General features: G+C 35.3%; 10 protein-coding genes and 1 non-coding gene across 17 annotated transcripts in view; 5 read left to right on the forward strand and 6 right to left on the reverse strand.

Annotated features, from left to right (window-relative positions):
- Positions 1–464, reverse strand: part of LOC110418461 (geraniol 8-hydroxylase-like) — a 2,803-nt gene extending 2,339 nt beyond the window's left edge. Inside the window, exon 1 of one of the 2 annotated variants that reach the window (XM_021431209.2) lies at positions 276–464. The gene's annotated coding sequence lies outside the window, so the exon portion shown is untranslated. The remainder of the gene's footprint in view (positions 1–275) is intronic. The other variant, XM_021431201.2, reaches the window with a different exon arrangement.
- Positions 465–7,726: 7,262 nt separating this feature from the next.
- On the reverse strand, positions 7,727–9,614 carry LOC110412406 (geraniol 8-hydroxylase-like). The gene is made up of 2 exons (XM_021422938.2): positions 8,575–9,614; positions 7,727–8,498 (listed from the first exon to the last, which is right to left on the reverse strand). Exons 1-2 carry the CDS (start codon positions 9,469–9,471, stop codon positions 7,890–7,892), a joined length of 1,506 nt encoding a protein of 501 aa, XP_021278613.1. The 5' UTR covers positions 9,472–9,614; the 3' UTR covers positions 7,727–7,889.
- Positions 9,615–15,207: 5,593 nt separating this feature from the next.
- On the forward strand, positions 15,208–15,281 carry TRNAV-AAC (transfer RNA valine (anticodon AAC)). Its single transcript has one exon. It is a non-coding gene; the product is annotated as a tRNA-Val (tRNA).
- Positions 15,282–15,981: 700 nt separating this feature from the next.
- On the forward strand, positions 15,982–17,625 carry LOC110418015 (growth-regulating factor 10-like). Its single transcript, XM_021430637.2, has 3 exons — positions 15,982–16,342; positions 16,439–16,747; positions 16,877–17,625. The coding sequence occupies exons 1-3, from the start codon at positions 16,294–16,296 to the stop codon at positions 17,200–17,202; spliced, it is 684 nt and encodes a 227-aa protein (XP_021286312.1). The 5' UTR covers positions 15,982–16,293; the 3' UTR covers positions 17,203–17,625.
- Positions 17,626–20,437: 2,812 nt separating this feature from the next.
- Positions 20,438–22,335, forward strand: LOC110425755 (Nucleotide-sugar transporter family protein). Of its 2 annotated transcripts, XM_021440756.2 has the most exons (2): positions 20,438–21,219; positions 21,304–22,335. In XM_021440756.2, the coding sequence occupies exons 1-2, from the start codon at positions 20,792–20,794 to the stop codon at positions 21,860–21,862; spliced, it is 987 nt and encodes a 328-aa protein (XP_021296431.1). In that variant the 5' UTR covers positions 20,438–20,791; the 3' UTR covers positions 21,863–22,335. The 2 variants fall into 2 exon arrangements, with proteins under 2 accessions (XP_021296431.1, XP_021296423.1); XM_021440748.2 differs by having other exon boundaries at positions 20,439–22,335.
- A 3,470-nt stretch (positions 22,336–25,805) lies between these two features.
- Positions 25,806–26,430, reverse strand: LOC110425661 (blue copper protein 1a-like). Its single transcript, XM_021440600.2, has 2 exons — positions 26,250–26,430; positions 25,806–26,143 (listed from the first exon to the last, which is right to left on the reverse strand). The coding sequence occupies exons 1-2, from the start codon at positions 26,413–26,415 to the stop codon at positions 25,806–25,808; spliced, it is 504 nt and encodes a 167-aa protein (XP_021296275.1). The 5' UTR covers positions 26,416–26,430.
- A 1,389-nt stretch (positions 26,431–27,819) lies between these two features.
- On the forward strand, positions 27,820–29,839 carry OZS1 (C4-dicarboxylate transporter/malic acid transport protein). Its single transcript, XM_021442722.2, has 3 exons — positions 27,820–28,347; positions 28,465–29,270; positions 29,370–29,839. The coding sequence occupies exons 1-3, from the start codon at positions 27,832–27,834 to the stop codon at positions 29,770–29,772; spliced, it is 1,725 nt and encodes a 574-aa protein (XP_021298397.1). The 5' UTR covers positions 27,820–27,831; the 3' UTR covers positions 29,773–29,839.
- A 265-nt stretch (positions 29,840–30,104) lies between these two features.
- LOC110427252 (Cell cycle regulated microtubule associated protein) lies at positions 30,105–35,629 on the reverse strand. 4 transcript variants are annotated; one of them, XM_021442742.2, is made up of 19 exons: positions 35,518–35,610; positions 35,030–35,401; positions 34,546–34,704; positions 34,127–34,213; positions 33,708–33,858; positions 33,120–33,228; positions 32,619–32,669; positions 32,425–32,522; positions 32,258–32,333; positions 32,105–32,167; positions 31,879–31,962; positions 31,709–31,767; positions 31,438–31,516; positions 31,284–31,349; positions 31,125–31,187; positions 30,881–30,958; positions 30,744–30,788; positions 30,488–30,591; positions 30,108–30,390 (listed from the first exon to the last, which is right to left on the reverse strand). In XM_021442742.2, exons 2-19 carry the CDS (start codon positions 35,211–35,213, stop codon positions 30,372–30,374), a joined length of 1,575 nt encoding a protein of 524 aa, XP_021298417.1. In that variant the 5' UTR covers positions 35,214–35,401; positions 35,518–35,610; the 3' UTR covers positions 30,108–30,371. The 4 variants fall into 4 exon arrangements, 3 of the variants coding, with proteins under 3 accessions (XP_089638579.1, XP_021298417.1, XP_021298409.1); XM_089782453.1 differs by having other exon boundaries at positions 30,105–30,390; positions 34,127–34,204; positions 35,030–35,629; XM_021442734.2 differs by having other exon boundaries at positions 35,030–35,623.
- A 4,756-nt stretch (positions 35,630–40,385) lies between these two features.
- LOC110411677 (putative aminotransferase ACS10) lies at positions 40,386–43,467 on the forward strand. Its single transcript, XM_021421940.2, has 4 exons — positions 40,386–40,819; positions 40,913–41,044; positions 42,310–42,470; positions 42,559–43,467. The coding sequence occupies exons 2-4, from the start codon at positions 41,030–41,032 to the stop codon at positions 43,412–43,414; spliced, it is 1,032 nt and encodes a 343-aa protein (XP_021277615.2). The 5' UTR covers positions 40,386–40,819; positions 40,913–41,029; the 3' UTR covers positions 43,415–43,467.
- Positions 43,468–44,345: 878 nt separating this feature from the next.
- LOC110418217 (Leucine-rich repeat protein kinase family protein) lies at positions 44,346–48,336 on the reverse strand. 2 transcript variants are annotated; one of them, XM_021430892.1, is made up of 3 exons: positions 47,380–48,336; positions 46,175–47,281; positions 44,346–46,085 (listed from the first exon to the last, which is right to left on the reverse strand). In XM_021430892.1, the coding sequence occupies exons 1-3, from the start codon at positions 47,388–47,390 to the stop codon at positions 44,606–44,608; spliced, it is 2,598 nt and encodes an 865-aa protein (XP_021286567.1). In that variant the 5' UTR covers positions 47,391–48,336; the 3' UTR covers positions 44,346–44,605. The 2 variants fall into 2 exon arrangements, with proteins under 2 accessions (XP_021286567.1, XP_021286559.1); XM_021430884.1 differs by having other exon boundaries at positions 46,175–48,336.
- A 2,849-nt stretch (positions 48,337–51,185) lies between these two features.
- Positions 51,186–54,172, reverse strand: LOC110412214 (SNARE associated Golgi protein family). The gene is made up of 4 exons (XM_021422733.2): positions 53,635–54,172; positions 52,467–52,703; positions 52,117–52,334; positions 51,186–51,739 (listed from the first exon to the last, which is right to left on the reverse strand). Exons 1-4 carry the CDS (start codon positions 53,929–53,931, stop codon positions 51,559–51,561), a joined length of 933 nt encoding a protein of 310 aa, XP_021278408.1. The 5' UTR covers positions 53,932–54,172; the 3' UTR covers positions 51,186–51,558.
- Positions 54,173–59,648: the final 5,476 nt, after the last annotated feature.

Raw genomic sequence — 59,648 nt, forward strand, 5'->3', positions numbered from 1 at the left:
CATAATTACTTGTGGTGAGCTTTTGGTTAATGATGACTGATCTTGGATGATCTGTGTGATGAAGGTAATAAGGAGACTAAGGATCTCCTATTGGTGAAATCTGGGATAAGGTTTGAGATCTTTGGGACCTTGATTGATTTGAATCGGTAGACATAGACATGACTCAAGCTTGATGAGGAATAATGAAGAGATTATGCAAAAACTAAAGATATGATGATGTTGAACAATAACGATACCCAACAGATATAAGAAGAGAATGGGTTTGAAAACTTTACTTTACCAAAAATGAATCAGCAGTAGCTATTCCATATCCAGCACCTTTGTTCAGAGTTTGTTGAATCTTGCTCTGATACCATGTCAAAAGCAGCAGAAATGGAGAATATGGAAGAAGCAGCACATATGGGTGAGAATATGATTCAGTATTCTCTCATCCATCTATCAGGGTATTACATGGTAGTATTTATATGTACAGGTATACAATTAGTAAAGAAAGAGTAAAGTTAAACACTAAGTAACTAACCAATGATTACTGCCTAACTGAAATTTAAAAACAAAACAAAAACGATGTGCATTGAGCTTCTGCCTTTATTTAAATGGTGAGTTTTGATCCTTCCTCTTCTTTTTCTTCTTATAAGCTGATATACTCATCTTCTTCATTTCATCTCTGTTTCTTCATTCTTCAAACACTTATTTGAGTATTTGAATCATCATCATGAGGATGATGTCCAACACTTTTCATGACTGCAATCGCTCATCAAACATTTTGCAGAAAAGATCAAGAAACTTCCCAAAATGAATAGTCATTCTGCGCCTTACTAAACCTGAACCGGGTTTTTTTTTTGCATCCATTATAAAATCATGTTATTTTAATTTTTATACAAAATTTTAACCTAATCCTAGTGGGAGAAAATTATGAGAAATAACCCTTGGCATTTCAAAAATAACCATCAAAATAAATTTAATTATTTTTAGCCATATTTAGCTATGACTTGATAAAAATACCCTTGAAACTATTTTAAATAAATTAAACCATTTAACACAATTTTTCTTCATTTGTGCTTCCAATTTCTCTCTCTCACCATCCCACTCTCTAATTTTATTAATTTCACTTTCAGCATTCGTCTACTATGCTCTTGATTTCTCTCCTCAGCACTTTCAGATTTCTCTTTTCAGCAATTTGAAGATACCAAACGATAGTTTTGATTTGCTTGAGTGGATGACTATTTAGAGAATTTGATTTTTATGTATTTTGGATAAAACTTAACAGTAAAAATGATCACAAATGTTTGAAAATAGCTTTTAATTAGATAAATTCGAGATCTAGACACTAGTAAACTCAAAATTTTAAAATTTATAAACCTAGGTTTTCAAAGAATTTTTTTTATTTTTAGTCAAAATAGGTGTTTTAGATAAGAAAATTTGTATTTTGATTTATAAAAACATGTTAGAAAAACTTTAATCGGTACCAAATTGTCAAAAAAAAAATAAAAAGAGCTTAAAGGATTTGAAGTTTTGGTTTGTAAATAATAACAATAGTTTAGGCATTAACGTAAACCAAAATGTTTTTGAATATGGCATGTAATAACAATATTTTTTTAACATGACGTGTAACAACAGTATTTTTTTTTGCAACATGACGTGTAACAACCTTTTTTAACCATGATGTATAACATATTTTTGTACATAATGTGTAATAGTAATATTTTTTTTAACATGATGTGTAACATATTTTTGTACATGACGTGTAACAATCTAACCATGGCATGTCACATTTTTTTGTACATGGTATATAACAACCTAATCATGTGTCACATGTTTTTGTACATGACATGTTAGGCTAGACGTGTAACATGTTTTTGTACATAGCATGTTAGGTTAGGCATGTAACATGTATTTGTACATGACGTGTCACATGTTTTTATACATGACGTATAACAACTTAATCATGTGTCACATGTTTTTGTATATGACATGTAACAACCTAATCATGGCGTGGAATATGTTTCTGTACATGACGTGTAATAACCTAATTATAACGTCATATATTTTTATACATAGCGTATAACAATTTAATCATGACGTGTAACATATTTTTATACATGACATGTAATTTTATTAAAAATAATTTTACCTAACTTAACTAAAAATAGTTAAAATTATAAAAAAAATATTTTTAAAATCTCTTTTCTTTATTTTTACTCTCTTATTCTTCTTCCACTGGCTGCGATAGCCAACCCATTCTCTAAACCCTCGGTCCTTTACTAGGTCCCCGGCCTCGTCACCCTCACCAGCCTAACCTTTTCTGGGAGCAACTTTCTCTTTTTTTCCTTTTCTTCTTTTGTTCTCTTCCCCTTCCTTCTGCTGCCAATTTCCTCTCTTTTTAGAAAAGCCTAGCCACCGTTGTCTCCTCCTGCAATTTGAGTTTTCTTTTAGAAGTCTTGCCACAGATTTAAAATCCTTTCTTTAAGGCTAAGAAACGTGGCAAAATGAGGATGCCCCAAAAGATTATCAAAGATTTGGCCAAAAATATAAAGATAGAAAATTAAGTCTTTCTATGGGTTACGGTGGATAGATATAGGTTAAGCAAATGGGGTAGCTTGATTTACAATATTTAAAGATTAAATAAATTAAACATTTTTAAAAAATTATTAAAATTGACTAAACATAAAAAAAAAATCAAACCAATCAAATATAGAATTGAATAAACCGGTTTGATTTTGGATTAATAAATCAAAATTTTATTTTATTTTTGTAAATTACAATATTAAAATTTGTAAACTTCATTTATAATTATAAAATATACAAATAATTTAAACATTAAAAACATACATTTGTTCCTTCACTCACATAATTATGTCTTTTTACATAAATCATCAAATTAACATTTAATATTCAACATAACAAAAAATCAAAGATAATAAAATTAACATCCACAAAATAAAACTAACACAAGACCATTGAGTCCTTACATCAACAAAAGTTTAAACCTTTTATATTTTGTTAATAAATGAATAATTATTATTGATAATAAACTTTAATATATTTATATTAAACATTAGTTTACAATGAATAATTATTAATGATAATATCTTTATATATTCATAATATATTAGACATTAATATATAATATAATATATTTAATATTATTATATTGTAAATAAAATTGATATTATTTTGTTCTTTATTTATAATATATTATTTATTAATTATTAACTAAAGTTATTATTTTCTAAATTATTAATTAGTATAAGTAATATGTTAATTTTATATAGTATATATTTATATGTATTATTTTATTATATATATATGAAATATTTACAAGAAAACATATAAATATAAATTAGTTGATACTTAAGGAAAGGCTACTTTAATAAGGATTTCAATGTTAATAAAAAATTATTTAATATTTAATTTAATAAAAAAATTTCAATTAAGAAAAGTTTAATTTAATAAGAATTTATAAATGGTAATAAAAAATAAATAAGTTATCCAATATTTAAAACGAGAATCATTAGTGATCAAATATATATTTCACATGACTGCATTCTTAAATCAGCTTTTTCTAGTCTTTGCACTCGCGTTCAAAAAAGATGGGAAAATATGTGAATTCAGGAAATGGTTCGAGGATAGATGGGCTTGGAAAATTGATTTCGAAGAAGCATATTTGGTTGGGAATATAAGTAGTGGGATTGTTTTTGTTCTCTCTTCGATAATCAAGTGATGGACAAAGATTTCCCAGATAAACTCATTTGGAAATGAACTCCTCGAAGTGACTACTCTTCCAAATCTTTTTGCCGTAAAGTTTTACTCACTAATACCCCTCATGTTGTGTCAGTTAAAATTCTACTACGCAAGTATACGTATCGAATAGACAGTATATTAGCAAGTAGAGTATCGATCCCACAGAAAATTGATCTAAAAGTTTACTAAGTACTAAAAATTATCGCAAATTAATCTTATCCAAACAATATCAAAAATATATCAAATCAAACTAAGTTATAGCAGAATAAATTAAAAAAAAATCAAAATAATAAATACTCAAATAAATATCAAATCAAATAAGCCTAGGATTACAATATCCCTCACGCTTCATCTAAATTTACCTCTCTTCCTTAACTTATCTTAATGGTTTGAATTGCTAACCTAGAGTCTTAAATATTTATAAGGATCTCCCGACTCATCTTATAAAAATATCTATTTTAACCAAAACACTATATCCCTATGTGAATTGAAATTAAAACAAACTCATTAAGTTCAGGCTCTAATCTGGCTACATATGGCCTATAGGTATATCCCTATCCTATACGGAAATCAATTAATATGATCATGCTATCCCAATTTTAGTCTACACTAAACTCTCTTTCCCAAGTTTGTTTAGGTTCTAGATCAATTTAATTGGTGGCCAAGCAATTAAAAGCATTAAGAACAAATTGGAATAAACAATTCAAATCCCATTGAAAATAAGCAAGAAAGTGATTAAAAATCTAGATTACATGTGAGTTCAATTACAATCCTAGAAAAATAAATTAGCTCATAATATCTAATAAAGACAATATCCAAAGAAATTTAGCCATGAATCCAAGTCAAGAAAATAAGAAAAAACACAAAGTAAGAGAGAAAATAATAGTTAGAGATTATGATCTTGATTCTCTCTCCAATTCTCTTGTTTTCTTGCTTTGTTCTTGGCTCCAAATCTCCAGAATAGTTCTTGCTGCCTCCTCTCCAAAATCTCTGAAAAGGCTCCTTAAATAGGCTCCAAATAACCTAATTTTCGAAATCCCGTTAACTTCCCTTATTTTTTAAGAAAGTCGCGCAGCGCTGCGGCGCTACTTCTCCAGCGCTGCAGCGCTGAGCTCTCTGAAATTTTGTATGTGTGCTTCCTTTCATCAATGCTGCAGCCTTGTTCTCCCAGCGCTGTGGCAGTCTATCAACTTCAAACGTGAGTTTCACCCTGATATGTTAAGAACTGGGCAAGTAGTAAACATAAAAGTTTTATCCCTATCTCTTAACTTTCCAATGGATCAAAAATCACATCAATTGGACTTCTGTATTGAAAGATTTGCTCCCAATACTGCATCATGTTCAGTCTTTACATACTGCTGCAGTGGTCCGACTTTGACAAATATTTTGACCATGATCCAATCAGAACTGGGCAAATTGGTAAACATAAACATTGTATCCCTTCTTCTTATAATTCTATTGGTCTAAGAATCACCTCATTTGGAGTTTTTTTGAAAGAGATATGGTCAAAATACTGAAACATATACGAATGAAGCTATCACCATACTTGCACTGATTTTCATCAAATGAGTCTTTTTCATCAATTTCCTACAAAAGTCATAAAGAGAAATTAGCAATAACTACTCTTAAAGTAATTAAAAATAAAATAACTAAAATTAATCACTTAACAAGTAATCAAACTTAAACTAAAAAAAACACCTATAATGCTAAAATTCAACCTAAAATCTCAAAGACTCTAGCTACTTAAGCTCCCAAAATGACTCAAAATAACTCTATATAATAGAGTTATCATATTTACCATTGAAATATGATTTGGCCTTGTTGGCTCCTTTCAAAATTAAAGTATTTTGCTGGCAGCTTGTGAGAGGACACTTGACTGTTAGAGAAACGCTTGCAAAGAGAGGTATTATTAGCACTAACGTTGCCACTTGTCTTTTTTTTAGGGATGAGCTTGAAACGGTTCATCATCTTTTTTAAGCTTTTGAGAAAACTTGGTTAATTTGACAATATAGTTATGTGTGTGGAATATTGACTGGGTCTCCCACAGTAACCCTATCAATTGTTTCCTTAACTGGTTTGGGTTTGCTAATAACCTTAAAAATGGTATGATTTGAAAAATGGGTTACTATGCTATGGCTTAGGCAATTTGGATGGTCAGGAACAATGTGGTCTTCGGGGGCTGGGATTGGGACGAGTGCCTAGTTTTTGAGCTTGCTAAAATCAAAAGTAGATTGGTGGATTAACGTTAAATGGCCCAACCTTGCGAGATCCCTTCATGTCAGATATGTGCTAACCATGTTCATAGAGATAGTGTTTGGACTAGACCATCATCTATGTTTCTTAAATTCAACATTGACATGCTTCGAAGGGCTGTCTTGGTGACTCCGACATCAATGGCATCTTACGAAATGAAAATGGGTCAACCTTGCCATCTTCTCTAAGTTTGTTGGAGTTACTTATGTTAGCCATGCTAAACTTATCGTAATTAAAGAGGCAACAACGATCTTTGCTACTTCAAGTTGGTGTTTTTCTCATTATCTCCTAATTAAGTCAGATTCAAAAAATATTATTTGTTGGTTTAAAAAGCCCTCTGAAGTATCACGGCAATTAAAGTTGTTACTCATGAAAATTCTCAAGATCTTTAACACAACTGGACGTTGAGACATCAATCACATCTCTCACTTCGCTAATGACAAAGCTGATCACTTGACCAGAAAACGTGTGTCACACTCACATCCTATGCTTTGGATTTATATGAATGATTAATTGCCTTCTGGGCGTGCTTTTAGGTTCCTGTTTCTGGCATGTTTTTCTATCTAGAGTTTTTCATTTTCTTTTTTGCTATTATATGTAAGTCTGGCCGTGAGTCCAACCCTTCTTTTTCTCGACCTGTGCTTGGATGTATTGGATACGCCTCTTTGTCCAACATTTTTTTTTCTTTTGACCAGCTGGCTATAGAGCAGGACTGGTAATGTTTATTGAGAATGAAGTGGTATTCTATTTGTTAGCCACTTTTCCCCCTCTTTGACCCATTTTTATCTCATCTTTAATGAATATATGTATCTTACTTTTCAATATATATATATATATATATATCACTATTTACACTTTTAAAGTTCATACTTTTAATCATTTATAAGCACTGACATTTGTGTCATGTACAATGTGGAGAATAATTAAAGAAATTTTTTACTCATAACACATGTGTACCTAGATCGAAAAGCTTTTAGAGATATGGTTCAAAGCTATCCGTTGCATTCTGAATGATTAAATGCTCAATTTATGTTAAAACCTTTGAGTTTTTATCAATTTAAGATTAAATGTTTCAATTGTAATAATTAATTGTTAAATATTTTTGATTTTTTACAATTAAGGGATATGATGAAAGATGTCTGACACGTATAAGATAAGCGCATAACATGAACCTCGACTTAGAAAAGTAAGATATTAAAAGGTAATTTTAATAAATAAAGTTTTTTGTCAAGTCAAAATAATTTAGATTGTAACGTGACGTGTTATACCTTTTTTATCATAACAAGTAATAATTAAATTTTTCAACATGACGTATAACAACTAAATGTTTAACATGACGTATAATAATTATATTTTTCAACATGGTATGTAATAACTAAATTTTCAACATAATGTGTAATAATTATATTTTTCAATATAGTATGTAACAATTAAAATTTCAACATAATAAGTGATAATTACATTTTTAACCATGACGTATAACAACTAAATTTTTAACACAGCGTGTAACGATTGCATTTCCAAAATAATTTTCTACTGCGTGTAATACATGTTTCATTCACTTGTCAACTTAACTCTTAATCGTAAAAAATCAAAAACATTTAACCTTTAATTATTATATTTGAAACGTTTGACCCTTAATTAAACATTTAACTCTTAATCCTAATTTGAGCATTTAACCCATTTTGAATCAATACTACTTTAAGCTAAAATTTCACATTAAAGTTTAGAGTTTTATTTGAAAAAGAAACGTAAAAACATATTGTTCTTTCAAATCGGATAAATAAATATAGTAGCACACAGCTCAATCATTTGACTGCAAATGACAGAAAGAGAAAACCAGGTCAGCAAATGCATTACAAACGAGGTTTCTCTTTATTTTACTTGAAACAGTATTATCGCACTAGAGTAGGGATAGCCCGCAAGGGTTCAGCGAGCTGCAATGTGAGGCCAAACTTTTCTTCCATGCTCATGTCCTGTGGAGAGATTCCACCTTCAAGCTTCCAGTCAAAGGAGTGAATAAGAGAACCTAACATCAAATACAGCATTCTATTTGCCAAAGGCAATCCGGGACATATTCGGCGTCCCGCACCGAATGGAATGAGCCCAAAGTCCCTGCCTTTGACATCAATGTCTGACCCCAAGAACCTCTCTGGCATAAAAGCACTAGGCTTCTCCCAAATGCTTGGATCTCTACCTATAGCCCATACATTGACCAACACCTGTGCACCCTTTGGAACTGTGAAGCCACAAATTTCTGCATCTGCTCCAGCTTTGCGAGGGAGTAACAGAGGCACAGTCGCGTGCATTCTGAAGGTTTCTTTGATAATTGCCTGCAAGTAAGGTAAACGATTTATGTCCGATTCCTCGACCGGATTTCCTTTGCCAATAACTTGCTCTAGTTCTTTTTTAGCTTTAAGTAAAACTTGTGGATTTCGTAGTAATTCTGCCATTGCCCACTCTAACGTGCTTGATGTTGTATCAGTTCCGGCAACAAATAAAACCTGCCATGTTACATGGTTAAATCATTTGTAGTCCCAAATGATGGTACCAACAGATCAAAGAAAGAGAAAATATTACCAGAAGCAAATGTGTAACATGCGTTTTATTAAGCTCCTCTATGTTGCCTTCAATAATGTCAAGCAGAGTATCCAAAACATCATTTGATGCAGTAGAACCCTGTGCTTTTCTTGACTGCAATCGCTCATCAAACATTTTGCCGAAAAGATCAAGTAACTTCTCAAAATGAATAGTCATTCCGCGCCTTACACCTTGCGGGTCAATCTTTCTAAGAAGAGGGAAATAATCCGCCAAATTAGGCTTTCCTGCCTCTTCCATGACACCCCACACAGTTTTCTTGAAATCTTGCGCAGTAGGTGAATTTGGATCAACCAAATCCATAGAAAAAATAGTGTTAGACAGCAAATTGAGTGTAGTATTGAAAGCGGCTTGGCCTATGTTAATTACTTCACCTGGGTGGCAACTTTTCTGAACATAGGCGATGAGTTCTTGGATCTTCTTACGACGCAGGTGTCGATTGGCATCGAGTTTCTGACCGGTAAAAAGATGAGTATTACATACCTTTCGAAGGGTTCTCCAAAGTGGCGAAACAGGTATCCAAGGCAACCCGAATTCATGGTGTTGGCAGGCTCGGATAGCATCGACAATAGTTCGGTTAGAGAATGTGAGGTCGTGCTTTTGCAGGACTTGTTTTGCCATGTTTTCTGAGGAAATAACTACAGTGATTAAGCTGCCTATTTTCAGACTCATTAGAGGACCATGAATCTCTGCAAGCTCAGCCAAGGACTTGTGGGGTTTGTCCCCAAGATCGAACAGATTTCCGAATATTGGGATCCGCCGTGGACCAGGTGGAAGCTTGATATGACTTGCTTTGCTTCCCCTTCTAATTGAACGGAAAGCTTGAACCAGGACCCAGGTCGACAAAAGACATAGAAAGGAACTCGTCCAGAAGTCCATCTCTCTCTCTGTCTCTCCCTCGCTCAAACACAGTAAACGTCAGCTCTGCGCTCGGCCTGGTTTCTAGAAATTTATTGTAAACAAATTCGCACCATGTGAATAAAACATGATGCACACCAAGGTGGATAGCTGCGACTTGGTTGGTGATGATCAAGGATATATATATCAGGTTACTTGAGCGGTGCCCCGCTTCGACGGGTGTTGACTTTTTTATTAAAAATATTTTTAAATTACATAATATTATAAATAATTATAATAAAAGAAAAATAATTTTAAATTTAAAAAAATTATAAATAATAAATTAAAGATAATTATTTTAAAAATAATATTTTTAAAATATTTTTTTATATAAGCTAAATTTTTTATTTCAATATTTTTTAAAAAAATATTTGATTTTTTATATCTTAATGTATGCTAATATTGATATAATCATATTTTGTTAATTACATTATTCTAATAACGAAATAAAATTTACATTATTCTAATTACATTATTCTTATCCCGTCTCTGTCTCTGTGTCCGTCTCTGTCTCTGTCTGTCTCTCTAGTCTCTCCCTCGCTCAAACAAAGTAAACGTCAGATCCGTGCTGGGCCTGGTTTCTAAAAATTTTAGTGTAAACAAATTAGAACCATGTGAATAAAACGTGATGCACACCAAGGGGATGATTGCTGCGACTCGATTGGTGAAGGTTAAGGATACATATATTAAGTTACTTGAGTGGTGCCCCGCTTCCACGGGTGTTGATTTTTTTATTAAAAATAATTTTAAATTACATTATATTATAAATAATAATAACAAAAGAAAAATAATTTTAAATTTAAAAGTATGATAAATAATAATAGTAATAAATTAAAGATAATTATTTTAAAAATAATATTTTTTAAATATTTTTAAATGTAAGCTAAATTTTTTATTTAAATAATTTTTTTAAAATATTTGATTTTTTATATTTAATATATGCTAATTTGATATAATCATATTTTGTTAATTATATTATTCTAATAACGAAATAAAATATATATTGAGAAAATATAATATTTTAAAAGTAGTAATTGATAAGTTACATAATTTGTACAATAAACTTATTAAAATCAAATGAATATTTTTTGAAAATAAAAAAAATAAATATTAATTACACTTATTAAAAAAATTTTAATTTTAATGATGAAATTTTTTAATAACTACATTTTTATCTTATGCCTTTATAGGTATTTAGAATTAATCCATCTTGTGAAAATAATTTTGAGATCCTCCAATAATTTTGATAATTCATAATTAACTTTATTCAAATAATTTTTCATTTTTTATTATATATCAAAAAAAATTGTTTCACTTTTTATTTTTATCCTAATTTCATAAGTTTAATTCATACATAAAAAAATTACAAATAAAAAAAATAAAATAACTAAACCTGAACCGATTTTTTTTTTTTACATCCATTATAAAATCACGTTATTTTAATTTTTATACAAAATTTTAACCTAATCCTAGTTGCCAACGCCTTTCTCTTTTCTTCATTTTTACTCTGTTCCATTACCTGCGGTGGCGAACCCATTTCTCTAAGCCCTCTGTCCCTTACTCGGTCGCCAGCCCCATCACCCTCGCCGGCCTAAGCCTTTCTGGCAGACTTCCTCTTTCTTTCCGTTTCCTCTTTTCTTCTCTTCCCCTTCCTTCTGCCACCGATTTCCTCTCTTTCTAAAAAAAGCCTAGCCACCACCGTTGTCTCCTGCAGTTTGAGTTTTCCTTGCCACACCCTTTCTTCAAGGCTAGGAAACGTGGCAAAATTAGGAAGCCCCAAAAGATTGTCAAAGATGTGGCCAAAATTATAAAGATAGAAAATTAAGTCTTTCTATGGGTTATGGTGGACTGGTACAGGCTAAGCAAATGTAGTGGTTTGATTTATCATATTTAAAATTAAATAAATTAAATATTTTTAAAAATTTATTAAATATAAAAAAAATTAAATCAACTAAATATAAAATTGATTAAATTGATTCGATTTTAGATTAATAAATTAAAATTTTATTTTATTTTTGTAAATTATAATATTAAAATTTGTAAATTTTATTCATAATTATAAAATATACAAATAATTTAAACATAAAAAAATATACATTTGTTCCTTCACTCACAGAATTATGTTTTTTCACATAAATTATCAAATTAACATTTAAGATTCAACATAATAAAAAATCAAAGATAATAAAATTAACATCCACAAAATAAAACTACCACAAGATCATTGAGTCTTTACATCAACAAAAGTTTAAATATTTTATATTTTATTAATAAATGAATAATTATTAATAATAATAAACTTTAATATATTTATATTAAACTTTAGTTTATAATGAATAGTTATTAATAATAATATCTTTATATATTCATAATATATTAGACATTAATATAAAATATAATATATTTAATACTATCAAATTGTAAATAAAATTGATATTATTTTGTTCTTGATTTATAATATATTATTTATTAATTATTAACTGAAGTTATTATTTTATAAAATATTAATTAGTATAAGCAATATGTTAATTTTAAATAGTATATATTTATATGTATTATTTTATTATATATATGTGAAATTAATAACACAACTTATATTTTATAATATTTTATATCAAAATTTGTATAAATAATAAATAATTATAAACTATATGGTATAAAAATTAAAATAATAACTAATAAAATTATTAAGAGTAATCATATAAATAAAATTTATTATAAACTATAGTAATTATTTTGTATAAATTAAATATATGTATATATAAAATATATTAAACTATTATATATATAAAATTATAATTATTTTTTTCTAACCATTTAAAAAGAAAAATCGACTGAGCAAACGATCGGCCATGTTAACAAATCCTTTTAATATCTTATCCTCAGTTGTGCTCTGGAATAATTTATGCTATAATCTGTTTCCAAATCTCCATTAGTCCTTTTCGCTATCAGAATAAAACATTAAAAAAAAAAGATTTGTTGCGTGAAAATGAAATTATTAGACATTGAAGACTTTTTGGTATTGTTAAAGTCCTCATCATCTCCAATTTTTAAGGAGCTGACCAGAACTTAAGGTTAAACAGCTAAAGTACAACTATTACACAATATTAAATTGGATGCTTCTGAAATCTAATGTCTAAACAATTAGAAACACCTTTGTCTTCGTTTATGTCAAAATCTTTTTAATGGATCTGGCTGGGCCAAGCATCTTTTTCTTGGATTAAAAAAACTTTAAAGTTGATCTTAAATAAATATAAGTCTTTAATCTCATGATCCATATCAACTTCTTATTTGTGATTTTATTAAACAAAACACGACTCAGATTGAAGGTGGTAAGATTTTTTATATTTTCAAATCACTCTAATATATAGTCGATGTGTGATTCATGACTCCTCTCTCTAAAATCATAATATCTTCTCTTATTTTCCGTTTGGAGTTTTTTTTTTTTAATATGGGACTTTGTGGTTCTACTTGCAAAGAGCATTATCTCGATGACATGGGATTCACGTCTATACTAAAACCGTGACATCCTCTCACAGTTCAACAAGAACCCACTATTTTTAGTGACACATCGTTGATACTTAGAATCTGTTCTAATACCAATTATCACGAACTACATTTTTTTTTTTTAAATATAAGATAATTCATGCGACGCTTATGTAGACGTTTTTATGCAAACCAACTAATAACTCATTTTTATCGGAATAAATATCAACAATAAACACAAATTAAATTAACATAACGCATATCAAAATTATAAAGGATATCAAATACCATAACCTTATACAAAGTTGACTTATGACTGCTGACATGGTTGAATTTGTATCAGTCGCAGCAGCAAAAGGGGTCCTGGGACATGCTTTTCAGATGAGATCCTAGTAATTTCAGGGTACACTGCCTCAAAAGTAAAGATTCAGTGCTACAAACCCAGCAGATGCCTTTGCTAAGGAGGAGATTACTGAAGCCTTTAATCTAAAACCATTTGGGCATACAAATCAAATTCCTATCAACACACTGGCTGACTCTTATAAACGTTCAGTTCGAGTGATAAAGTGGCAAGATTCAACTTCAAAAATAATCTGTCAAGCCTTTTAAAGCTTGAGAAACAATAACGCAAGGATGACAACTTAATCAATAGGAAGATAAACATGCAGATCTTAAAAGTTTTTATGCCTTTAAGAGAAAGTTTGCTGACTAATGATAGCAGAAAAAGTAGAAAATAGTGGGAATAAATGATAAGGTACTAACCAAAACCAAAAGCAAATATAGAATATCAATTTGAAAAATCTTCGTATTGTACTTCACTGATATTCAGAAAGTATATCTAAAACATCACTGCATTGTAGAGCATCAAGCTCAATCACGTTGCTAGAAAGGTAGTCATCTTCCACAAATAGACTATTCATGAATGCACGCTTGAGTTCTATTTCCAGCTAATATATGGATCATGAAGCAATATGGTTTCCAAATAGCTGAACCTGTTGGCTCTTTTAAAGGAGTGGATCGGAATGCATTCCAATTGCAAGATCAACAAAACAAGAAAGCGATTCAGAAGTGATAAACTTTCCCATTTTGAGACATATACCATAGTTCCAACCTCTACCAATTTGTTCATTTTCACGAGAGAAGGCAAAATCAATACCGAATCCTTCAACCTCAAATAGGGGCAGCAAGTGTATTAGCTCAGTAGTTGTAACAGAGAACATGCTGCTCTACGGTCGCTCTCTCACAGCCTGATACTGCATGATAATCCCCAGAGAAATAAAAGGTCCCTGATACAAAATCAAGACCCTAGATCATGCTCTATAGTTTGAGCAATAATTGCAAAGCCTTGTACACTCCGTAGTATTACAATGAAAAAAGGGGAAATAAGAATGTCATTATAAGTATCTTTCATAATAAAAGAAAAAAAGAATGACATTATAAGCAATTGCCCTACTCACCAAAAAACTCAATGACTTTTTCCCTGCAATCAGTAAATATGCAAGGAGGATTATATTTAGAATTTCTCGTTGCATGCCCATCTTCTGCAATTAATAAAGTCTACAGAATTCCCAAATTCTAAGGTTTTAGAAGTTCATCCACATATGATATAATAGCACAAGCTTTTGTTTTAATAGCGCCGTGGGAAATAGCTCTTAGATCTCAAGTCCTCAAATATATCAAACACCTAAAAGAAGGACCAACAAGCATTCAGAATAGTCTTAAGTTTTTCTATACGTGTAAATTAAGCAAGGACGGAATATAAACGTAAAAATTGGCAAGCAAATTTTTGTATAAAAACAATGGAACTAATCAGCTACATATTGCAAAGAATATCTGCAAAAGGAAAGGAACATAGGCCAAATGTTGCACTTCAAAATTTCATGAAGAAAAAAAGTCCAGTTAACCTTCTGCAGTCTGCCCCATGCAAAAGAACCAACGTTGTATCCAATTCCTTCAAAATTGCTTGAAATTTGCGAAGAATGCCACGTCCAGCAGACGTTTTAGCAGTAATTCATCATAAGAATCAAAACAAAAACTGACGAAATTTGTGGGTCACCTGTCACCGCCATTGCTTATGGTTGTGCATCTTCCACTTAGCCAAAAGGAATATACTTGAGAATTCTAAACTTAACGTTTTACTTCCTGTCTCGTTGTAGCTGTCCGGGAGTGAGCAAACTAAAGTTGCTTTCCATTTTTGTCAAATATTAAAGGTTAAATGACTCAGACACTGAGGGTGTCGTGGTGTAGTTGGTTATCACGTCAGTCTAACACACTGAAGGTCTCCGGTTCGAGTCCGGGCGACGCCATTTTTAGTGGTGTTTCTTAGCCATATAGTAATAATACTTTTCTTAAGTGGCTGGACACTCAAAACTGAAAATAATGGTCATTGATCAAATGAAAGCAATGACCAGCTGCCACAGCTGTAGCAAGCTACGATTGAAAGTACAAGTTAAGTACAAATACATGTCTTTATATTTGGTTGATGATAGTATCAATTCGTACCTATTGTTGCTTGCTAAACAAACACTGAAAAATCAATAATGCAGCATTGCAAGCAAATCAGAAAATTTGAAGGGTACAATTCGTTGTATCTGGCTGGCTTCTATGTCTACGAGACATGGGTTAAAAAGCAACCGAGGTAACCAAGTGAAACGGTAACTAATTGACCAAATCCATGACATCACTCTTTTTCCGGGCACTTTCCCCAGTTCATGTGCAAGACTGCCAGTGCGGAGTGAATCATTTCAAAATTTAAGGTGTTGCTCACGCGTTCTGATAGGTATCTGGTTATGATGAAACTGTTGTTCGTAAGTGGTAGGAAGAGGAAGCCAAAAGGCTGTCCTCCTTGTCCTATTGCGGGTCCCAGGTTCTTCTGTCATGGCTCATGGCCTGACAAACGCGTTTGTTTCTGCAAACACCTGCGGAGTTTCCTGACATGTCAGAAGACTTTCAGTCTCACTTTAATGTCTTCTATCTCTCTCTTTGTTGGATAGGAACAAGGATTCATAGACAGACAACTGGGGCGTGCTTGGTGTCATTGCTGCATTTGTCTTTTTTATAAACAACGGCTTATTTTTTTATTTGTCACAGAAACACTTTTAAGAAGATACCCATTAGCCCATCCCATCCATCCCATTTCCTCTGCCATGAACTAAAATTTTCTGACTTGAAAAATCTATTCTTACTGCTGCAGCTTTCAGAGAGGATTTATCTTTAACCTTTACTGTTAATTCAGTGTATGTTGCAGGCCATACTGCACCTGTTCTCTTCTGTTCTTTGACCCTTCATTTTTCTCGGATTTATGCCTATACGCAAGAGATGGAGCCCCAAGACTCACCTCTCAAGATTGCCCGTTTTGCAGACTTTGGTAACCTTTCTTTTTCTCTCTCATTCTCAGGCACAAATTACTCCATTTCTTAAATATTTTGGCTATCATGTGTTAATTAGTTTTTTTTTTTTTCAGGGATTGGGCTTACAAATTTGGGTGATTCTTGGAACATGGAGAGTAATAGGTTGAGTGGAGGAGAAGGGTCACCTCCACTTGGGCTAGGTCTTGAGCTTGGATGTGGGTCTGGTCATAGACCAACTGGGTTCAGCAAATCATGTGGGTTCACAGTTTTTCAGCTGCAGGAACTACAGCTTCAATCTCTCATCTACAAGTACATGGAAGCTGGACTTCCTGTGCCCCACCATCTTCTTCTGCCTATATGGAAAAGTTTTGCTGGTTCTGTTGGTGGCCTCCATGGCAATCCTTATCAACTCTATTCTGGCTGTAAGTACCCAAAATCAGCTCCCTACAAAATTTTCTACTCCTACAGTTTTCTATATATTCTGGGTTAACTGGTCAGAATTAATAAAGAAGTTTTCTTTTCTTTTTTTTTTTCCTTTGGTCTTGGTCCAGTTTTGGGTTGCGGACCCTTGCAGTTGGAGTATAAGAATGGGCTGGATCCAGAGCCCGGAAGATGTAGAAGAACAGATGGGAAGAAATGGAGGTGTAGCAAAGAAGCAGTCCCAGATCACAAGTACTGTGAGAGGCACATGCACAGAGGGCGGCAGCGTTCAAGAAAGCTTGTGGAAGCTTCTCAAGCTACTACTTCAAGTATCAGAAGTAGCCGTACTAATGCTGATACCAACCTCTCCATATCTCTCCAAGTGGATAGCAGTAGCAGTAGTGGCACCCATCTCTCTTCTAGCTTCATCGGTTTCTCTCCAAAGAGTGTTCTGTGAGGGGGTAATTAAATCCAAAAGCTGAACCTTCTCTACAGTATCAAGACTTGTGGACGATTGCAGGATTTAAAGATGACAGATTTTGGTAGACTTCGTTAATTAGTAGCTCAAGCCTTAGGAAGGTGTAGAGACTTTGATTTTGTTTTGATGTAATGTTTCAAACGTGAGAGACATTAATGGTGTTTGTTGGGTTGCTTGGTGAAAAGGGTGAGAAGCATGCGCTCCATCATCTGATCTAAACTGGCCTCGAAGCGTGACAATAGTTATCTTGGCACTTGCACCCATTTTTGGTCAGCTGTGGCCTTTTCTAATTCTGTAGTTGGAATAAAGGGTATGGTAGTCAGCAGTGTTGTATGCCTATATGTAGCGTTCAGATTTACAGTGGGTCCAAAACTATAATGCTTCAAACTCCTATGTCTTCTACATCTAGTGTCTACGTTTTCATCTTCTCAATCTCAGACTTTCTTTCTTACTTTTCAGTGCATAATACAGCAATAATGACAGAAGGATAACCGAAGGATTGCGGGCAGGAACCTTAAAGTTTCAGTGTCCAAGAAAATGGTACCCAAAATGAAAAAGTTTTGCATCCAAATGCTACAGTTTGGGCTCCCAAATTCAACATTTATTCCTGATACCAAACAAAGCCCAACACATCCAAATCCAACATAGGGCTTTTTCTGTTTGTTTTCTTGATTATTTATTTTATTAATTAATGCCCTCTATGACCTAATTACTTCGCTATTTGTTTTACCAAGTTTTAAAATAAACAAATTTTTATGAAAAAAGGTCTATATTTATTACTATTTATATGCTTTCAAAGCAACCTTTAAATGGAATAGTAGAATTTCAACATATGCCTGGAAGGATAAAGAGCAAGAATGATTTGCCCCATTAAAATGCTCGGACGTAAAGGTTTAACGTCAATCTTATGATTAGACCCTTCGGCTAAAGCATGGGCCTTGCCTTATATCAGCCGACGCACATGGACTATTCATCAACACCTACGTTTTTTCTTTGTTCCTTTTCTTTTTTTGTACTTACGTAGACTATGAGAAGTTATGAAAGTTGCTTTAGGCTGCTTAATTGTCTTTAGCTGAAGTTTTTATACGATGCGCAGGGGCGGAACAACGTAAGCAAAATTTTTATAATTTTTATTTTTTATATCTTTTTTATTTTGTTTGTTCTTCAAAATAATTTTTTTATTTATTATATTTTTTTTCTATTATTATCATTTATTTTTTTTATTTTTATTCTATTTACTCATATATTCATAGTTTTTATAAACTTTCTTTTCTAAATTTATACAAACCATCAAACATGTTCTTTTTCTCTTTTTTTTATTACGTATGTTATATCTTTTACTTATCATGTTTTTCTTTTTTCTGTTATGTGAATTTTATTTCTTATAATTTTAATATTTAAAAATTAAACAATTATTATATAATTTTTAAATATAAGTTCTTATATTGCACTGTTAATTGTTATTTAAAATTTCATCGATATATAATTTTTTATTAATCTTGCTTGATAGATTAATTCATCTTCTTTTAATAGTTTCAGTTTCTACAATAACAATAAAGTGTATTTTTTCAATAATAAAAATTATGAAAATAAGACTTTAGAACAAAATGGATTATAAGCTTCTTGTAAATAATTTAGTTGTTTATATTGAAAAATATGTTATTAGTTTTTTCAATATAGACTTAATAATTGATGAATTAAAATTCAAAAAATATCGTCAAATATAACTTTCCTTCAAAGATTATTATAAACTTTTCTTTTTTATTCTTTTTTATTTACTTGTTATATAAAATTATTATTTATTATAATTTTTTTTTAAAGTTTAACATATTAATTTTAAAAATTTTTAACTTTTATTTTTCTTCATCTTTAACCTTGCTAATAAAAATTAGTTGATTCCACCCTTGCTATTATGCACGCGCTAAGTTGCTTGTTGTTTAAGTTGCTCAAATAACATAGTTACGAGAAAATGATCTATCATCCCTAGTGGCTAGTCATACTTATGATAATGTGATAATAATCACTTTTATTAGTTACTAAAAAATTTCAAAACCTTTATTTTCCAAATCATAATTAAGCATCAAAATAGAGGTGAATTGCCCATTTTATTTTCTTAGTAAGATAACCACCACTTTACAAAGACATTATTTATTTATAAAGTAACATTTTTTGTGATTTTAATTTTTCTCAAATAATATTATGTGATTCCTTTTTCAATTATCACATTTTAGATATATTTTTCTCAATTAACATTTTATGATAATTTTACTAGTTCTGTCACTAGAAAATATTAGGCTCTTAAGTTTGTTTAATAAAATTACAAAAACATCTTTAAATGTGGATAAATAAGTTAAGTTTGAATTGAGGTTATTTGAGTAATTTTATTAAGTAAAACAATAGTTTAATCTCTATAAAAACAAAAGTTATCCCTAAACTACTATTTGAGAAAAAAATATATTAATTATGTGCTAATTGTGAAAAAATAATAAAATATCATATGAGAAATTGAAATTCCAATAAATGAACGTGAAATTTATCCATATTTATATAAAATAATTAATTTTAAAAAATAAAAAATCTCAAATATATAAAAAGAGTTATAGATTTTCAGGTAACCCAAAAATCTAATTTTGCCTGCTCTGATTCCTAAAGTACTTATATATATATATATATATATATTTACCCCAATGATCTTAAAATGCGGTTTACATCAAATGCTCTTACCATCATTGGCCTTTTAATAATCCTAACCAATATTATAATCAATCTAATTAAAAATTACATACTTGGTGCTAATATTATATACCAATAATTCATCAATTTATATTTATTGACTTTATATAATACTAAGTTACGAGTTTCTTTATAATGTCATTAATGAAATAAAAAATTTTATATTCTTTGTAATGTTATTGTCCCTTGTTTTGTTATTGACACGGTAGCCTTAATTTACTTCGCAAGGTAAAACCATGGATCAAAAATTATAGGGAAGCCAAAAATCACACGTGTAACATCTTCACATACGTTGTACATTTTGTCACTTTACCGTAAAAGACACACGGTAATAAACTCGTCACACTGTAAAAGTAAAACTGAAATACTAGTGATAAATTGTAGTAGTGAATAATATAAAAATAAAAATTAAAAAGGGAAATTTGGTCAGATTCAGACCAGAGTCTTGCTAGCGAATCCATTACCGACACTGCCCAAACATTTAAGCTCCTTTTACCAGGAAATCTAATTAATACTTTCATGTTTTTTTGTATTCCATCAGTTGCCCTTTCTTGCAATCCGACGATTCCCATTTCTCCATTTTCCCAAATCTAAATCTCCACCCTTTGATCAGATCATCTCGCTGATCATATCCTCCTCTGCTCACTCCTCCAGATCTAACCAGCCTCACAAACACAACGAAAGAAAAAAGAGAAAAAAAAAACTCTTTCTTTCTCTCTCTGTTTCTCATGTCCTGATTCTTGGGGAGAGAGGAGAAAACCTAGGGGGGAAAAAAAAAAAAAGGTTGAGTCTGAGCTCAAAGTTACTATCTTCACTGTCATCCCAAAAAACCCAAATGGTGGAAGCGCAAACATGGACGACAAGGAGGATGAGCAACCCAAGATTGGACTCAACCGCCACCGCCGACCACCAGGTGTTGGACATTCCGGCTACCCCAACTGGTGATGATAGAAACAGCTTCTACAGCGTTGGATCCCATCTCTCTCCTACCATTTTAACTGCCCTGATCATTGCTTCATGGTTCATGTCCAACATTGGGGTCCTTTTGCTTAACAAGTATCTGCTCAGCTTTTATGGCTACCGTTATCCAATCTTTCTCACTATGCTTCACATGATCTCATGTGCTTGTTACAGTTACGTCGCGATTAACTTCCTTGAAATAGTTCCAAGGCAACACATTTTGTCAAGGAAGCAGTTTTTCAAGATCTTTGCTTTGAGTGGTATTTTTTGTTTCTCTGTGGTGTGTGGCAACACTTCGTTAAGGTACATTCCGGTGTCGTTTAACCAAGCTATTGGTGCGACGACCCCTTTTTTCACTGCCATTTTCGCTTTCTTAATCACTTGCAGGAAGGAATCTGCTGAGGTTTATTTTGCGCTTTTGCCTGTGGTTTTTGGGATCGTTTTGGCTAGCAATAGTGAGCCTTTGTTTAACCTGTTTGGCTTCTTGGTTTGCATTGGTTCTACTGCTGGTCGTGCTTTGAAATCAGTGGTTCAAGGGATCTTGTTAACTAGTGAAGCTGAGAAGCTACATTCCATGAACTTGTTGTTGTATATGGCGCCCATGGCAGCAATGATTTTGTTACCATTTACCCTATATATTGAAGGGAATGTTGCACGAGTCACACTCGAGAAAGCTAGGAGTGATTCTTTTATTATTTTCTTGTTGCTAGGGAATGCTACGGTGGCTTATTTGGTGAATTTGACAAATTTTTTGGTTACCAAGCATACCAGTGCCCTTACCTTGCAGGTTTTGGGCAATGCTAAAGCTGCAGTGGCAGCGTTTGTGTCGGTTATGATCTTCAGGAATCCGGTGACCGTGATGGGGATGACTGGATTCGCTGTTACGGTTATGGGAGTTGTGCTTTACAGTGAGGCAAAGAAGAGATCTAAAGTCACAACACACTGAGAATAAGTTCAAAAGAAAGGATGGGATTCATTTTGATTGCCACAAACACGGGTGCGGCTCTTCTTTTTTTTTTTTAATTTTTCGCTATAATTTCTTGCTTTTTATTTTTGATTAGATTTAAATGGAGGGAAAGAATCAAAGAAGAGAATTTGGATTAAAGAAAATTGTGATTGGATTGTATAGGACGATGGAGGAAAATGAAAAGGAAAAGGGTCAGATGCTCTTTTTTCTTTTGTTATTGGGGTGGTTTAAGAGAATAAAATTCTCTCTTTCACTTTTCCCCTGCTTGTAATCTTATATATTGTTTTGCTGCTTTACGGACAGCTAGAAGACTCAATTCAAATATTCATTTCTCTGTGCTCTAGTTGGGAGAAAAAGTTCTCCCGCTTCTATATGTTAGATATATCTCCTGCTTTTGCATTCTTGACTTTAGTCTTCTGTTCATGAAATTTGCTATTGTTTTGCACCTTAAATATATGCATGGTTGACATTCTTTGGTCCTGTTTTTTGGTTTGAAAGAATTCCATTTTTTGGTATTCTGTTTTTGGAATTAATCCTTTGAATTGGGCTTTTAGAAGAAAACATGTTTTTCTATGATGCAACTGCCTGAGAATGAAATTTTGGTGCATTTTCCAGGTGTCCTGAGAATCTGAATAGAATTTTCTTCAATATACCATTTGAAAGTTCATCTTGTGATCCACAATGTGGATTTTTTCCGTCCAATGTTAATTTGTCAATTGCTCACATTTATTTCTCATCAAGCTTTTCATTTTCCGTATTGAATATGATGTTGAAAACAAAAGGGATAACTTCAAATCAAATTGATGAATGATGAAATCTGCCTAGGGCCTATTTCTTGATAAGCTTGAGGTCATTGACCATTCACTTTTGTTACTACTTTCAATAAAAGTGTGAAGAACTTTGGAATCTTTTTAACAACCGCTCCAGTGTTAAAGGTTTGGCGAGATTCCATATTTCCCTTCCAGGCAACTAGCAGCAAGCGAGTAAAATGCAGCTTTTTGCTGACCTGTTAAAGAATGCACGATGCTGAAATCCTGGTTTTATCTTCTGCACAAGTACTTCTTCTATGTCATGAATTTATATGTTCTATCAACTGGCAATCTGGCATATGGCAATTAGAGAGTTCTTGTTCAATAAAGGTCTAATTAAGGAATGAACTTTTGGAGGTATTAGCACACTGTTATATTATTAGTGGCACAATTTAGTTCTTCAGCTTATACTCTTGAAGTTGCATGGGAAAAAGAACGAAATAACCGTAGACATAACTCCTATACTTCTAATGCCCGGAAATCGGAGTAGTCCTATTGTTCTTTACCATGTGGATGCCTTTCCGTTGTGAAATAATTAAGGAGCCTTCTGACTTTGATGTGAATGTGAGCTTTTATAACAACATGCTGAAAATTTTCGGTTTATCTGTTGTTGGCTGGTAAGTCTGAGTGATACAGCTATCCCCTTCGCTGTATTACTAGCCGAACATTTTGAAAGGCAAATCAACGTCAATCCATTCAGCAGTCCCTGTCTTATTTAGGAAACTCCGTGGAATGGGGCTGTGAATGTCTGAATGGTTGATCAGCTGACAATCATAAAAAATATGAACCAGATGCGTGTTCATCTGCTTCAGCTTGAGAACGACGAAATAGCCCTGAAGGCAACGTTTTCCCTGTCCTGTTTAGGACTGAGGCATCTGTTCCGCTGCCTCGGTGTAGCTTGCCACGTATCTGTATAGCGGTCTAAGTTTTACAGATATCCCATTGCTGTGTTGGCTTGATTGGGATTTTCCAATCAGCAAGTTGCATCAGGCAAGGACGACATAGGATTGCTCATAACTTTTGGTGGTGGTTGGAACATTATTCTCGTGGTTGCTAGCTTTAAATTTACTGTGTTGGTTGAAAGGCAAGAGTTAGAAAATATGAGTTCAACTGCTCTAGTATGTGCAACATATGGCTTGTTTCGGTCAAGTTGGGTATCTGTTGAAGCTTTGGACAAGGCAATTCCAACAACACAGGGCTCTGCCTTGCAATCATATACATATTATTTTTAGTATGCTCTTAAGAGGCTAATTAGCTGACGTTTGTCATCTAATGTCAGACAATTAGACCCTTAAGCATTATCAATAAAAAAGGGAAAAAAATGGCATTAACGAGCCAATTAGACCCTTAAGCATTATTTTAAAAGAAGGGAAAAAATAAAATGGCATTCAAAAAACAATTCTTATTAAATAAAAGACTCTAATTGGGGTTGTTACATGGATTTCTTCGTCCCCGTTCCGTATGATCCAAGGCTTTGCATAAAATACAATAAAATGCTGACGACTTGCAAGCCAAGTACATGCAAATATGACGTTGCTTTTAATCAACTATTCATAAGAAAAAATGAAAAGGCCAAATGCTGCAATTATACTCCATTAGGCATTGGTTTGCGGCTGCTGTCTGGGTTAAACTCTGAATAACCTGTCTATCTCGGAGACTAAATAAAAATGTTGGTGATCTCAGCCATTTGATTTATTCAGACGAATTGTGGTGGGGAGGCGGGGTGCAAAAATCCTTGGACCTTGGTTCAACTTTCACCTAGCCATAGTGCTTTTTATGTATACCAAAAGCTTCAAATGAGGAGACCAACCAAGCAATTGCTAGCTTCTGGTACCCGCACTTTCAGAAGTCTGTCAGCACCGCAAATTTTCGTATTCTGGTGTTGTAAGGGTGATCACGTTTACGTCACTACTGGTTGTTGAAGAAGCCTCGGTTGCAGCAGGTGCAACACGTATTGTAAAAGAGTCGGTTGCACCCACTCCGTGAAACATTGTGGGCTCCTTTTCCAGACTGCAGAGCATGTGACTAACTGTCCTGAACAGTTCCAGTCACTTCTCCATGACTCTGATAAAATCATGACGTTAGGTCCTATAATTTTGTTTGGATGGAGGGTAGAGGGTTTTGATGCTTGTGAGTAAATGCAGTTTGACAAATGTTGGACCAAAAAGGTCAAAAAAGACAATGCATTTTCCATGTTTAGCAACCAGGCCGGCTGAGTCGATTCGGTGCGTGCAAAATTTCTAGCCATATTTAAATTGAAGCTTTCGGGGCGTCCTTAACGTGTTACTGCAGCACTCTGGAATTTTCTCGTGGGTTTATACTTTGTTCTAAAAATGGGATTCCATTTTCATCTGTCATAATCACAGTTTTAAATAATTGAGACTTCGTCCAATATTTAAATTGCTGAACTTGTCTAAGTTTATGATCATAGCTAGATTTGACAAAATCATGAGGTATACCTGAGGTGCTGATTTGAGGAATTAACTGCATATCTCATGTCAGTCAGTAGAATTGGCGATGGCGACTCCCTTTCCATGTTTGGTGTCCTCTTAAATTGGTGATAATTCATTGTCAAAGGCATGTTCCATTGATCTCGCCTTGTCCTTAACCTTCAACATGGGCTGAACTATCACAAACTCTCGACATGCACATCAGTTTAAAAAATATGTGGGTTGGGCTGCGTTTTCATTGAATCTTTTTGTACAAGGCGTTCACAATTTTCTCTGCTTAAGAAGCCCAAGAAAATATCATCATATTTAAAAGAAAGACTGGTCTCCGCTTTTGGCTTAATGAGAAATGAGGAATGCCTGAGCAACCTCCGTCTGAAGTGTAATCCAGTGGTATTTAGTTCCTGAGAAAGCTTTGGTTTAACGTTGTCCTCTAAAGAACTAGCCAGAGAATCACTGAAGAATAAACATTTTTATATGTAAATTAAGAGTTGGAAGCTGGAAGAAATAGTAAAGGTCTATTGATGGAAGAAGATAATGACTTAATACAATTCTGACAAACCAATTCTCACAAACTGATAACAAATTGAAAAAATAGCAAACTCAAGAATCCAACATTCGAAACAGTTTAAGCGCCAGGAATTAATCTAGAACATCATTGCAACGTTAAACAAGGACCATCCCAACAAAGCTAACCATGACCACGATCCATCCATAAAAGCTAGATGCAGCATTTCCTCTCGCAGCAGCAGGTGTTGGTGAACTGGGAGTGGGAGCAGAAGCAGGAGAGTCTCCTTGAGCAAGCACAGTTATGTTAAGCTTCATGCTCCTGGCTGCGCAGTGCCTGGCTACACCGCAAATGTACCATTTTCTTCCTGGGGTGGCAAGTGTAATCACATCATTTCCAGTTGTAAGGGGAACAGTATTGTCTGCTGCTTCACATTGTTGGAATTCAGTACCATTAACTCTGAGCACATTGTGAACTCCCGAAGCATACTTGAAAACTGCACCAAGAAAATCGTTTAGTTTATTGGTAGTCACATAATTGAAATAATATTTAAACCATCTGAATTGAGAAATAATTGCAAGGTTACACTTAAATTTGTTTACCAAGTTGATCTCCAACTCGAAATTCCTTTCCTGCTGCCCAACCTTGGTAATCAAAGTCAAGGGTCCATCCACTCTTATCCCCAACCAAAAACTCAGTGGCCAAACTTGAATGAATTACAGAGACAGCAACAACAGCAGTGGTGAAGAAGATCTTGGAAAAGGCCATTACTGCACAATTTAGCAAGCAACTGTGTTTCAGTTTCCTGTTGATGTACGTGTTCTTCGGATGAACTTGTGGAAATGCTTGCTGCAAAGAGTTCAAAGTGCAGCTTATTTATAAGGTTTCTGATGCACGTATGGTTTATTCAGCATAAGTGATCCGGCTGAAGTCGGCACAGTCAAATGACACGGAAACATATGGAAGAGCGTACAAAAGCTTCAAGAATCAAACAGGTTTAGAATATTAATATTCTTGGAGCTCTTCACACAGGATTTTTTGTAGGACAGTTTCAAATGGTAGTTGTAATTTTATGCTTTTTCATTCGACACAATGCACCAATGGCCTGCCACGTGTGTGAATATTATACAAGGATTTTGCCACCATTTCCCCACCCACCCCCCAGAAAAAAATATAATCAATAGGATTTAGATTTGAAATTGATTTCTTCTTTGCAGTAAAAGGGGTTGGGCCGCATTTCCCATTTCTTCTTCCCTGTTTGATCAAACCCAATCATCCACTCTCAATTTGCTTTTGTAACAGTCATAACTATAATATAAGCTTTGGGCAATTCTAGTAGGCTACGGACCATTGACAACACCGTGACCCATGCAATAATTGGGGCTCTAAAGAGTGTTGAACCAATTACTCGAGCTCTTTTTCCACTGTGGACAACTGTTTCTCTCAATATTGTACGTTTGATTCATCCAAAAGGAATGACGCTTAATGCTAAGCAATTTGTATTGTGCAATGTACACACAAAGAAGTTCCTTGAATCTATCTTTCATTTCAAACAAACAAATATAAGCTATGATCACACATTTTTATAAGTTTTTTTTAAATAAAAATATCTCTAAATTCTTTATTAAAATTTTTTTTTATCAACCCATGTGATCATCGATAATAAAAAAAAATATCAAAAGTTTCTCGTATATATTAAATTTTCTTGACAACCAAATGGCGATGGTTCAATGTTACCGCAACATATAGCAGTTGACATTCAATCGTTCATTGTTACTCGTTCAAAGATATCAAATCCAATTGTCTCTCGTCCTCTTGAGCCCCCGTGAGGAGTAGGCAAACTCTCTCTTTCTCACTGTATGGAACAGTCCTCTCTTTTCTTTTCATCCAAGTTATTTGGGTTCAATAATTTTCCCACTACCAAAACGGAGCCACAAAAATTTTTTCATGATTTCACGAGAAATCTCCCCATGCAACCGAACTTTTTCCATAAGAAAGCATTGGTTCCCATTTCATCAACTAAACATCAATCCAACTATCTAGAGAAGCTGCACCTTTCTTCTACTTTTTCGTGATGCCTTGAAAAAGGAAACAATATGAAAACTATAACTTGCATGCCTCTACAAGAATTACAAACTTTGAGTTGCTTGTTTTCTTTGGTGGAATCTTGGAAGAAGAAACAAAATGGACAAGGGGGCAACTTCTAGTAAATCCTTTCAAACTCATTTTGTTGATATCCATGAAGTTTTACCGGAGGAAGAAGAAGAAGACGAAGGAGTGATCAAAATGGAAGATAAAGTGGTGAAAAAGGGTTTGCACAAGCCTGTTAAACTTCGAGAATTGAAGAGGCCACAAAGAAGTTTTAGCAGGCAAGTGTCATTAGAGACGGGCTTTTCCGTGTTGGATAGGGAGGCTAAGGCCAAAGACGAGAGAAAGGTTCTCCGGAGAAGTGGTCGTAGTTTCGGAGGTTTTGATTCCGCTATTAGGGTTGGTGGAGAAGCAAGGAAAGGAGACTTTGACATCTTCAGGACCAAGTCGACTCTCAGTAAGCAAAATTCTCTGCTGCCTACGAGAAAAGAGAGAGAGACAGAGTCCCAAAGAACTGAAGGTGCTAATGGTCTTGATGAGTCTGTTAACAATAGTGTTCCAGCTGGAAGATACTTCGCTGCTCTCAGAGGACCTGAACTAGATCAAGTGAAGGTAACATGCTAAAGTTAATATGTATGTATGCAATGAATTTGATCTGCTCAATTAGAATTTTTCCATTCATGGTCTAGGGTTCGTTCACTTTCATTTTTGTGCTCTTATATGCTGCAGGACTACGAGGACATTCTCCTCCCAAAAGATGAGATATGGCCCTTTCTCCTTCGTTTCCCAATTGGTTGCTTTGGTATTTGTCTTGGACTTAGCAGCCAAGCTGTTCTATGGCGTGCCCTGTCCACTAGCCCAGCTACCAAGTTTCTCCACGTTACACCATTCATCAACCTTTTCCTTTGGATATTAGCCCTGGCGGTGCTAGTCTCAGTTTCCATCACCTACTTGCTCAAATGTATTTACTACTTTGAAGCTGTCAAAAGAGAATACTTCCATCCTGTCAGAGTCAATTTCTTTTTTGCCCCCTGGGTTGTGTGCATGTTCCTTGCCATTGGCGTACCGCCGATGCTAGCACCTGCAAAACTGCACCCTGCCATTTGGTGTGCTTTCATGGGACCTTATTTCTTTCTCGAGCTCAAAATTTATGGTCAATGGCTTTCTGGGGGTAAGAGGCGTCTTTGCAAGGTAGCAAATCCATCTTCCCATCTTTCTGTAGTCGGAAATTTTGTTGGAGCAATCTTAGCATCAAAGGTGGGATGGATGGAAGCTGCAAAGTTCTTGTGGTCTGTTGGCTTTGCACATTATCTTGTGGTGTTTGTAACACTGTATCAGAGACTGCCAACAAGTGAAGCATTGCCAAAAGAGCTGCACCCCGTCTACTCCATGTTTATTGCAGCTCCATCTGCTGCAAGTATTGCTTGGGGAAGTATTTATGGTGAGTTTGATGGTTGCTCAAGGACATGCTTTTTCATTGCATTGTTCCTCTATGTTTCACTAGTCGTGCGGATCAACTTCTTTACAGGATTCAGGTAAGCGAATTCTTGATCACTATCACAGTGTCACAGTTTCTCCTCGATCAGAGGATATATTTTAATTTACTCTTAATCTGTAATTCAATGACTTTGCAGGTTCTCTGTGGCATGGTGGTCGTACACCTTCCCAATGACAACTGCATCAGTGGCGACAATCAAGTATGCAGAACAGGTTCCTTCTTTTTTAAGCAAGGGGCTTGCTCTCTCTCTTTCTTTCACGTCATCGGCAATGGTGTCTGTATTATTGGTGTCCACCCTTCTTCACGCCTTTGTTTGGCAGACATTGTTTCCAAATGATCTCGCCATTGCTATAACAAAGAGAAGACATGTAAAGGAGAAGAAGCCCTTCAAGAAGGCTTATGATATAAAGCGCTGGACAAAACAGGCTTTAACAAAGAACAACTCTGTGGACAAAGAATACAACGGGGAGAATGAATTTGAATACGAGCTGCAATCCGGACACAAGCAGAAAGTAGAAGCTGACTCAATATGGAGTTAAAAGCATGAGACCGGCACAGCAGTCAAGATGCTAGGATTTTATGATTGTAGCTGAAAATCTATCTTTTCCTGGACGTTGGTTTGAAGGACACATTCAATATATGAAATGTAAACGAGCAATGAATCCATGGGTTATATATTTTAGATGAGTTCCACAGATATTATGTCATTTCATAAATAGTTATAGCTCTGATATCCTAGCGATCCAGCCATCCCACTATAATGAATTTGACTTGAGCACCGGATTCTGAAGAACTAATGGCCATTACATCAGCGCTAATGCGACAAAAACGAAGTCTTAAGGAAAGGGTACGAGGGCTTGATCGGCTATACAACATGTGTAACATTTTTATTGTATTATGGACTTGTTACCCAAAAGTATGGGAGCACGAAGTTCATTTAACATGTCAGTTTCTTTGGAGGTAAACATTGATTCTTAGTAAAGTGGATATCCACAGATTCCATATACAGCAAAAACCTACGTTTGTTGATGAAATTTGTGCAATTGTTGAGTGTTGATCCGTCAAAATTCCAGAACAACAGCAGAATCTTGAGTTGGATTGCCACGAGGTAAACCATCTGGGACTGCTGCTTTCACTTTCAGCGAATGCCCAAGCTCCTGATAGTTCCATGTAAGGTTATTCTTCTCGAAAAATTACAATTAAGAAAGAAAAGTGAAAACGATATCGCATTAACAATCCTCTTTGCTGACATACCTCGTGCTTAATTGATTACCAACCTCAGTGATGCAACCATCGTTCCCACACTGAATGTTCTTTCCGCCAAACAGATGAGGTTTCTCCTTTGTCAAATGCCTCATCTACAACATAATGGAAAGCATTACTTCATAGGAAGAATTAAAGCCTACATTAGAATTTCAAAGAATTGGTAACATGACCCAGCAAAAGAGAAAGGGGGAGAGAAGGAACAAGGAGCCAGAAGATGCTAATCAAACTTAATTCTGAAGCTTACCTCATGTTCTGGTTGGAAAGAAGTCCATCTATTTTCTTTTGAGCCCTTATACCAAAGAACAATTACATCAAGAACATACTAAAAAAATTCAAAATTCAAAAGTATCTGATATAATAAAGTTAAAAAACTAGGAGAACCTGGGTCGATGTAAAGGTAGGACGAGGCAACTTGATCTGAGATCCATTGCTTGGTTGTAGTTCAGATGTCAGAGACAGCTGGCATAAAAATAGAGTATTAACAAAAATATGCCATGCAAACAGTAAGACCTAAAAAAGATCAAACACTGCAATTGCATTATTAGACGCCATATAATGTTAATTGGAAATAGGAAAGGTGGAATATGGATTACAGCAGAATTGGAACATACTTATTAAGGTTTACCTTACTAAAAAGTTCTACAGGTGGAGTTTGCTGAACCCTCTTCTCCGCATGGAAATTAAACTCCTGTTTGGTAGACAAAGCACAATATCATCTCATCTCAAAGAATTCAGGCCAACAATCAATTTAAAATAAAGAGACTCAGATCTTCCATACTCTTACCATTGGCACTGTGGTTTCCCTCTTGATATTTCGGAAAACACCAATATCCCCCTTATGGGAAAAAATCTGCATACAGATACTCATTAGGAATGGTTGATATCTACCACAAGATTTTCGGCAAATGATATGTGCATGTTATTTGTTATTTGCTTACCTTCTTATTCAAAGGACGAGCTTTGAAGTTGTACTTTATGTCACACACATCCTGCCCAGTGGCAACCATGGCACTTGCTCTAAGCGAAGTAGGGACAATTCCAAAGTCATTCCTTTTCTCAGATTTAATTCAAATTTCATATTAACAAAGAAAAAGGGTTCCACACAAAAGAAGTAGCACAAGAATAAATGCATGCTTGCATAGATGCATATATAGTATATATTCTGCTCAAAACTACATTTTCTAGATATTTAACATACAAAATATTTACCTTCTGGGTTCTCCAGTTCCATTGCCGGTAGCAGAAATTATACCAGATTTCTCAGACCCCTGCATCAACATCAATTTTACAATAAGTAACAAAGTGGACTGATGACAAAGCTCAAAGATGATACAAAAAAATATTCTAATGCTAATTATTCAATAAAACCAACAGCTAACCTTGTCAGCATCATTGCTCTGGCATGAGGATGGTACAGCTGATGAGAGTTGCACAGCCCTTTCCGATGTCTTCAGGCGAAATTCCTGAGGAGCAATGAAACAGCAATCAGACCTTACATATGGAATGCAAGAGTCCTCAATTTTGCTAAAATCATTGCTTGTTATGATGCTTCCACAAAATGCTTTTAGTCCATGAACAAGCAAGAAACTACAGTCCATGACTTACTTGAAACTGTGGCAACTTTGGAATGCTCTTCTTTGGAAGGGGCAATGAAGGGGCCTCGAGAATCTACAAATGATAAACATATACTTGAGAGGTGGGAAGCACAACAAAATCAACTTTAGAGAAAGTCTCTTTTGTCACATCATAAGTACCAACTTTTCTATTCAATGGGCGTGCTTTGAATCTATGTGTGACAGATGTAACATGCTCTTGTTCTGTACTGTTCTTAGGCCTGAAATGAAGACATCATTCCACCAACAGCTTGTTAACAATACTTTTACTCTACACCTCTACGTGTAAAGAATTAGTGACCAGAAACTAACCGTATTCTTTGAGCCCTGTGCGCTGTTTCAAGCTCAGGTTCCTTTGGAATGGTAAGCTTCAGCCTGGTATGGATGGAGTTTCTATCTACAGTTCCCTCCTGCATCACCACAAAGAAAAGGCAGCAAGTTAACGACTCAAGACAGGTTAAGATCCAAACGCACTTCAAAAATCTAAACATACTTCAAGGGTGTACCTTTTTAGGTGCCTTATGAATCAAATTAGTTTGCTGCTTCACATCAGCAACCTGCCATGCAGAACAAATGTTGAGCCCAAACCAGAAGCTTATTTGATAAATAATGCAACTCAACCATTGTAGTAATAGACTTAAATCTTAAGTCTAAAGTGGAGATGGAAGAGTGAAGACAGATGCCAAAAAGGTGAGCTGGTATATTCAACCTCTAGTATGTCCCTACTCTAAGCTTTAACAGGTTCATATAAGAAAAGACACTTCTTTTCAAAAAAAATATAAGAAAAGACAACCCATTGGAGCACTTTGTGTTTACCCATGTAGTTATTAGTTGCCAGCTTGTGAACATTTAAAAGAAAAGGTTCTTTCATCAACATAAAAACCACTTTCAGATTGTACTTGAAAAACCTAACATCCACTTTCAGATTGTACTTGAAAAAACGAACATGTTCAATACATATGAGCCCAGCATAGTGGGAGTACGGGAAATTTTACAAACTCATGTACCTTTCGCGAGAGACCTCCCTCTAGCTTCTGCCTCTTGGCAGCTTGACTTTCAACCACAGAAGAATTACCTAGGCTTCTGTCACTGTTAAGCAGCTGTTGCTTCTCGAATCTACATTTAAAGAAATGAAGTATTAGAAAACTCAATAGAAAAACTGTATTAATTCTGATATGCCTTCCCACATTGAGTGTGAATGCAAATGTTAAAACCTATATAAGGATTTAAGTTATTCACTACTAACAACTTGAACTTAAGCTGTAGAGGCCACATGATTTAAGCTCAAAAAGTTGTTGGACTAATGGTGCTTGAACCGGAGCCATTACAATTAGTAATAGAGTATGTATCAGCCTGGTATAGTGGACCTTGATTGATATGTGTGGCTTTGATGAAAACATCAAGTATTGAGACATTTTAGTTTAGCATCTCTTATCTAAACTAGGATGCTTTTACATTACTTTGAGCAAGAAACTTAAAGACATGTGAAACTGAAAGCAGCCATTTCAAAGACTAAGATTTTCTTTGTATCTATGAGAACACTAGATTGTGAAATTACAATAAAAAGAAACTGATAGAGTGTTTCTAAGAATTACCTAGATGCAGCCACTTGAGGGGGCCGATTTTGTTTCGCCAACTGACTGGCAGTAGGTTTCATAAGAGTTGAGCTCCGCGGAATCACGGATTTCACGCTCTTAGATTTATCTTTTAATTTATCACTGGACGTGTAATTGTATGTTGTAAAGCCTGAGGGAGTGAAAGAAAAAAATTCTGAGCAAACACATAGGAAGAAACATTGAAATTAATGATTAGAGACATGTTAAAGCTATAACAGATGACAAATTACTATATAGAGATTATTAAGTTCAAGCAACTAGGTGGTTACTATCTGGAAAGTACGCATGCTTCAACCAATGTTTGTGGTTATCTAGAACATACTTGAAAGAAGGAAAATTATAACAATAAGAAAGCTATACGTTACTAAAGGGAGAAAAAAGTAATAAAAAAGCTTCACCTGCAGTTAATTGAAATGGTTGATTCAAAGCCTTCTGTAAAACTTTCTGAATATCGGTGAAAATCCCTTTGTTAGTTCCTTCAATGCCTAAAAACAATAATATCAGTCCAGCACAATTTTTAGACTTCCCAAAGAATTTATCTTCTTTTTCTTATTCACTCTTTTGGGTGATCCATCCATCCTTTTAATCAAAGGTTTAACCAACAACTCTAAAACAGACCACACTAAAGCCCAATCTTCGTATAATTGCCTGCAGAAGCACAGGTTTGTCTCAAAGATTCTGTCTCAATTTCAGAAGCAAGCTCCACGGCTCTTTAACATTAGCTAAATTACTGCATTTAGCCTTAAAAATTACATAGAGAGAAAGTTTAATGAAATAAAAGCACCACAAATAAGGTGCTCAACAAGGCTAACTGTACCTCTGTTATTGGGACCCATAGCTGAAAATTCCAACGCCATAACATTACCGGAATCATTTTCAAGTAATGTACTAGTGTCTTCCACTTCTTTACATTTTGGAGACGTACTCACATTTTCCAGGAGACTCTCGTCCCTTAAAACTAACTTCGCCACAAAAGCTACAACCAAAAGAAAAAAAGGGTTAATAGATAGAAATATATTTCCCCAGAAAGATTAGAGGGACAAAAGGATTTTTAAAAGACAGAAAATAAAAGGAACTTTCTTTTTTTTTTTTTTACAATAAGGTCTCCAAAATTTTGAAACAAAGGAAAAAAAAGAATAGGCAGTCATTGATATATAACTCTTAAGAAAGAAAGTAAAACCACCTTTGCGGCTTATTTTTCTTCCATCAAACAAGAAGAAAAGATAATAAACCAAAAAAAATATTAATGGTAAAACAATTCTTGCTTGAAGCAAACATTATTAGGATACAGAGAAACTGACGAGAGGGAGGATAACTCGGCGCCGACTCAAACCAGAGTTCAGCTTCTCTGGCCTCCGCAGGCGACTCCTCGCGCGTGAAATCAAAGAACCGAGCCGCATCGAACTCGTATTCAAGATCGACCTCTCTAACCTCGAACACTGGCTCTATCTCTATCTCCATCTCCATCTCCATCTCCTCTTCCATCTATCTCTCGTTCTAAAACTCACTCCCTCTCTTTCTCTCTCTCTAAAATGCCGCTCTAACTTCACCTGAACCGAACAGAACTAAACGCCGCCGTCATTTGCACCGGCAATCTGAAACTGATTTTCGCTTTAGACCCTAGAAATCCTGGAACCGCGAGGTTGAGTTGACAACGGCGATGATCAGCTTCACTGTAGCATTCAAAGCAAAATAAATTTTATTTCAAGAAAGCGGAAAAAATATAAACGAAGAACAAAGGACAACATCCATAGCGTAAGGTACAAGCCACCGAAGCTGGACTCTGGACCTGGGGTTTATTTGTTTTTGTTTTATAGCGCTGAGGTTTTGTAACGATCCGAAATTTGAATTTATGGGCTCCTGAAAATTATTAGTAAAACAAAAAAATTATTAAGGCCAGTCTCCAAAATTTATTGACGATACAATCCCTCCTCTTTTATGGAAATATTAAGGGCGGAAGTCCTCTGCTGGGCGATATGCCTAGAGGGTAAAAGAGTCAATTGGGTTTGAAATTTTTTAAGAATTTGATCTGTCCTTGTAGCGAGGAGCAGTGATATCGGGCTTCGAGCACAGGGTTTCGGGTGGCGAGATCATGTCGACGGAACCTCTGCAATTTCGGCGGCGGTTGTATTTGCCACGGGATTTGATTGTAATTGCGAGATTGCCCCAAACGGTTTTTATTCGTTTGTCAGTTGGGGAAAGTGTGGAAAGAGTGGCCCCTCCCGATACGAATTCAAATCTGGAGAAAAGAGGAAGAAGGGTAAAAAGGGCATTTAGAGATATATGTACGAACCAGATTAGTCAGCATTTCTTTTGTTTTCCGGTAAGCTGAAAAGGTTTGATGGCCTCGATTCCAATGGAAAATCCTTTTGATTTGATTGTTAAAATCTTGAGTTGAATAGTAAATACAGCTAAGACATCGCATCAAATAATCTGTTTACACTTGTACACAAAATTGATTCAATTTTGTGTTTGAACGGTGGTTGAGCTCAAGGGAAAATATGAGTTCAAATTAAGATGAACGACAATTCTCCAAATTTTCTAAGCTTTAATAACATTGGCTAATTATCATTAATTACATTGTCCAAACTAAATTCAAAACAGTGACAATACTTAACCGCAAAGTTATTTATAGCATAACAAAATATGAAATCATTACTTACATAAGCGACAATGCTTACGGAGAGAGCTCTAAAGGGACGGCATGAGGCATTGGACCAAATAATTAGAGATGATAATACTATTGGAGCATCGGATACTCCGTCGTATCAAATATTTCAAAATAATGAAAGGGAAAGGAGAGGAGTAGGGGGGCATGTGGAACTGTCAATGCCTATCCAAAAAATAGCATATGGTTTTTACTCTTTATTCAGTGCAATCAATTGCGTATTTCTTTTTGTCTCCTTGTGTGAAGGATTATGAAATCTATGCCTTCCTCTCCATATATATATATATATATATCACTTGAAGGAGTAAAAAGGATGAGGAAGGCTAAGAAAACAAAATAAAATTGAGTGTTTGACGACAACGACTTTGATTTTATCACGTGGACCCTTTTTTGAAGGAAATTTTAGATCTTTAGGTCGTAGATAATGACATTTGCTTGTTTATAGTATTTGGCTTTTGAACGTTATAATTTCTGGTTAGTTGAATTATTTCAGAGCTTTCGCTTTATTTTTTTTTCAGAAGCATACGTCCCATAACTTATTAAATGTTGTTCCTTGACTTCAGCTGGTACATTCAATGCAGTCACAGGGTTTACATGGGATTCCTTTGTATATTTCCCCAACCTTATGTTGAACCCGGTAATGTTGTTGTTCCTTCATTATCATTTGACCTTAGTCCAACTTAAGGAACCACTTGTACGTTTGTGTTTGAATTGAGAGGATAATCATTTGATCAAAGTTAAGCATTAAGCCAATAACAGAGCACAATGCTGTGTATTTTGGTCTGCCTTTTAACAGCAACCTTGAGCCAAAATGGCCCAAGTCACAACCGCTCTCGCATCCATTGCCATTTTAGCAATGAGATGTTGGGCTTTGCTTCTTTTTTGCACACCTGCCAAGCTCATGGGCTTAACAATTTCGGAAAAGAGGAAAGCAACTTTAACTTGAGAATATATAATTTAAAATTATAGTCTGATAATAGATTCTGACACTTACGTTTTGTTTTTTCAGCCAATCCACATTTATTTTGATGTAAATATCATTGTATGTTATGTAATATGTGTGCATTCAAACATACATGGATGTCCACCTCAAATACATTTGAATTTATTGATACATTCTCCTTCTTCGGTAAAGGGAGATGCAGAGGGAGGCTTGCGGGCTCAGACGGTGACAAAAACCAGAGCAGACAGCTACTATAAATCGGGTGCTGGACTAATGCACATGTAAAGCCAATTCCCGGTCCATTCACTCTAGGAACACACAGCACCCCCAAGTTGTCAAAGATTCTGACCCATTCTAACGTGATGGCTCTTGCTCTATGTTATAAGCACGCAATCAACTCTCCATCCGAGCCTCATGCATCCCCATCCCAATTTTGCTCATCTTCGGCTTTCTGCCCAATCCTCAAAACAAGGTTTATTCAATTTTTTTAAGGTTTTTGCTGTCATTGTTTTATAAAATTGTGACTCTGACTTTCAGTAAATGATAACAATAAACTACCCTAGGAATAGCAGATTCAGTATTCACTAAAAGAGAGCTTACCCCATTTTAATCAGTCCAGAGCCAACATTTTCCTTCCCCACAATAAAAAATAGTTAGGTTTGAACAATAACCTCTCACACCTTCCAGTTAGGCTGATTAGGAATACTCCCTGGCACATTAAATATTTGCTAGGCGCCTAAATTCGAATAAGAAATTCCTAATCAATGCTAATCCAACTAGTTTACTTCCCTTCACAACCTGCTGGGGTAATTGAGTGGCCAATATTGGATACAGTTTGTTTCATAAATGGGTAACAAAAGCAGAAAACACCCGCAAGATTTCGTGTATGTATCATGATCGGGAGTACTTTCATGATAAAATACCTTTCCTGATATTTCTTTGGTTTCCCGGAAGTATATTTTTCTATGGGTTTGTTTCCCCAGTTAACAAACTTGACCATTTAGCTTTATTGTTCAACTAACTTTATTACGTGCGAGCCTCAAAAACCTGCTTGAACTCAGAATACTTAAGGTTTCCTGAATCTTGTAGCCTAGATTTAGACTATCAAAAATAAATATAGCTTGATTCTTGAACGACGCAAGACTCAAACTATACCAGTAATTCTCTTTTAAAACAATTCTTTTCTTTCAGGTAACCCTAATCCCAACTAGTTGAATGAATCTATAAGTTATCTTAAAACACTGTTTTCATTTTTTTTTCCTTTGATTCTTTAAGAAAAAAACCCCTAATCAATGTGAGTATGCACATCACACAGACAACTACAAGTTTAACTTGGTCATTAATTACTCATCATGTCAAAGTTTAAGGATAGAAACAAGTAAGAATTACAAATCGGTCTCTTTCCTTGATCTATTTATAGCTTCAAAATGTATTATTTAGTATTCAGAAAAGCAAAAACACACACAATACATTGACCCCAAAATCAAGAATTTGAGATTAGGTGAATCAAGTGTGTGGCTTAAATAAACATACCTGTTTCGAAGTAGACAATGGTCCTGAAAAAAGGCTTGGAAAAGTGACTTCAGAAGTTTTATAGGAAAACTTTTGATCTTGGACGAGTGGTCACAAAGGTTGCTACGAGAGAAAAGTTAAGGAAGTGAAAGTCCACAAAAATGCAACAAGGTTTCTGTGTTGCATATGATTTCTTCGGGATATCTAGTGACTTGCCTTGGTTAAGTGGTTCTGTGGTGGACAAAGGAAGGGACAAATTGGGGTTTTGTCTTCGAGCGCAAGGAGGACTCTGAGGGCAAATTGTGGGTAGATTCTATCTCTTGGTCCCTTGTTTTTATAGAGATTCCAAGGGGTTTCTACTTAAGGTCAGATTGGAACAATGATTTTATTTGGCATAAATTATCATAAGTTTAACATGATTGAAGCTACTATAAAACCGAAATTAGATCATTTTTTTTCCTTTCAAGAGAAACCGAAATTACTAATATATTTATACATTTATATGAAGTATACCATAAAATTATGGTAAAATTTTTCTCACCCACTTATCATAATCAAATGATACTTTTGCGTATCATCGGAAAAAATAAAAGATCAATCATACCATCTTTTGGCTTCACCATTGGAGTAAGGTTAGTACATAGCTTTGATTACATCAAGATCTTTTTGTCTGCCTCATCATATGACTATCATAGCGGAGATCAGATTAAATGCAATAACTTTAATCTATTTCCAAGCAATGGTAGATCCAAAACAAGTTTAAAAAGGGTTTTTAGAATACTCCAAAACATGCGCAAGGCATAATATGACCTTGAGCTTGTACTAGCTGTAGCAAATTTGCATTGGATCTCTCTTTTTACATAAAACTCCCATCAAAGAGTCAAAAAGGCAAATGAATGCCTTGAACTTGTCTTATGCTCAGTTTAGTCAAAAAAAAAAAGCTACCATTAACAAATAAAAAACAAGCAAATAATTTGATCTGGAAAAGAAAGTGAGGGGATGAAGAAAATCCTAGTAGTAAACTGTTTTCTTATTTTGGCAGCACACTGAAATTCAAATAATTTGCACAAAATTCCCACCTAAAACGACACCAAAAGTTGTCACCCATCACCTGAAAATTACTGAACGAAAAACAAAAGGTGCAACTGACAAAATCATAATGGACAAACAAAGAGCAAGGTCATTTCAGTAAGCTCACAGCTTTTCCCTCCTAAAAATCTCCATTCTCAACTGCTAAATCCAAAAACCTAAAAATCACCCCACTTCAAGCAAGGGACGGCTCAGAAAGAGTCTGTATTCCCATAATTCCCCCCCAAAAAAAAAAAAAAAAAACCTCAAAACTCAGAAACAAGAAAAAAAAAGAAGGAAAGAGACACAAAGCTATTATTTTTATTCATCCGTTGAACATTAATCAGAAAACCAGAAAAACCCTATTTTCATTCCATTTTTCATCTTCATTTTGAGTTTTAGTGGCCATGAGTTCACTGCAATGACGCAAACCCGATTTTCCCGGACTCGGAGCCCCGAACCGAAAAGGACAAGCCAGAGGGGGAGGGGGAGCGGCCATGAGAGTGATAGTTCTCTACAAGGTGTTTGTCAAGGAAAGGAGGCTTAATTTTAGGCTCATAATTCCTTGCGCTCTCTTTTACTTTCTCCATTCTATTTGAAGCGACGCCGTAATGACCAGGATGACCAGAACGAATCGAATTCCCCGGGTCAAAACCAGACAACACGGTCGCCGTCGTCGGGGCAGTTGACGGAGCTTCCTGGGTTGATACGTAATCTGTCTCGGGCTTTGCTATCGCAAGAAGTCCGAGTGGACCCGTTTCACTGTCAGGTCGAGTTTGTGGGATTGTGAAGGGTGCCGATTCTCCTTATTATGCGGGCTTGAGGCGGGCCAAGGAGGACCCGTATGATGAATTGGGTAATCCGAATGGGGTCATCCAGCTGGGTTTAGCGGAAAACAAGGTGAGTCTTTGTAGTTTTAGTTTGTTTTTTTTTTAATTGTTAATATGCTTTATTGTTTGGTTTTTTATTGCTTTTTTTTCTTTATTCTTTTAGTTGTCGTTAGATTTGGTTAAGAATTGGCTAGCAGAGAATGCGAGGGAAGCGATCTTGGGAAATGGAAAGGAGCTGAGCATTAGCGGGATTGCAACTTACCAGCCTTTTGATGGATTGATGGAGTTCAAAGTGGTAATTGTTTTGTATTTATATTAATACTATCATTATGAGTTTATTGAGCCAATTCTCTTGTTATGTCTGTTTTATCATTTGAAGTTGTGTTCAAAATGGTATATTTGATATGCAAGTGAGGAAAAGTAAAAGTTTTCACTTTAGGTGACTTTATGATGTCATATTAGAATCTAACTGTTTGAGATTCAGATTGATTGAGCAATAATAAGGTTACTCTGTGCTCTAGGGACTGGTTCTGTATGGCTATGGCTTATGGTAGTGGTTCATGATCTCTTATAATAATGGTGGCCACCAAAAATTTAGTGTGATCTTTTATTTTAAATGTTTGGGCCTCCTTAAGGAGGATACAAATCTTTGCTGTGTATGAGTGCCTAGAAAAGATCTCTAATAGAGTATAATGTTTGTATTCTGAAGAATCAAGTGAGAGTCAGGTCACAAAGACCAAATACATGGATGTTATATTGGAGGTGCTGAGAAGATTGCAGGTGCCAGGTGGTAGACACACAGAGCAAGCCAAGCTAGATTCTTAAAGAAGGGGATATAAGTGATCAAAAAGATTCATTAAGAGAAAATAATAAATCGAAATTATTTCCTTCTGGTTAAGAGTTACATGTTCAATTAAAGGGGAATAAAATAAAACAAAACAATAAATCAAACTTCATGAGCTCTTATTCAGTGGATATATATCATTGGTAGCTACAAGAACCATTCATTGGGGCATGTACATGCACTGGAATCCTCTTGTAATTTCCAGTTTAATTCACCTCTTAGTGTTTTTCTTATATTACATACTTTGATAACTTGTTCTGCAGGAAGGTTTTGAAATGAAAGTTAAGATTCTTCTTGCCACTAACTTTACTTAAACGCATTTATACCAGTGATTCTAAGTGACCTTTTTGTTGGAGGAAAGAAAAGGAAGAAAAAAGAGAAGGGAAACAGATATTAACAATTAATTTGACAAGTCTTCTTAACTTGTGCACTAGTTGTGTGCGTGTATTTTAATTTTTAGATGATATATGGAAAAATACCTTTAAGTTCATAAATTATTTATAAAATTTTTAACTTAAACTCATGCATAACTTCAAGAATTAAGATGTCTGATGTAGGTATCTTGGGTCATTAGTCTTAAGAGTCGATCGCAGCCCACCACCACCCTGGAAGCTTCTTCTCATCTAATGATTCTTTCCTTTGGGAAATGTTCTGCTTTTGTGACTTAACTGTCTCTACTTGAAACATTAGTGACTCGACATGTGGTTACTTTGCAGGCTGTGGCAGGATTCATGGCTCAAGTCATGGAGAAAGCTGTTTCCTTTAATCCTTCACAGATAGTGCTGACTGCTGGTGCAACCCCTGCAATTGAGATTCTTAGCTTCTGCTTAGCAGATGCTGGAAATGCATTTCTTGTTCCAACGCCATATTACCCTGGGTAAACTTTTTTCCATCATTTTGACAGTTTTTTGTTCTGGTAACCAGCTATCCTGTGAGGGAACTGAGGTTTTGAACAAAATATGCAGTTTTGACTGGGATGTAAAATGGAGAACTGGGGTGGAGATGATACATGTTCCTTGCCGAAGTGCTGACAACTTCAATTTGAGTATAACTGCTCTGGATATAGCGTTCAACCAGGCAAAGAAACGTGGGCTGAAAGTGCATGGGATCATAATATCAAACCCATCAAATCCTGTTGGCAATCTTCTAAGTCGGGAAACACTTTATAACCTTTTAGACTTTGCGAGAGAGAAGAACATCCATATTGTCTCTAATGAAATATTGGCTGGATGTACTCATGGAAATGAAGAATTTGTGAGCATGACAGAAATTGTTGACCTGGAAGATGTTGACCGGAAAAGAGTCCATATAGTATACGGTTTGTCAAAAGATCTTTCTCTTCCAGGCTTTAGGGTTGGTGTTATTTACTCTTTCAATGAGGAGGTTCTGGCTGCCGCAAAAAAGTTGACGAGGTTCTCATCCATTTCAGCTCCAACCCAGCGTCTGCTCATCTCTATGCTATCCGATATAAAATTCGTTCAAACATTTATTACCAGTAATAGGGAGAGGCTTCGAAGAATGTATGTTCAGTTCGTGTCAGGGTTGAAAAAATTGGGCATAGAGTGCATAAAGAGTAGTGGGGGTTTCTATTGTTGGGCTGATATGAGCGGGTTAATCAGCTCTTATAGTGAGAAAGGGGAACTTGAGCTTTGGGATAAGTTGTTGAATATAGCCAAGGTCAATGTAACTCCAGGGTCTTGTTGTCATTGTATTGAACCTGGATGGTTCCGCTTCTGTTTTGCCGCATTGACAGAGAAAGATATCCCTGTGGTTATGGAACGGATTCAGAAAGTTTCTGAAACCTGTAAATTGAATAGTTGAAATGTTGTTTGTTTTCTCCATGGTTTTAGACAACCCGAGATTTTTTAATTGAAAGCTCTTTTCAGTTGACACTAAAGCAGACAGTAGTAGTCCCTGACTTGGTTCAAGGACCAATCAATGCCATTAAGACCTTGATTTTCATGTACAAGGATCGGTGCAAATCACAAGCTATTGCATAGGGTTAAACTGTTTTAGGGACCTGTACGCACAAAAAGCGTGGAAATCTGACTGTCTCATGTTGAGCAATTGGATCTGAAGCTTGATTAACATAAAGATACTGGATCTTGTGAAACTGAAAAGAAAAGGTGTCTGTTGAATTTGGTGCATCAGTGTGTGTCTGTATCATTGATAAGAGACAGAGACAGAGAGAGAGGGCAGGGATTTAAAGTTTTTCAAGTAAATTTTGAACGAGTCGGTCAAAAATACATGCCATTGTCACAAATTAAGGACTAAAATCTGAAGAACAGTAAAGTTGACAGAGACGCAAATCTCGAAATGCAAATTGCAGTTAACGACACCCTAAAAAGGGAAAATTTTGAAGGTCCATCCGCCCTAATATCAAAAGAACCAAAAACAAATGAAAAAAGTTACCACATCAAGGCTCAAGCAACATTGTCTTCCAACAAATGAGTATGGAGACCATGCCAAGACTTCAAAGGCTTGGGAAACTCAATAAAGAACGGCACTTTTAAAGAGTTCTGAGAACTTTATATCGACATGTTGTATCAATTCAGTGGCTTTAAGCAAAATTTGCAGTATTGTTGAATGAACAATGCTTTAAGAGGCTTTACAGTATTGGTAAAAGAAACTTGTCTGCATGCTCCTGCTGCCATTGCTGTTTAACCTAAATGGGAAGGTTTGCTGGAGGTTTGGTCAGCAATTGTTTGAATTTCTTGAACTTACTCGCCCGGTCCAAATAAGTGAGCAGATGGATACAAGAAAATGAATACTTTTTATTGCACAAAATTACAAATATAGGAACAAATCAATGACGGTAATCGCAAAATGAATACAAAAGAATGATCTTTTTGTTTTTCTGGTCTATTCTTTTTTACCCTAATCAGCAACTCTGCTTCCTTTGAACAATTAATCACATCCCCTTCCAGCTAGACTACCATTTCTTCGAACTTTGCTCCAACAATATATCTTGACTCTCTACATGGTCCAGCAAACCCATTGCAACTTTTATCACTATGATCCCATACCATTTCTGATGGACTCCAGAACTTGAACAACCTCAGCCATGCTGGGTCTTCTTGAAGGAACCTCTGATGTACAGATCAACCCCAGCTTCATAACCTGTATTAATTCATTTTCTGCAAAACCACGCAATCTTCTATCAAAGCAATCTGAAGCAGAGCCCCTCTCCAACAATCCTCTAACATATTCACACAAAATCACCACCTCATTTAGTGTTGGACTCTCAACTGGTTTCCTCCCAGTTACCAGTTCTAAAAGAATTACTCCAAAGCTGTACACATCACATTTCTCACTAAGTCTCAAACTTTGAGCCAACTCTGGTGCAACATATCCAACTGCGTTATGGAATTTAGTTAAACCATAGTTATCCAAAATCGGAAGCAGTTTTCCCAATCCATAATCAGATAATTTGGCCTCGTACTTCTCATCTAAGAGTATGTTAGTCGATTTGATGTTGAGATGGAGAATTGGAGGTCTACAATCATGGTGAAGATAGGAAAGTGCTCTTGCAGTACCAAGGGCAATATGAAACCTTCTAGACCAATTTAGTTCAGTATTACCAACACCTGTACTAGTACCTGGGTAATTTAGTCCATGAAGGTTATCATAGAGATTTCCACCTGGAATGAATTCAGACAGAACCAACTGCATTGTTGAGGACCAGTAGTAACCTTGAAAAGCAACCAAATTGGGATGATGGAGGTTACCTAGGCGTCCAATTTCTTGCTCAAATTCATCTTGGTTTCTAATTCTACCTAGAGTCTCAAGCTTCTTCACTGCAATGGAGATGCCACCTTCAAAGCTAGTTTTGTAGACTGTTCCAATCGACCCACCACCTATTAGACACTCCTTGTCAAGCAAAGCTTTGGTGCCAGCTTCCCAATCTTCATATTTAGAAGGCAAACTTTTGCTAAAGAGGACCAACTTCCCAATTATAAGATTTGAATCTGATGAACCAGGCGGTGTGCTCTCAACAACCATTGTCACTTCCTCCTTTTTACTGTTGCGTGCCCTGATGTTCATGATGGTTACCACACAAACCCCTGTAAGGATCACAGCCGCAGCAACAATTGCAACAATTGCAGAAACACTAAGGACCTTGGTTTTACCAGATGTGGAAGGCGTGCCACTTCCTGAACAGGATGTCAAGGGCGAGCCACAGAGCCCAGGATTGTTAGAAAATGCTGATGCACCAAAGGACTGGATGGTTTGAACATTAGGAATGATACCAGAGAGATTGTTGTAGGAAAGATTAAAATGTGTTAACATATTCAAATTCCCAAGTGAAGGGGGGATTGACCCAGAAAGTGAATTCTGTGAGAGATCAAGAAATTGGATTTTCGACAAGTTCCCCAGACTAGGGGGGATACTTCCATTAAGCTGGTTGTGATGCAAGTCAAGGATTTCCAGGTTTGACATGTTGTAAAGGGTATAAGGAATTTGTCCCTCTAGAGTATTTCCAGAAACGTCCCTGCAGCAACACAATTGAAGTTTCTTAGAATTAATTCAAAGCAATGGTGATGCAAATCTATAATAAATCAAGATAGTGTTTAGACTCACAGTTCACGAAGAAACCTGCAATTGCTTATCTCATCAGGAATTCCACCGGAAAGGTTGAGATTGTGCAAATCCAAGACCTGTAGCAACTCAATGCTCCCAAATCCAGTGGGGATTGTCCCACTTAGTGAATTATTAGCCAAACTAATTGCCAAAATCCTTCCCAAATCCCCAATATTAACTGGTATGGTCCCATTAAGCCTGTTGAACCCCAAGTCTAAAACTTTCAGGCTTTTACAGTTTGAAATGCTTGTTGGGATCTCCCCCTCCAGACTATTCCATGAAGCATCAATAAATTCCATTGACTGACTACAGGTTCCAATCTCAGGAATCTCACCAAAAAACCCGTTATGTGAGACATTGAAATAAGAAGTATTCTTAAATTCAAGAACCCCTAGTGGAGCCAACCCTGTGAACAAATTTCTGCTAAGATCCAAATACAGCAAGCTTTGGCATTTTGACATCTCTTCGAGCACAGTACCACTTAATGCATTGCTACCAACAGATACATACTTCAATACTGAGATTTCGCAAATTCGAGAAGGTAATTCACCAGTAAGATTATTGAACGAGAAATCAAACCCTTCAAGCTTACTACAATTCACAATGGACTCCGGAATGGAACCCGAAAGACTGTTATGGGAAAAAGAAACATACTTTGTTTTGTAACAATTCTTAAACAAAGCAAATGGAATCTCTCCAGTATAACCATTGTTAGAAAAATCAAGAAATCTAATGTTAGGTAAATCACCAATGAAATCTGGTATGGAACCAGATAATGCATTTGAACTCACATTGATCTTCCATAATGTTTGTAACAGCGAATATTCTTGCGGGATATTACCTGAAAACCTGTTGCCAAACAATGTCAAGACTCTGAGAGAGCTTAAACCTGACAAGGCAGCTGGCAGTTGTCCACTGAGGCTAGTGTTCCACAAAACAATCTTGTCCACAAATCCCTCTGGATTACAGAACACACCACTGAAATCTACACAAGGGTTACCACTTGAGACCCAGGAAGTCAAGCTTTTGTAAGGATCAACAGTGATGTTCCCTTTAAATTGCAGCAAGATTTCCTTTTCAGTTGCTGCTAGAGAAATGGTGAGGATTCTGATTCCAAAAGAAGCAAGAATCAGGAAGAGCAAAGCATGGGAAACAATAAATTGATGGATCCTTCTCATGCTCGAAACACAGAAAATTGAGTCTACCCGTTTGGCATTATTGAATCAGATTCAAAGAAGATCTGCTCCTCTTCTTCCAATTGCAAAGCTCGTTGTTTGCACTTGTAAAAATCTTGAGTACCAAAGACAAAACATCACGATCATGGCCGAACAGCAACATCTGTCACTTCCTTTCTCTCACAAACACTCAACAAGCTCTCAAATTTTACATACATTTGCTCATAAAAAACAACAAAGCTACCCCCTTTTAACACACTCTCTCCTCAATGAACCAAAGACTCGGAAGTCAGAGCCAAAGATCTTACCTTTTTCTTCTTTCTGGGTTTGAGCTAAAATACTCTTCCAGGTCTAGACAAAAGAAAGAGAGTTGAAAAAGGGCAAGCAGCAAAGCATGGGAGAAAAATGCAATGAAAATGGAGACAAGTGAGAACAAATATGGAGAAGGTGTCTTTGCTAGAAAGGAAAACAGGTGAGCTAATTTAATAACGATATGCAAATATTTATATCTATACGGTTGCCACCAACAGAAGCTGAACCACGTGCATGTGCATTTCTTTCTACCTCGAGGCTCTGCTCTTTTCATTACAACTATCTCTCTCTTCTCTCCCCTCCCATTTTTCTTTTGTTTTAAGCGTTAAACTCTGATACAAAGAACAAGAAGAGAACTTAAAAACCCCCACTGTAGTCTTGGCTCACTCACCACCATGTAAGGGTAGGGCCTTGGCTTTGTCCGTGAACTGCAAGCATTTATTCTCTCTTACCAACCCATGCTACCAATACTTTTCATCACCACCAAATTATTGGCACAGAGATAACAGAAGAATAAAATATATTCATTAAAGCAAAAAAAAAAATTCGAGTAAACCCAAAAGAGAAGCAACAGAAAGAAAGAAAGAAAGAAGAGGGGGAAGTCTAAAAGTAGGAGAAATGGTTGGTGTTTTGGGTTTGGCTCTTTGGATTTATTTTTGGTTTTTTGTTGACTGAGTTGTGCTTTTCTCGCCCTTTTATTGCATTGAAGTTTCTTTGTATCCGTTCTGATTGAGACCTTCAGAGGACACTCGTTTTGATTTCTTTTCTATTAAATTTAGTTAGATGGGGTGTCATATTTATTTCCATTTCCATTTCTTTTTTTTTCTTTATTAAGCAGACATTATAGAAGGAAAAATTAAATGTGTTTACACTGTATTTCCAGCTGGACAATGGGAATCTTCTCCTGTCTGCATGTTCCACCCCTGAAAGCTTCAGCAACCCTTCTCAGATCTTGCCATGTGTCTCCCTGGGCTTCTGCAAAATTCCTTTTGTTTTCCTTAATTTTTAACAGTTTAACGTTAATGGGTTTTTATAGTTTAATAACCTTGAGGCTTTTGTCCTGTTGCATTTGACTGAGTACAAAGGCATTGGTTAGAAGATGAGAAGAATCAAAGGTCAAGAAAAGTACAGAAAGAGAAGCTAGAAACTGAAGTCTCTCAACACTATTTATTAACCGTTGATCTGAATTCATAGGGCTGATTAGCTTAACGTATCTTAAGGACTTACTAGAATGGACCTTAGCAACATTCTGAAACTGAAAGGGTCCATCAGAATTTTTAGAGAAATAAAAAAGTGAAAAACTTGGTGCCTTATTGCCTTTGTTTTAGCCTTGCCTTATGACATATGGCATTTTTCTTTTGGCAGGGTCCCCCACAATGGTGCATCACAGCCTTTTGATACATCTTTTTCATGCCCATGTGGCCATATCAACGTCATTCAACGCTTTAACCATAACTTGCATAGAGACACTTTATTATGCCTTAATGGAATGCCAGCAGCCCGGCACTATGCTCTTGTCATTCTCCTTCATTCACTCATTCATTGCCATGGTAGTTGTGTGTAGGCAGAGATGTCAATTCCTCACCCCCACCCCCACCCCCTCTTTCCTCTTTTCTAGAATCATTTTGTCTTTCAAAACCTTCTAAGAATCAGCCCAAAAATCATAATCTTTCAATCTCAATCCTACTTGTAGTATATATATATATATATATATATATATATATTGGATTAGGCACCAGGAATCTAAGCTTTCCTTTTTAAGTTGAAAGATAATACATTAATTAATAAATTAAATATTTAAATATCATTTATAATACATAAATCTATCAAATCTTTCGTTAATGTTCATTTTCAATTTCTTTTTATAATCTAATAAGAGCAAAGCATGTACTGTTTTGTTACTAGTGCACATCTGATCTAGAATTGATAATTTGGTATCTATCTTTCTGGAACAAAGACAGTAACTTAGGAACAAGTTTAAAAACTTAAAATGTTATTAATGCTTTCAACGGGGATTTATTACCTTTGATGTTTAAAGAGGATGCTTTAACACAAAGGCTTCTTTGAATGCAAATTCTTAGTTTCTGTACACAACCCCACCAACTAGACATTAATAGTTTAATTTAACACCAACCCAAAGCCTCAAACGAGCTGATAGAATGACCGACTGCCGATTTCATGAGTGCTGTAACAGACAAACAGCCTTTTTCTCAATCCCTGTATTCCTTTTGGTTTTACAGTACAATCCCAAGTATAATGTGCGACATATTGACAAGGGTAGACCTGCAAAATTTGAGGTGAGCTCCATATTATTATACTTTGAATGTATTTAGATGAAGCGGAAGTGTTTTTCTCCATGTTCTGCTATATGCAACACAATAATGGTCAGATTTCCAAAGTTACAAGTAACAAAATCATCATAATCATGGTGTTAAAAAGATTTCCCATCTTCCAAAAGAGTAACATAATAATGTGTATCAGAAAGACACTAATATTCCCAAAGCCAAAAACAAAAAAGGGTTTAAACATTAATGACTATGACTGTGTAAGTGATAGAATTGAGAGGATTCACTTCAGTTCTTTGGAGCAAAGAAACAAACCCCACTGGTTAACAGGTTTGTATGTTTCTTAGATAACGTAAAATATGGGCCATGTTATATAAAGGGAATTCCTTGCTGTAATGTAGTACATTGGTGAGGCGATTTTACCACTTCCACTAGAAGTTTTTTTTTTCTTGGGTATTATTTTGTTTAATGTTTTCTCTAATCATCATTATTTAGGATCTGTTAAAGTGCTTGGTAAATTTCACTGGCTATACATGGTATGCCAGCAAAGATGGCAGAAGATGTACTGAGAAACAGGCTACCAAATATCGGCCACAATTGCACTATATGCACTCTCTAAAGGCAATTATGCCGACAAAACCTTTTCTGGTCTTTGTAATTGTTTCTTGCTTTATGATAGTAAGGCTTCACTGAAAGATTTGAGTACCGTGCGGAGTCCAAGAGCTTGAACTATAGGCTGTGCAAAAGTAAAGAGGAGAGATGCTTAGGGCACTGCAGCTCTCAAAACTTCAGTCCATGAACTTTCTGGAGAAGAATTTGAAAGAAAAAAGGCTAGTGGCTCACATTCCTAGTTCAACAGAGGCAGAGTTAAATTTAAAGATATCAGGTCATATTAATGAGATCTTGAAGGTTTAGCAGACATGTGAGAACATCATTGTTCCACTTTACACTTTGACAAAGATTGAAGGCTAAGCAAACAGGCCAGAGCATCATTGTCCCACCATTTGAGGTTGACACAAGATTGTTAAACCAGAGAAAGAGCCTCCGTTTTGATATATGAACATTTCTTTATTTGGAAAAGAGCTAGCACCCAAGGTTAAAAAATAGCAAAGGAAGAAAGAAGGACCATGTTCATGTAGAGTTCAATACAATAATAGAGGCTAATGAACTGTTGAACACCAACGACTGCACCCCGCTGTCATAAAAGCAAGGATTCTGCAGAATATCATATACAGCAAGTCAACAACAAAATGGCACTGATTTATGTACATAATGTCAAGAATTTTGCCCTGGTCCACTTTAACTTTCATAAGACAGATGTTTCATTCATATACAAATCTCAATTATGAGAGAGAAAGAGAGAGCAAAGAATAAAATTCTTTCAATAAATGGAAGAAGAAAGAAACTGCCTTTGTGTATGATGTTAGATTTTTGTCTTTTAACTCCCGTGTCACTCCTTCACAATGTTTCATAGGACCATGTTCTGTCACATTCACTTCAATGGACGAAGTTGTTCAATAAATAAAACCTCATCCAGCCGTGCACTGTATCTCAACATGAGATAGGCACCTAACTTGGTTACAGACGGTTTCTCTCTAAACCAAACTACAGCTTACTGCAATAGTAATTCTTCTTCTTTCTGCCATATTTTTAGCTGCCTTTTTGCATAAACTGTGAAAACAATTGTTGTCACCACCGTTACAAGGAAACCGCCAACATTTAACAAAATCTGTGGAGCTGATAGTGCATGTCTGTCATGAGAAGCATCTGCCAAAGTCTGTATGAGGATCCCACTGTGATAAACAATATGTTCTTAAGGTTAAGGAGGTATAGAAGTTGTATTCATTAACTAAGCATGCGTGCCATTATGCAACATCTATGATAGCAAGCATACACATAAGCATCAATAGCAAAACAACCTAAAATTAGGAATCTGTAACTACCCAAAAATACAGCTCATACACTTTGTGTGCATTATTGTTTGGGTTCATGGATATCTGATTGACTCAACTTGTATGCACAAATATGTCAAGCACTATAAGGAGCATTTAAGAGACATAGACATGTGCACACACACGTTTGTTGCAATGATTAGAGATCATAAGAAAAATGTTTACGCAAAATGTGTAGACACAAGCTCAAAATTAAATAAGAGAGAGAGAGATCTTACGTATATATTGCAACAAAAATTTCTGGCACCATTCCTACCAAAGATCCCAAGATGTAAGGACCATACTTAACATTTGTTGCTACTGCACAGTAATTATATATGATATATGGAAATGGAGAGATCCTGATTAATGTTACAGCTTTAAACTGATGAAACCAATTTCCTTCACCAGCTGCTCTCAGAATGGCAGCTTTCTTAGGATATCTTTCTAACCAGCCCTGCATAAAAACAAAAAATGTTGAATATTATTGCAAAACACAGTAATATACCAACATGCCTACGCACATATGAAAAGAGTCAGGGAGGGAGAATAAAGGGTGAACACTAAAATCTTGGGATAAGGTACGCACTTGAATTCTGTGAAGGAAAAGAGAGCCAATAAAGTATGGAAGTGATACACCCACAGCGGCTGCAGAAATGATTAGTAGAAATCCAAAACCATAACCAAATGTCATCCCTGCAACCCACATAGAAGGTGTGGATGGTAGAAGTATTACAGGGAATAATGCCACAGAACCAAAGACTAGTACTGCCAGCATCGGAGTACTAAAGGTTGCCATCTCCCAATTTATTATAGGCATTAGCTCCTGCAATCATCATGTCATTAGTCAAGTCCATTTAGAAAGCGCAAAAATACCCTGCAAAAGATAAATGAACAAACTCCAGTAATCTCTGGAAGGAAATCATGATTTTAAACTTAAGTTTGCATGAGGATCATGGAAAAGAAATATAAAATATCACTACCATCAACAATTTTGGGTAAACACCACACCTCAAAAAAGAATCATACCTAATGGACCATTAGATACATTTCATAACTTGGTTGGAAGAATAGAGATGCCCGGTTGGTGGTTTGACAACTTAGACACATACCCAGGAAGAAAAAATCAACATTTATCATGGTAAAGATTACTTGCCCAACGGTGCCAGTTTTGGACTACAAACATAAAATACATATCAATTATTCTCAAAGCATACACTATCCCCATATAAATTACAACTTAGGTGCATGTTGACATTTTAAAACTAAAGAAGAGAATGAACATACAAAGTATTTTCTTGCGGCAAGGATGAATGTTGGGACGGAATATATAGACATAGAATCAAAAGATAATACAGCTCTTTGTCAGCACGCGGTAGAAGATATAACTGTACAAGAACCACTAACCCCATACCACTCCTTTAAGTCAAAGACATTGCAATCAGCAAATTGAACAAGGTGCAATACAAGAAGTTGGGAAAAGGGAAAGAAACTCACCCTTCAATTGACAGTTTAAAACCATGAGATCAGTAAAACCCACCGAGGAAAATCCAAAATTCAACCAAAAAAAAAACCCTATCTTTATCCTTTTGAGAGAAAAAAATAAAAGAAACCGCAAAATAAACATAATTCAATACTAAAATCTACATAGATCAGAAGAAACTCCAAATTAATAATGAAAAAACATAACTACTTAAACAAGGCAATGTAAATTGTAAATATTAAAAAAATCCAAATCAAGGGGCAAAATAACCGACCTTATCCATGAAAAATGGGCCAACCCATTTGAGGAAAACAGCAGCCAATAACCCTAAAAAGGCAATTAAAATTCCCAACTTCATCCAGTACCAAATAGACCTTCTCCATCTAGAAGGAAGAGGTGGCTCACTTAACAGCATATTTCTCTCTTCTGCTTCGCATTCTTCTAATAATCTCTGTCTCAAATTTACCATTTTGCTATTACCATCATCATCATCATCACCCCCAATTCTTAGCTTCAGCTCTGGCACCACCTCTCCTCCCTCATTAGTTTTATCATCATCATAGAAAGTCATTGAATTTCACAACAAGAACCCTAATTTCCTGTTTGCTTCCTGAGAAAATCAGAGAAGGAAAATGTGTGAAGGGAGGTGGTGAAAACGTGACGAGAAGGTGAAGAAGAAGACTGGTAGATAATGGCAAAGAAGAGAATCAATTTAGCCAAAGCAGGCAAACCTAAAAGCAGAAACGTTTGATTTTTGGTGTTTGATTAAAACCCATATTTATTTTATTTCTCATTTGTCAGTTTGGGAATTTCTGCTATCGTTGTAAGCAATGAAATTTACGATCCGCCATCCCAAGAAACGGTGTCGTTTAAGGGTTTTGAAGGACACGTGGCGACATGGGTATGGCTTGGCGTGACAGGTTTGATACACAAAAGCACACTGGGGACTGAGTTTTCAGCGAGTTGAGACCTGAGATGTCGACACGGAGTTGACTCGCTCCCGTTTTCTTTTCCTTTCAAATGTGGATAAATGCTAGACACCAAAAATAATTGGAGGAAAAAGGGACATGATCTGACGGTGAGATGGTGGTGTGCTAGATTTGGAGGACAATGCAATCAGAATTGGACGCGTGTGACGAAACATGCTGGCTGCCACAATCGGGGGAGGTAGAACGCGTGCTGTGTTCTCCCATCCTTTTCCTTAACGTTTACATATTTTTGTTTATGGAAGTATAGTCAAGTAGGCACTATGGTTACAGCTCCAAGCGAAGGAATCAAAGCTGGAATGTTTTGGCAAGAATATACTCCAAACCAAAGATATTAAAGCTGCAGGTGTGCCTTCGAAGCTTAAAATATGTACCAACCAATCAAGTTTATCACATTAAGTAACATAACCCTCAAACTCAAAGTAACAAGTTAAGAATAATCCTTACATTGTTTATATATATAAACAATTGTAAACTTCACATAGTAGTAGGATGTCTAATTTAGATTTAGATTTTAACCTGTTTTAAGCTTGTCAAGTGAAAATTTATAGGAAGAAATGATCATGCTTTAAATTCGTACTGTCATCATTGGATTTTTGTGTTCAAAGTCAATGATGTTTTGAGCAAAAAATAATACTAATATAATGATATTAATTTTATAATAATAAAGGAAGAGTAGCTAATAATGTGCACTGCATGGTCTTCTCATCATGTATGTAGTGATAGAAGAATAATTCAACTCAATTATGAGCTAAAAGATGAATCCCCAACCAAAAGATAAAAGGGGAAGGAGAATTCGATAATTTTAATCAAACTCCGGCCCGTCATCATGTTATCCCAACCGGTGCTGTTAGCATATTTTATTTTAAGCCCCAGCTAATCTGTTTTAAGGTATTAGCAAAGTTAATGTCACTGAAATTAATGGTTTTTGTCTGAAATGTGGTACAGCCGTGTGTTTCCCACTGCCAACAAGTTTATCCGGACCCAATTGGAATACAAGGCATATAGTCATGTGAATGCCAGTATAAATTTGGATCCATTTAACCCAACCCATATATTCAAGAGTCACAAGAATTCTCTTTGCTAGTGCACTCTTGCATCTGGAGTATTTGGTGAATGCAGTCTCTACTAATAATTTGAAGGTCTCTTTTGGCAACTACTGGAGAAAAGCATTCTGAGGATGTCAAGAGATGAAGATTTGTAATCTGTAAAATATTTTGTTGGTTTTCCAAAGTAAGCAGACAAATTCTTGCAAGTTGAAAGGGACTTCTTGATGTTTATACAGATATTGTTAATGAGGGTTTAGATGGTGGTTTTGCGATGTAGCTGGTGAATGCCTGTTACTCTAGAATGTGCTTGTTCCAAAAATGCAGCTAGTTTGACAGCTGTTCATGCTATTCCTGGAAGAATTAAGCTGTAGCCTGTTGGCTCTGTTTGTTTTTTCTCCTCCTTGGGAGCCAAGTTTTTTGGAGAGTGCTTTGGGAAGACTTTATCTGTTGTGATTTTCTTCTGGCAGAGTCAATGGTTATTTGGTGGAAATGATAGGTACTTGTACTTGCTATTTGTTGGTGTTTTCATAATTAAAACTGACGGCAAAACTTTTGATCGTCTTGAAAGGAAAATTTATAAATCTTTTGCTTATTGTATTCTCAGAATAATGGTACGAAAAGTGTAAACTATGGATTCACTTCAATCAATCCCTTCAATGCATATATACCAATAAGTAAACATACCAAAAGGTACAGAAATCATATTCTTGTTTGCTTAAGATGATTCATCTCTTATGATTGAACCATTTGTACTGTGTAGACAAAATACAATCGGAATTTAGCATAGTCTGAGAGCTTGGCATCAAAACAAGCTATTGCACTGAGCCTCCTAAAAGAGGCAAGAGGTAAGGGGCAATAAATAAAAACCCAGTTGGAAACTGGTTCATGTATGGGCAAAGTCCTTTTCGATCTAATCAGTTTCTTTCCAGTAAGTTTAAGCCACTCAATTATCTTGGCCTGCTACAAAGCCCTAATGCCAGCAGGCTTTCAAGTCAATTCAAAGTGAGAGGGATCTCACTGAACATTACAAAAGTTCAAATGTAGTTGTTGAAGTTGAATTCCCTCAATCAGAAATATGAATATCTGATAAAGGAAAAGGAGAAAAGAACGTCAAAATTTAGATATTCACTGCTATGTAAATCAAACCTCAAAAAAGGAATTAACAAGCTGGTTAAACTAAGCTTAATATGAAACAAATTACCATCATAATCCAAAGTACTTGTTGCCAAATTTAACAATGCAATATTCCTGGAACTGGTGGGAGTGAGGCACACGATTGACATCTGCATCTACACCAGGCGCCGACTTAGGCTCTGTAACACGGCAAGCGTGCCCAACCCAACCATCATCGAGCTAACTTGACAGTAATGGGGTTTCTTGGCGCACAACACACCTTGAGCTATGATTGGCGCTTAGCTCGCCAAGGACACAAGAGAGTGGGTTGCAATGGGCGCCTCGCTCTCCAAGTAGCCCAGCGAGTTTGTGTTGCGCACCACATTGATGCGTTAAGCCTAATATCGCGAATGCCATGCGCGGATCCTTCGCGCATTGGCGGGCCCGCGCATGTTGCCTCCTGCATATGTTGTGCGCCTTATTGTGTGGCACTGACGGCGTGTGGCATTCTTGTGCGTTAGTGGGCCACGACATTCGAGGCCGCACGCACGTGCAGCCCGCACATGCCACACATCCCGATTGCCCAAGATATTTAACGTCCACTATGTGGACACTGTGCTAGAAACCTCGTAGCGCGGAAAGTGCACCCAGGGGGTGCGCACACTATGCATTCCCGGTGGACATGTAATACCTAGCATTTACATTTGATATAAACGTAATTATTAAAATTTATATAATAATTTAAATTTATTATTAGTAATTTGAAGTTAAATTTTTTAAAGTTATATTATTTAGGTTTAAAAAATTACTGAATCAGTGATTAAACTTAGATCGTTACATATCAGAGCCTACATCAGTCCGATGTGAGCTTTCATATTATTCTGGTGAGATCTTGGACTTATAAATATGATGTGTAACCTTGATGATGACATCAAAGATTTGAGTTAATGAGATTGTGATACCCAACATCTCACATCTGATATAAATATGATTGTTAAGACCTATATAACAATCTAAGTCTACTACTAATAACAACTTGAGCTTAAAATTAAATTATATTTCTGTTAGAAATTAAAATCTTTACTAATTTTATGATAAAGGTTTAATTCTCAATTTTATTTGATTTTTATTAACTCAAATAATAATAATAATAATATATTTTCTATTTACTTGAAAATATTTTTAAATTGCAATAGAGGTTGCTATACACCTTAAGTGCTTAGGATGGTCAACGGAAAGTCATTTGTCAAATTTATTTGTAAATACGGTTCTAATATTTGTATATATTTCTTGAAATATTAGGTAACTAGGAGGATTTTTTGATTTGCTGCTTGAAAGTGAAATTAACAAAGTCAAGTAAGTTATTGAATCCCTTTGGTGTTTTCATACCAAAAAAAAAAATTAGCTTCAATGTGAAATTGAATTTCATATATTATGTATAATATGTTTTGTCTTATGATTTGTAAAATCGAGTTAAGCATGCAAAATGTATATATATATATATATATATGAGATTTTCGTATGTTGGATTTTAAAATGTAAATTTTTACGAAGTATAATTTATAATTTTGAAATTTGACTATGGTTTTGTCTAACCTATGCATATATAATTATCCTTGTGATTTTATGTATACATATGTAAAGACTTAGTTTGAAATAAATATAATTTTGATGTGCACAATATGTGTTTTGTGAAAGTGAGTAATATCAGTTTGTGAACATGGGTAATCAAAAAATATATTTTGCTTTGTCTCCTAGTATGGCTATGATATGATTCTGCCAATAGGGGTTAGTTGGTCATGTCAACATATATTATATGATTTGAGATCGATTTCCCAATTGCACCATCGGTTTCAAGATGGTGATACTTTTGATATCTGTTCAGAGCAGCCAATAGTTACTTCTAATATACTTATAACCTATGTCACTAGGGTTAATTGTAATATTTATGACCCATACCACTGGGGTTAATTGTGGTTTCTGTTATTATTATGACCTATGCCATAAGGGTTAAGTATGATAATAATATGTTCCGGAAGATCAGTAAAATCTACAATAATTGTGAAATCATATTTTATCTATTACATAAAAAAATAGAATTAAGATGGTTGTTATTTGAATAAGATTATTCAAAATTTTATTTTTGATATTTATATGAGAATAAAAAATTTTAACTTAAATGTTTTGTGCATGTTTAATCCGGTTGAAGGGATGTTAGTTACTTACTGAACTATTAATCAAACATGTGGTAAACTTCGAAGAGTGACATATCATAGATTAGCATATAGTGTTAATTTGCTTTAAGATTATTTAAATATTATGAACTTTTACTATCTTAAATTGTTATTCAGAATTTTATTTTAATATTTTAATTTAAGAATTATTTTTTTTATAATACATTTGATCTATTTTAATTAATTGCTCAAGATATGTATTTTGAACTTTATATGCTTATAAAGTTATATTTTATAGTTGTACGACGTTTGTTGTGTCTTAAGTCTAGGACGTGACAGGACGAGCAACGTGAGTTGAGACTCAAATTTGAAGCTAGACAGCATTGTGGCACAAAAGCAGTGGCACTCGAGAGCAAATTGACGGTAGCAACCAAGCAAGTAGATTGGCATGCACTGCACGGCACAGCAAGCAGACTGGCACGTAGCTGGGCGGCGCACAAAGTGTCCAAATAGCTCGCCTAATGCATGGGAAGCACTGTCTAGCCCGAGCTTAGGGGACAACCGTTGCCTACCATTAGGAATACTAACTAGAGTGTGTCAGGAGGGCCTAGCATGGATCAAAACACTGCCTAGCTGTTAAGAATGGCCTGTAACGGCTCTAGGGGACTTGTGGCCTGTAAATACCTTTTGAACCCCTTCACTTGAGACTAATGACTCATGTATTGAACTTATATGAAATAAGAATCATCTTTTTGTTTTTAAAGCTTACTTTCTCGCTTGTGTTTACTTTAAACGATTTTAATTTATTTTAATAGAGTAGACTGCTAGCTTTTTTAAGAGTTATTGATAAAGCAAAAGCTAAGCCGCATAAGTCAAGAGTTATTGATAAAGCAAAAACTAAGCTGCATAACTCAAGAGAAAACCTGTATGACACTCAAGTTGCCACACTGCAGGAAGCCGCCGTAG

The sequence above is a fragment of the Theobroma umbraticum genome, unplaced genomic scaffold, assembly GCF_002168275.2.
Source record: "Theobroma umbraticum cultivar Fairchild unplaced genomic scaffold, ASM216827v3 scaffold_30.0, whole genome shotgun sequence".
In the NCBI taxonomy this organism is placed as follows: Eukaryota; Viridiplantae; Streptophyta; class Magnoliopsida; order Malvales; family Malvaceae; genus Theobroma; species Theobroma umbraticum.

What these genes read in the sequence shown, in the direction of transcription:
- LOC110412406 (XM_021422938.2), bottom strand. Translation starts at nt 9,471, where the DNA reads ATGGACTTCTGGACGAGTTCCTTTCTATGTCTTTTGTCGACCTGGGTC. An exon ending in ATGTTACACATTTGCTTCTG is followed by an intron (nt 8,499 to 8,574) that starts GTAATATTTTCT and finishes GTAACATGGCAG; the next exon opens with GTTTTATTTGTTGCCGGAAC.
- LOC110418015 (XM_021430637.2), top strand. Translation starts at nt 16,294, where the DNA reads ATGGAGCCCCAAGACTCACCTCTCAAGATTGCCCGTTTTGCAGACTTT. An exon ending in TGCCCGTTTTGCAGACTTTG is followed by an intron (nt 16,343 to 16,438) that starts GTAACCTTTCTT and finishes TTTTTTTTTCAG; the next exon opens with GGATTGGGCTTACAAATTTG. An exon ending in TTATCAACTCTATTCTGGCT is followed by an intron (nt 16,748 to 16,876) that starts GTAAGTACCCAA and finishes GTCTTGGTCCAG; the next exon opens with TTTTGGGTTGCGGACCCTTG.
- LOC110425755 (XM_021440748.2), top strand. Translation starts at nt 20,792, where the DNA reads ATGGTGGAAGCGCAAACATGGACGACAAGGAGGATGAGCAACCCAAGA.
- LOC110425661 (XM_021440600.2), bottom strand. Translation starts at nt 26,415, where the DNA reads ATGGCCTTTTCCAAGATCTTCTTCACCACTGCTGTTGTTGCTGTCTCT. An exon ending in TCGAGTTGGAGATCAACTTG is followed by an intron (nt 26,144 to 26,249) that starts GTAAACAAATTT and finishes TTCTTGGTGCAG; the next exon opens with TTTTCAAGTATGCTTCGGGA.
- OZS1 (XM_021442722.2), top strand. Translation starts at nt 27,832, where the DNA reads ATGGACAAGGGGGCAACTTCTAGTAAATCCTTTCAAACTCATTTTGTT. An exon ending in CTGAACTAGATCAAGTGAAG is followed by an intron (nt 28,348 to 28,464) that starts GTAACATGCTAA and finishes TATATGCTGCAG; the next exon opens with GACTACGAGGACATTCTCCT. An exon ending in AACTTCTTTACAGGATTCAG is followed by an intron (nt 29,271 to 29,369) that starts GTAAGCGAATTC and finishes ATGACTTTGCAG; the next exon opens with GTTCTCTGTGGCATGGTGGT.
- LOC110427252 (XM_021442734.2), bottom strand. Translation starts at nt 35,213, where the DNA reads ATGGAAGAGGAGATGGAGATGGAGATGGAGATAGAGATAGAGCCAGTG. An exon ending in CACGCCCATTGAATAGAAAA is followed by an intron (nt 32,168 to 32,257) that starts GTTGGTACTTAT and finishes TATCATTTGTAG; the next exon opens with ATTCTCGAGGCCCCTTCATT. An exon ending in AGAGCAATGATGCTGACAAG is followed by an intron (nt 31,768 to 31,878) that starts GTTAGCTGTTGG and finishes ATGTTGATGCAG; the next exon opens with GGGTCTGAGAAATCTGGTAT.
- LOC110411677 (XM_021421940.2), top strand. An exon ending in CCAACGCCATATTACCCTGG is followed by an intron (nt 42,471 to 42,558) that starts GTAAACTTTTTT and finishes CAAAATATGCAG; the next exon opens with TTTTGACTGGGATGTAAAAT.
- LOC110418217 (XM_021430884.1), bottom strand. Translation starts at nt 47,352, where the DNA reads ATGAGAAGGATCCATCAATTTATTGTTTCCCATGCTTTGCTCTTCCTG. An exon ending in TGCAGGTTTCTTCGTGAACT is followed by an intron (nt 46,086 to 46,174) that starts GTGAGTCTAAAC and finishes GTGTTGCTGCAG; the next exon opens with GGACGTTTCTGGAAATACTC.
- LOC110412214 (XM_021422733.2), bottom strand. Translation starts at nt 53,931, where the DNA reads ATGACTTTCTATGATGATGATAAAACTAATGAGGGAGGAGAGGTGGTG. An exon ending in TTTTCCTTCACAGAATTCAA is followed by an intron (nt 52,335 to 52,466) that starts GTGCGTACCTTA and finishes GTTTTTATGCAG; the next exon opens with GGCTGGTTAGAAAGATATCC. An exon ending in ATTTTTGTTGCAATATATAC is followed by an intron (nt 51,740 to 52,116) that starts GTAAGATCTCTC and finishes TGTTTATCACAG; the next exon opens with TGGGATCCTCATACAGACTT.